Consider the following 51,404-nt stretch of genomic DNA (forward strand, 5'->3'; position numbering starts at 1 on the left):
CAATTTTCTTGAGTGGGCCCAGTAACGTCTCCATTGTGAGACTTGTTGTCACTGTGTTTGGCATATCGAATACCTCACGGGTGGCTTGCCAGGCTCTGCCGTGCGGGCGAGATACTCTCGGTAGCTTGCCGGGCTCTCCGAGAGGGGCGGAGGAATCGAACTCGGGTCGGCCATGTTGGCTGCGTGCAAGGCAAACGCCCTACCGCTGTGCTATCGCTCTAGTCCACTTCAGAGCACAGCTCCCTGCAAAGTGCCTGTAAGGGACATCCAGGTTGTGTGAACAAGACCTACAGAGTGGAGACTGGAGCATCTGTCCTCAGCACCTGAGCTGTTGAGCTCTCTCTCCACTCGGAGCAGAGGCCAGAGAAAGTCTACTGAGAACGCCACGAATGTCCAGTCATGGAGGAAAGAGCAGGAACCGTCATCTCATCACAGAGGTTCAGCGGCTCCGTGATGGGAAGTGTCTCCACGCCCAGCAGGAGGCTTTCCAAGGAGTGTTGCACAGGGACACCAAACACTAAGTTCATAAGCACAGGATCCTGCGTCCCACTCCTGAGGGCACATGTGAGGCTTTCGGGACAAGAACATCTCCTAACAACAAAGCACTAGTAAGAGGCACTATGGAAGAAGCCCACCCCCGCAGGCAGCCTGGGTTGCGGGCGCCTGGACTGGCAGGGGCTGCTGTGAGGAAGGGAAGTCGGGCTCGGGAAAGGCCCTGCTCTCCTGTCTCAGGCTAGGGAAGCCATCACGGGACCCTCCCCTGCCGAGACTCTGAGAGAGCCAAGTGCCGGCGCTGGGAGAGAGACCCCACACCAGCACACCTAGCGCCAGAGCTCACAAATGCATTTAGTTGAAGTAAAGTGCAATTCGTATGAAATTCTGCTTCCTGTAAACAGCTGGGAGGTGAGGAAGCGCCCGAGTGGCTCTCTGCACCCCCTTTACGCCCTCCAGCACTCCGCCTCAGGGGAAGCTGCCCAGTTTGGGGCCCAAGGACTCTGGCCAAGTAGGGTCTCCAGCGGAGAGCCGGACAGCTGAGGGGGGGGAGTCAGAGCAATGAGAAAAGCAGACATGAGAGAAAGCTCAAAGGAGACGCACTTCTGTGAGGGGAACTGAAGTGTCTGATCCATCAAAAGCTGAGATGACAGATCTCTGGGCTTTGCAGGGAGTGAGATAAAGGCTAGAAACGCCGCAAACATGTCAGAGAAACAACGCAGAGAAAAGAACTGCTGTGGAGAAGGGCAGCAGGAGCTGGTGGGAAGGACCCGCACAAGGAAGGGCGAGTGCATGAGCACAAGTGCACCATGCGGGCACACATGTGAACTCACATGCACACGCATCGCACTTACACATGCACACGAGAAGGAGGAAAACTGGGAATGTAGAACTGGGTAGAGAAATGGAAAATCATGACAACTGGAGTCAAGGGTCCAGGAAGAAGCACACATTAGGAAATGTGAGTCCAGGAAGTGCTGCCTCATACCTGCTCCTCAGGAGGGAAGCGAGTGCCTCACCAAGCGTCCCCAGGGTGAGCTCAGCCTGCATCTTTGTTAGTTTTTTGGGGGGGGGCTTGGGGTCACACCGGAGATGCTCAGACATTACTCCTGGCTCTGCACTCAGGGATTAGTCCTGTTGGTACTCAGGGGACCATATGGGATGTGGGAGATCAAACCCAGGTCAGCCGTGCGCAAGGCAAACGGCCTCCCCGCTGCTCCATCGCTCTGGCACCAGCTGCTTCTCTGCAAGCTGACACTGCCTGGCTGTGATCTCCACAACAGTCAGAATATAGAGTGAAGCCTTCAGAGCTGAAAATGGACCGAGAACAACAAAGGGACCAAGATGGCTGAGCCGAGAAGCTATGGGGTGTGGTGAGAGGTGGGTGTGGAGATGTCTGAAAGGAGGTCCCCGGAGGGGCTGTCCCTTGGCACTTGGTGTTCAGGCATGAGGACGGGCGGGGAAGCGTGAGGTCCTCGCTCTGTGGGGCTCCGGCAAGGCTCCCCTTAGAGCCTCCTGATCCCTTCCCAAGCGCCCAGCTCCCCTTTCCAAGTCTCTGCAGTGTTCCAGGCATCCTGCCTCAGAAGGGCCTTGCCCTGGAGCTGACTCCCCGGGCTAGGGGTGCCTGAACCCCCGTAACTGTCAGAGCAAACAACAAAGTAGGCCCCTTCTTCCCATTTTGCAAATGGAAAATGAAGCAGAGCCTTGGTCAGGGCACAGGCTTCGGGTGGGCTTGCCACAGTCACCGCATTTCACTCCAAGAGGTACTGGCATCCCCCAAACAGGGCAAGCAACGAGTTGCTCAGAGTTGCGTGAGTTGCTGCATAGAGCCAGCCCCAACGAAGTGGATATTGGCAACACTCAGCAGGCAGTGGGTGGTGGCACCCTCTTCTCTGACCCGCTCTGCTCTGTCCAACAGCTTGGAGCTGGCCAGGTCCCTTGGGGCTCAGGGTGAGGTAGGGAAGGAGCAAGGCCATGCATGGGAGGGGTGGGAAGGAAGAACAGTGGCTCTAATGGAGGCTGCAGCAGGCAAGGGCAGTGCTGGGCTGGCAGGCCCTGGACGTTCCATGGGGCGAGGCTGGTGGACCAAGCAGGGAGGAGGTCTGTCTGGGAAGGGAAGACAGGAGGATGAGCAGCACCCCCCCCCCCCGCCCCCGCGACCCCTGCCGCTCCCAGAGATCTGTTTCCAGCACACTGGGCCCTTGAGCTGGGCTTGCTGGTCTCTGGGTGAGGAGGGGGCTTGGGGCCACTGTGGGGACGGTTCAATGCTGGGGCCATGCCGGGCTGGGCGGCTTCCAACCTTCAGCCAGCTCCTGGCCTGCCAGGAGTTTGGGCTCTAGATACGGTTTGCAGGGACTCACTGGCAGGAGAGCTGTCCCCCACGCAGCACTGCCTGGAGGGGCAGCTCAGAAGGTGCAGTGGGTCCCCGAGCTTCTGCAGAGAAGACCATCCCAAGGTCTGCAGGAGCTAGCTACTGATTGGGGGCATTCCTCCCAGACCGGGGTCCTAATGCGAGCCCCCTGCCCCTCCCTCCTGTCTCCAGGGACACCTGGGTGGCTCTGGGGCCCTGTGGTGCCTGGGGAAGTGACAAGCTCATGCCAGCACCTGGGGGCACAGCACTGCTCATGCCAGGCTGGGGGATACCTCCGGGCTGGGGGACCGCAGCAGGCCTTGGGGAGCATGGTTGGGTGTGGGAACACAGCTGGGCTCATGGGACGTGGCCGGGCGGGGTGACCCGGCGGGGAGGGAGGCCGGCCGGCCGGGGGGTGTTGGGGGCGGGTCCTGACTGCCCGCGGCGCGGCGGGAGCACGGGGGGGGGGGGGGGGGGGCGGGGGGAAGGGGGGCGGCGCGCGGGGCGGTCCCAGCCCATCCCAGCCCCGTCCCTGCCCCGTCCCAGCCCCGTCCGGAGGCGCCGCGCTCCGCCCCGCAGAGCCGCGGCCGCGCGGGGTCCCCGGGAAAGTTGGCGCCACACGCGGGGGTCGCGCGGCGGGCCAGAAGCAGAGGTCAGCGAGGGGGCCCGAGCCCAGGTGAGCGACGGCGACGGGCGGGTCCCGGCGGGCCCGGAGCCCCTGCACGAGCGTGCACCTGAGCTGGGGGGCGGGCTGGAAGTGGGGTGCAGGGGCAGACCCACGGGGGCGGGAACCCCGTGCGGAGACCCTGATCTCCCTCTGTCTCCTGTAATCTTCTGGGCCTTCAGAATTCTGCCAAGTATCCCCCATCCCCCGTTCCTGGGCCCGAAGGTGTGGGGGGTGGAGTGGGGGGGTGGGTACCTGACCCAGCCTGGGGGCGCAGCGGAGGTGGGTGGGCAGAGTCATCTTGCAGGCGGTGGTCCTGAGAGGGTCACTTCTGGTCTGGGTTGGGGAATCCCAGAAGCCCCCCCCAAGTTGGAAGCAGAGGAAGGGACTCCCCACTCCAGCAGGGTCTATGAAACTGTGGCCCTTCTGCCTCACAGGTCTGCGGGGGTCAGGCTGTGAGGGGGGCTGTGATGGGGTCAGGCTGTGAGGGTGGGTCCCTGCTGGAGTCAGGCTGTGAGGGGGGGTCCCTGCTGGGGTCAGGCTGTGAGTGCGGAGGGCATGGTGGCTGTGGCCGCCCTTCACTCAGGACTGGCCAGTAGCGAGGTCTCTGTCCTCGCCCGGGACCCCACACAGATCCGGTGCTGCCTGCTCCCCCTCACGGTTGTGGATCCCACTTTGAGGAGCCTTTTTTATACCCGCATTTCCATACTGAGAGAGAAACCAGGGGCTTGGCAGGGAAGACAGCGGGAAACAATCCCTCCTGGCTCCAGGGAGCGGGAGGCTCTGCCCACCCCCTCTCGGTCCCTGGCACGGAGGCCCAGGCTCACCAGATGCTCCGGGAGTCTGCGGCTGCTGAACGGTTCGGCTCCTGATCTGAGCTGCAGCCCAGGGCCAACCGGGAGCTGCCTCATCGCGGGAGCAGGTGCCACAATGAATAGGTTGTGGAGAACGCGCAGGTTGGTGGGAGATGATTAGATGCTGGGGTTTGCCCTGCTCAGAGGAGGCTGGAGTCTGGGGAGCAGTTGGCGGCCGCCGGGCCTCCCGCTTCCATCCCGCTCCCTGCTCCCAGGAAGAGGCAGGAGTGTGGCGGGAGGGCAGGAGGGCCGGGTGGGGAGGGATGAAGGGAGGGCGGTTCTTCGCAGCTATTGCAGGCTGTGTAGGTGTGGGGGTGGGAGTGATGGGAACAGATGGGGCAGCCCTGGCATGTGGGAGCAGGGAGGGTCAGGGGCTCTGGAGGGCGGCAGGGACCTGCGGCGTGGAGGGAGGGAGAGCGTGGCAACAGGACGTCTGAGGAAAGCCACGAACCTGACATGCCACCCTGGGGAGTGCCGGGTGGGGCCATGGGCTCCCTCGCTAGGCTGGGGATGCGTCCCGGGAGCCTCTGGTCATGACCAAGAAGGCAGATGACAGCTTCTTGCCCGTGGTGACCTGCCGCAGACTCAGCCTCCGTCAAAGTCGAGGCGGAAGAGGCTCTCTCGGGAGGGCGCAGGTTTCAGGGCCCTGGTCTGTGCGGGGAACCTCGTCCTCCTGGACATGAGTACGAACCCACTGCCCGTGTTCCCCCAGAGGGTCCAGCACACCCCAGGCGCTTTCGTTCTTAAACTTTCCAAGGAAAAGGCGTCTCGCCAGAGGGAGGTTGGGACTGTGCTCCCAGAACACAGACACCAGCCTCCCGAGGTGACAGACTTAGAGGTGACTCTGCTCACAGCCACGTCCTCCAGTGCTCCTGCCCGCACCCACCCTGATCAGCATCTTAGCCCTCAGTGTCTCCCCAAACTTTTCCTGCTCCCTCTTCACTCCCCCTGCCGAACCTACCCTCCACTCACTCTCCTCCCCGTCCCCTCCTCACCTTGCCCTCTCCTCCCCTATCCTCTCCTCCCCAGTCCCTTCCCTCCCCTGTCCCCCCCCTCCCCTATCCTCTCCTCCCCGTCCCCTTCTCCCCTGCCCTCTCCTCACCTCCCCTTCCCTTACCTGCATGCTGGGACAGGGGTGTAGAGCTACCATGCACCTGGTTCTTCATGCCCAAAAGAGACCCTCTGGGATTCTCTGCTCAGCTTTGAGGGAAGGATCCCGAGGCTGGTCTCAAGGGGCCCAGCGCACCACCAAAAAAAGACCTGCAGAGGCCAATGGCCCCACAGGCACACAGCCTCCAGGCAGGCCCGTGCCCAGTCTTAGCTTCAAACAGAAAAAGCATATTTTCCAGATGACTGGAGTTTCACCTTCTCATTACTCAGATTGCTCTTGATCAGTGATTTCTTTCTAAAGGGACTGTATTAAACGGGGTGAATCATCCCAAACTTCCTAGAATAGGGTGCACAACACTAATTTAACCGTCCACACTGCTGGCCCCAGCACATGCGCAACTGCTGGCTGACACTGAGTGCCCACTCCTCACCACGTGTGGCCCAGATTGTGGAGCAGTGACTCGTGTCCTCAAGTGGCAAATGGCTAATCAAAGTGCCATGCGGGAGGCGGCTGATGTGAGCGACAGACCAATATTACAGGTAGACCAGATGTCGGCCATGTGACCAGGCACAGACAGGTGGCACAGCCACGCCAGCATGGGCAGGCAGGTGTATAGACTACCAGGTCTGTAGGGGCAGCCTCGCGACATCACATCTCGGTGACCCAACTACCTGCAGGGTGCCAGTGACCCATGAGACTGTGCTCCCTGGCAAAGGGAGGTGCTGAGGTGGCACTGCTGTCCTGAGCCCCTCTGCCTGCTTCCCCGTGACCAGGAGCTTGAGGCTTGGTACCCAGACCCTGGGCCCCCCACTCCTCTCTGTCCTGGACACTGTGCCCAGCTCACCCTGATTCCTCACTGAGCACGTGCTGCTCTCTGAGTCCCACCCGGACCACTGGACACTGCAGCTGGGCCACGCCTGGCAGGAGGGGCACACTTCCTGGTCACTGGGGATTCTTCTAGCTGCAGGGTGACTGACGCTCACCACCAGTAAGTGGGAGAGGCTCACTCCCAAAACCCCCCAGCACTGTGCTGAAGAGCGCACCTCCGCTCACTTCTCTGGAAAGAATCCTTCGTTTCTGATGAGAGGGGAGGTGGGAAGGTAGTTAAGTAGAGGACAGTGAAGGGGAGGGCAAGTGAGGAGAGGGGAGGTGAGAAGAGCAGTGTAACAAGAGAGCAGTGAGGAGAGAACAGGTGAGGAAAGGTTGAAATTCATTTGAAGAGTCTTCTTACCTGTGTGAGGAACAGACCAACTGAGAGACTTACTGGTCTTTATTTGAAGATGGACCAGAAGCTAACAGAACACCACGAGGGTGCCAGTGAAACCCTACAACTCCCACACCTCTGCACCTGAGGGAACCAGGTCTACCTCTGAGGTAGACCTACCCTGCAGAGGGAACGAGATCCACCTGACAGACCACACCCAACGGGTCAGGCCCACCCGATAGGACTGTACTCACGTTGGGACCCTGCACTGGTGTGAGGGGACCCGTCCTCCATGAGGGAGTCACACAGGGGCTGAGGGAAGCCCTGGCAAAACCAGTGTTGGGGAAGTCCAAGTCCCAAGGATGCTGTCCCTCCTGCAGAGGCAGCCTGGGGGTTGGCCGGATTGCAGAGATGGACCTGTTGAGGGGCATGTCATGGCTCAGATGGTGGAGACTAGAGGTGTGCCTGGCAGGCTTAGGCTTGACACTCAGAGGGAGATTCAGTGTCCACTGATTAGAAAGTGCTGGGGGAGGGGGTTCCCAGGCACGCACTGGGGGATGGGAAACGCCTGGCAGGTATGTGAGAAAGGACACAGCCATGCCCGGAGAGAAGACTGGGACTAGAAGGTAGTGTGGGCAGAGCTGACTGCCCTGGGCCCTCCAGAGGCCTCCCACTCGCACCCTTGGCATCCCCTGGCTTCAGTGCCTTGAGTGGGTGGGGGCAGGGGTGCAGACAAATGGGAAATTCCTGAGGCTGGACCTGGTGGGCTCCAGAGGACTCCAGCACCCAGTGACGAGTCCTGTCTCCTTAGATTCTGGGGCTGGTGGCCGGTTCCCCGGGATACCAGGTCCTCAGGCCAGTTGTCATTTCAGGGGAAGCGGCCACAGTTCCAGCAAGTGGGCAACACCAGGCAGGCCACGTGCCATGAGTCTGCACCCTGGGAGGAGCCACATCCTGACAGGTAAGGACCGGCCTTCGTGTGGGCCTGGAATAACATCGCGGGTCTGAGCAGTGCCCCCTTCTCGATGCCCCACAACCCCCATCTCAATAACCAGACCTGTCCCTCAGGCCACCTGGAGCCAGAACCTGGAGCCAGGGAAGGGTCAGGGCTCACACAAGGGGGTCCAAGCTGGGTGGTGTGGAGGGCTCTACCTACCACCCCTAGTGACCTTCTGTCCCTGCCTTTGGGTCCCTGAGGCTCTGGTCCCTCGGTCTCCACAGGCAAGCTCCAGAGAGAAGACTCTGGAAGCTAGAAGACAGTCTGTGTCTGTCCTGACCCACACCAGACTACCCAGCTTCAGGTTTTCCCCAGGGCCCCCAAGAAGTCGGGGACTAGGGCAGAGGGCGCTCACCAGCTCCTTCCCTGTTCCCACTCAACCTGCACCACTTCCTCCTTTGCCTTCCCTCTCTCCTGGTTGCCTCCAGAAACACCAATCTCCTCCTCTTTCTTCTCAGCTGCTGTTTTTAACCCTGAAGCCTGGCTACCCACAGTCCCCCTCAGCCCTGCACTGTCTAAAGCTCGGCTCCCCTCACCCCTCAGCCCTGCTCTGACTGAGGCTCAGCCTCTCTCTCAGCCCTGCACTGGCTAAGGCTCTGCCCCTCTCGGCTCTGGGCTTGCTGAGCCGTAGCCCCTCTCTTAGCCCTGTGCTGGCCGAGGTTCAGGCCCATGTGGCCGGCACCTGGGTGCAGGTGGACCCGTGAGCCAAACTGTCCGGGCGCAGCAGTGCCCACTTAGAGGAGCTCAGGCACCCCCATATCCCAGTTCCGAAGCCCCTCATCCCTGAGACCAGGCCTGTGGGGTGGAGGGAGCGGCTGCCTGCACCCCTCGGTGTCCCCGCAGCCTGGCTTTGAGGCTGAGCCAACTCGGCAGGAGGCACACAGCTCCAAGCCTGCCTTTAATTAAGGACTTCTTCCCCTCTGAGCCGGTCTCACTGCTGGCAGGCAGTTGTGGTTGCGGGATTGTGTGTGCAACTCTAATTGCTGTTTTCTCCTGCACCCACATTGTGAGAGACATTTGGGAAGTGAGGAGTCAGGGGCTGCCTGTTTGTAGAACAAACCCACTGTTCTTGGCCACCAGAGACTAGAAGATACAGACTTTCTCCAATCCACAGCAGTGCCAAGTGGCAGGTTTGCGAACAGTGTAGACAGGGCGGTGAATGTGCTGAGCCCACCCCATATAGCATCGAGAAGACTCGCAGTCATGCATTTGCACAGTGCACAGATTTATCTCCCCAGCTCCCCCAAACTGTCTTTCATAGGTTTGGGGGGAGGAGTGGCCACCAGGCAGTACTCAGAAGCCTGGGGACACACTCTACTATACTCGGCCCAGGACAAGGACCTGTGGTGCCAGGGTTCCCTGGCTACCCCAGCAGTGCTCAGGGAGTCACGGGGTCTAGCAAGTGAGCGTGTCTCGTGCATGCCTGTGCCCCAGCCCTTATGTACTCTCTCCCTGGCCCCTCTTTCATAGGCCTTTGGGTCAAACTCCAGCTGCAGTTCATTCACATCATTTTGTTACTGAGTCTTGTGATCTTACTCATTCTGGAACAACTCCCACTCTTGGAAGAACCCCAGTTCTTGGTTGGGCTTTGTGGGGGGCTTTCTCCATCCCCTGGTTCCCTGCATGCCGGGAAGAGGTCTGGGCACCTGACGTGGGCCGAAAGGCCACAACACAGGAGGCCGAGCTGAGATGACTGCAAGTGGGGGGCCATAGTCTGGCCCACTCGCTAGGCCTGGTCAGGGCTGTCTTTGCCCCTCCCCATGGTGCCTGTGGCACTTTGGTTTTATGCCTTCCAAGTTAGTTGTGAGGCTCCGTGGAGCTACTGGAGGCCCTTGGGCACTGGATGTTTGACCCATCTTAGCTACATGAGCACACCAGGGCATCTTGGATACTGCCTCCTCTGGGAAGATATCCAGCTGAGCAGGTGCTCACGTCCACGCCCCGTTTTCTTCTTCTAACACAGCGTGAATGTCGCGCCCACACTCAGGGTCAGCAACCTCTTGTGGCTCCCACTTCAGATCCTGCCAGAGCACAACGCAAACAGCAGGCTTGGCTTGAGCGCACGGCACCTGCAGCTGGGGCGCCAGCCACTGGCAGGGAGCCCCGTTCCTTAGATTCATGGGAGTGCTCTGAAAGCCTGCATCCGCTGGTCAGACTGGAGCCATCCTAAGTGGCTGTTATGCTTAGAATAATTTTATAAAAAATATTCAGAAAGCAGAGTCTGGACACTCAGAACCTCTGATGACCTAACTTTTTCCTTCAGTATCTCAAATCCTTGGGAGATGCTGGTCTGGCAAGGAGATGCTGAAGAGAATCACTCAAATACACTGGTTTCCATTTCTCACAAGACAATGTCATGTTTCCTTGGTTATGTTCCATTGTAACTTACTTTAGAGCAAGTGCGATTTCTTGTCCACAAGACTGAAGACTTTCTATCTGCCTTCCTGAATCTTTCACTTCTGGGAAAGGGGGTGGAAGACCTCCATGCTGCCTCTCTTCGAACCCCCAAGCAGGGTGCCTGGCAGCAAGTATAAAGGCGAGAAGAGGCTGTGGAGGGAAAACACCAGGTTGTCTCCATCCCAACCCAGATATCCCCCAGAGTGAGCTGCATGTGTCATTCTCCAGTTGGCACCTGAGCCAGCCCCATGGCTGCTGGGTGAGGTTTGTGGAGGGTCAAGAGAGGTGGTTCAGGTCTGAGGGGAGGTGTTGGCATTCAGTAGGCTGTGGGTTTTTGACGGGTTCCTGCCGGGTTCCAGATCTTGGTTAGGCCCAAGAGTTTGCCATCTCAAATGGAAAGTTCCATTTAAAAATATTTGGGATGATCAGTATTAACAAATATTATAGTTATTAATTTTCTGTGTCATAGATTTGGAGACTCTGTTGTTATAAGTCATCATTGAAAAATAAGCGTCAGTTTCTTTGTCAGCAGTGTGACTGAAATCGCCCATTAGCAAGCTGTAGTTCAGCCATAGACACACTGCAGCTCTGACACAGAAAACAAGCCTATTAAAAACAAGATGACTGAGCACTTGTCTGTAATGACAGAGGAAGCCCGAGGAGTGATCCTGGGCACTGATCTCCCCACTGACTGTAACACTTGGACTTGTCCTGTTTTGTGTTAAAGGCGGCATCGAGCTTTACTTGCTCAGTGCCTCAAGCCCTGCTATTTTCTCTATGCACTCAACTTCCTGGTGAAACGGTGAATCCTGAAAGCAGAACTTGACACACTCACCCTGACTCCTCACCTCTTGTCCCTCCTGGAGACTCTTTGGTTTTGGCTTTGAGCTCAATCTCATCACTGTCCCGACTGTAATAAGCCCTTTCCCTGAGTTTGTTGTGGCATCTGGTGCCCAGTGATCAGTGCATTTATTGCCCACATCTCCTGTCCACCACTCATTGTGCCATCCACTGCAGTGTGGTCATCTCCCCATCTCGGGCCCACTGTGGTCATTGCCACATCTTCCACCCACTATGGTCACTCCCACCTCCCCCATTCACAGTTCATTGTGGTCACTTCAGCTTCCTGTCTATTGTCCACTGTGGTCACTCTCATACCTCCCATCTACTTGGTCACTGCCACATCTCCTGTCCACTGTGGTGACTCCCACATCTCTCTACTGTGATCACTCTCACATCTCCTATCCAGTGTAGTCACTGTTACATCTTCAATGTTACCACTGTTCATAGCGGTCACTCTTCTTATCTACTATCCACTGTGGTCATTCCCACATCTCCCATCCACTATGCAGTATGATATCACAGGGAAAACAGAGCAGAGAGGCTGTTTGCCTCCCAAGGGTCCCAGCTTTGCCCCCCTGAGTACTTTGGGGTTCCCCAGGGTGGCTGAAAGTGAACAGAGGAGTGGCTGGGCACACAGTTTCAGAGGAGAGGAAGGGAAGAGGCTAGGTGGGGGATATGAAGGAAAAGGATGAAGAGATATTAACTTCCATGAGTTAGACAACACAGCCTTGGACTATCAGTGATGGCCTGCTGTGAATTTGAAAGTGGTTAAGTTGTGAAACATTGTGGCGATGTCAGATGGGACATGAGGATCATTGTATGGCAGTGCACCACAGTAAAGAGCTGGCTGGTCTGCAGATAGTCACTCACACATACCACTCCCACCAGTCACGCTGGTTCTAGAGCTGTTTTCAAGATCATCTCTGGGTTGTTGGCTTTAAATGATGTGTGTGTGTGTGTTTAGCAAAATAGTTTGCTTAGAGCAGTGTGGAGGGGAGAGAGAAAGAAAGAGGGGGGAGAGAAGGGAGAGAGGAGGGAGAAAAAGGAGAGGTGATCAAGAGAGAATTGGGTTTCTCCAGAGCAGAATGCAGCTTCAAGTTTGATGGTGTGTCTCAGTGGACAGCTTTTCTGTTACTTGGAGTTATGTGAGTTCTTGGGTGTGTAAATTAATGATTTTAATCGTTCTTTAAAAATCTGGACCAATGTTGTTCAACTATTCTTCCACTCCTCTCTCCGCTGTTCTTTTGGGACTTTCCCTTCGCGTATCTGACAGGTTTGATGGTGGCTTTGCTGCTTTTCTTCCTTCTTTTCAGAGTAGATCATCTCAGATGCTCCCTTTAGGGCTCCCTGCTTGTTTCATCATTCCCAGCTCAGCTTGTGAACCCCTCTAGCAGGTTTTCATTTCACATACAGAATCTTAATAAACACACTCCTTGCACTCCTCCCTATTGGTGGTCTCTGCTTGAAGAGATGTAAGTCTCGTAACTTCCTTCTATCTGTCAGACATGATTTCCTTTCATCTTTGAGAGTATTTAGAATGACTGATTTTCAGTCCTTGTCTAGTACATCTACTGTGTGGGTTTTCTTGGGGATAGTTCGGTTTTAGCTGCACCTTTTCTTGTGCACAGGCAGGCAGCACATTTTCTGTTAGTGGCCTCCTGGTTACCTGCAGAAAGCCAACATTTGAACATTCTGGGTCTCCAGGGCTCCTCTGCTTGCTGTTTGATTCCTGTTTTCTAAACTCATTGTCTGAAGTCTGCTGAATTTGTTTGCCTGGTTTGATTTTGATTTGTGTGTCACGGCTGGTGGTGCTCTGGGGCTAAGCCCAGCTTGGGGATGAGGGTGTCATTCCTGTGGTACTCAGGGATATGAGGTACCAGGGATTAAATCCAGGCTTCCTCCATGCAAAGCATACCCACAGTCATATTTTCTCTCCAGTTTCAAAGTCTGTTTTTTGGTCTCTGCTTAACATCTCTGTCTGTTAACTTAGTGGGCAGCATGTGGTTGGATAGTCTTGAATGTCCAAAAGCAAACAGAAACAAGCTAGTTCTCAAACAAACAAACAAACAACAAACCCAAAACACAACAAACAGAAACACCCAAACAAAGATATCCAGTCCTGCAGATGGACCGTTTTGGGGGAAAGGTGGGGGGGTAGCAGGGTAGGCAATTAAACCCCACCTCAGCCCCACACCTGGCTTTCACTCCTGCTTGCTCTGGGGTCTTCCTTAGGTATGTGGATGGATTCCCAATAATTTGTTGGCACTTTTTAAAGTAATTCCCCAGAACACCTCATTCCCAAGTCTTTCCTCTAAGCTTTTTTGTTCATCTGTTGTTTGTGTTATTTCCTGTCTCAGGGAGAAACAGTAAAATATATTCCTGCAAACATTTTTGACAAGCATCACCCTGTTGCCACTAGGAGAGACTCGAGTTAAGAGACAAAGCAAGTCGTGGGTGGCTGTGTGGGGACCACAGAGACCCCAAATCAGACACACACTCATGTTCCAGGGTTCCCTGAGCTGTGAGCAAGGAGGGCGGCTGTATTTGAAGGGTGTATTCTTGGCACATGTTTCTCTGGTGCTGCAAACTGTTTAATTTCCAGAATTCTGTAACAGCTGACAAGACTGGTTTTCCATTTTCCCTGTAAAAGGAGATGCTTTTGAAACAACTCCTCACAGTTCAAATCATCAGGTGCCTGGGTGATAGGACTGCCACTCCAACCTCGGCACTGTCTCCCCTGCAGACACTGTTGGGCTGGGCAGCACCGACAGGTCCCTGGTGGTGGGGTCTGCCTGACAAACTTCTCACTTCTTTGGAGCTGAAATTTTACTTTCTTTGCTATCACTGCTGCCACAGTGCAAAGACCTGCCAGGTGCTGGAGCATCAGTCTCCAGTGGCACGTAGTTTGGACAGCTGGGAGTCAGGAGGGGAGCAGCCAGGACGCCCCCTCCCCCTAGGATCCTGACTCAGCTATCCCATCTGCACACAATGCCAATCTGAGGGGGAGGCCCAGAGTGGGGTCCCCAACGCTGCCCCTCATAACTAGGATTTGTCTGTGCTTTTCTGAGGAGCCGGACAGATGGACTCCTGGCAGGCAGCTAGGGCACACTGTTAGAAATCTCTTGTGCGAGCGTCTAGTCAAGGGAGGGAGCCTGGGTGACTCACAGTGGCCGTTACCCTCCTCACCCTGAGAGCCCGCAGGAGCCCAGCGCCCTGTGAGGTACATAGGCAGCACCTGCCCCCCCCCTTCCCCGCCGCTGCAAACCGGCTTTTGTGCCTTTGAGCGCTGCTTTGGGAGCTTAGGCTTGGGGACCATGGACCAACTGACCACCCAAGACACCTGGGGAGCTCCGGGGTTTGGTGGAGAATCCAGCCCCGAGCAAGCCGGACCAACGGGCCTCACGGGCTTTCTCTCAGCCTCAGCTGTGCCACACAATGCACCGTCTAGGAAGCAAAAAGGCCTTTTTCATCCTGGCGGTCGCCGAGTAGGCAGGGCCGCTGCGGCTGGGCCTGTCTCTCCTGGGATGCGGGTTCGTCTCCTCGGGGAGACTGGCCCGTCTCCTCAGGGCCCGGGTTCGTCTCCTCAGGGGGCTGGCTTGTCTCCTCAGGACCCGGGTTCATCTCCTAGGAGCCCGAGTTCGTCTCCTTGTCTCCTTGGGGGGCCGGGTTCATCTCCTGGGGGGTGGGAGCGGGCAAGCTGGAACATCTCCTCAGGGTGGCCTGGTTCATCTCCTCAGGTGGCCGGGTTCATCTCCTCCGGGCAGCCAGGTTCATCTCCTCAGGGCCCGGGTTCGTCTCCTGGGGGTGGGGGCTGGGCCATCAACTTAGGGCGGCCTGGTTCATTTCAGGTGGCCGGCCCATCTCCTCTGGGCCCGGGTTCGTCTCCTTGAGGTGGCCGGGTTCGTCTCCTTGGGGGGGAGCCGGACCAACTCCTCAGGGCGGCCGGGTTCGTCTCCTCAGGGCGGCCTGGTTCATCTCCTCAGGTGGCGGGGTTCATCTCCTCAGGGCGGCCTGGTTCATCTCCTCAGGGCGGCCTGGTTCATCTCCTCAGGTGGCCGGGTTCGTCTCCTCAGGGCGGCCGGGTTCGTCTCCTCAGGGCGGCCGGGTTCGTCTCCTCAGGGCGGCCGGGTTCGTCTCCTCAGGGCGGCCTGGTTCGTCTCCTCAGGTGGCGGGGTTCATCTCCTCAGGGCGGCCTGGTTCATCTCCTCAGGGCGGCCTGGTTCATCTCCTCAGGTGGCCGGGTTCGTCTCCTCAGGGCGGCCTGGTTCGTCTCCTCAGGTGGCCAGGTTCGTCTCCTCAGGGCGGCCTGGTTCGTCTCCTCAGGGTGGCCTGGTTCATCTCCTCAGGGCGGCCTGGTTCATCTCCTCAGGGCGGCCTGGTTCATCTCCTCAGGTGGCGGGGTTTGTCTCCTCAGGGTGGCCTGGTTCGTCTCCTCAGGTGGCGGGGTTCGTCTCCTCAGGGCGGCCTGGTTCATCTCCTCAGGTGGCGGGGTTCATCTCCTCAGGTGGCCGGGTTCGTCTCCTCAGGGTGGCCTGATTCATCTCCTCAGGTGGCCAGGTTCATCTCCTCCGGGCAGCCAGGTTCATCTCCTCAGGGCCCGGGTTCGTCTCCTTGAGGTGGCCGGGTTCGTCTCCTTGGGGGGGAGCCGGACCAACTCCTCAGGGCGGCCGGGTTCGTCTCCTCAGGTGGCGGGGTTCGTCTCCTCAGGGCGGCCTGGTTCGTCTCCTCAGGGCGGCCTGGTTCATCTCCTCAGGTGGCGGGGCTCGTCTCCTCAGGGTGGCCTGGTTCATCTCCTCAGGGCGGCCTGGTTCATCTCCTCAGGTGGCCGGGTTCGTCTCCTCAGGTGGCCGGGTTCGTCTCCTCGGGGCCGCCCGCCCTGACCCCCGCTCTCTCTCTCTGTCTCTCCCCGCAGGCGCCGCCGCCCGCCCGCCCGCGCCCCCGCGCCTCGTCACCATCAACGTGGGCGGCTGCCGCGTGCGCCTGGCCTGGGCCGCCCTGGCGCGCTGTCCGCTGGGCCGCCTCGCGCGCCTGCGCGCCTGCCGGGGCCGCGCCGAGCTGCTGCGCGTGTGCGACGACTACGACGCGGCCCGCGACGAGTTCTTCTTCGACCGCAGCGCCTGCGCCTTCCGCGCCATCGTGGCGCTGCTGCGGGCCGGCACGCTGCGGCTGGGGCGCGGCCCGTGCGCGCTGGCCTTCCGCGACGAGCTGGCCTACTGGGGCGTGGACGAGGCGCGCCTCGAGCGCTGCTGCCGCCGCCGCCTGCGCCAGCAAGAGCAGGCGGCGGCGCGCGCGCGGGAGGGGGCGGGCGCGCGCACGCCGGACGGCCCGGGGGCGCGCGCGGCGGACGGCCCGGGGGCGCGCACGCCTGGCAGCCGGTGGCGCCTGCTCGACGTGGTGGACGACCCGCGCGCGGGCCCTGTCGGGAAGCTCTTCGCCTGCGTGTCCGTCGCGTTCGTGGCCGCCACAGCCGTTGGCCTCTGCCTGAGCACCATGCCGGACATGCGCGCCGAGGAGGAGCGGGTGAGCCCTGGCGCATCGGGCGCACCCAGGGGCGCGGGCTGGGGCTGGGGCTGGTCTCAGACACCGCCGACCTGCAGTGGCCACGGCCGGGGCGTCCCTCTTGGCCCTCACGGTCTGCACACAGGAGCCCCCGGCCCCGGGCTTGTAGACGGCCCGTCGGTGGCCCGGCTGCCCCCTGCCCTGAGCCCACTGTGGGCCCCTCGTGGGTGCCGCAGGGACGCGGGGCTCCAACCCTGGGCGGAGGCCCTGGGGCCTGCTGCCTCTCTGAGGCGCTGCTGCGCGTGTCCCCGCGGCCCGTGTGGCCGCGCTCAAACACGTCCTGGGCAGGTCGAGAGGCCCGAGCCTTCCTCTGGCCCGTTGCTTCCCGGTCCGGCTGCCACGGGGCCACGGGCTCGCTCGCGCCGCTCGGCAAAGCCGCAGGTGACGGTGGCAGAGCCCAGCAGCAGCAGCGGCCACGCCGCTCCAGCTCCTCGTGGCCAAGGGTGACGCTTGTGTTCCCGTGCCCTGGGGCACAAGCACGCGGAGGGCCTGGACCCGCCCGGCTGGGCTCCGACTGGGGGCACAGTGGAGGGAAGACGCGCGCTGCTCCCAGTGGGTGCCTCCCCGTGCCCCCTCCCCCCCAGGGTAGGGCGAACGTCGGCCAGAAGGTGCGTGAGATGCCCATGTCTGGTTTGTCGTGGCGGTGCCAGCAGAGACAGGGCTGGTGCAGGACTCTGAAAGAGGTCGCTCTGGGGGCTGCTGAAGGCCGGGCCAGCCCTGGGCCTCCGTGCTGCCAGCACATACCTGGGAACCAGCTGAAGTGCCAGGGAATAAATAGCCTCGGGACGTGCTCCCCCACTCACCACACACGTCTGACAGGAAAAACACAGGGGATGTTTTGAATTTATACTTCAGTCTGGAAAAAGAAAAGGATGAGCCCAGAGGCTTGGAATAGAAGCTGTGAGTCTGAAGATTTTTCTCTTCATGAGGCAACAGATTGAGAGGGCTCTTCCTGTATTCCCCCAAGACCCCAATGGCATGTGGGCCCCTCAGGAACCTGCCCTCGCCCCCAGGCTGGCACTGATGCACGGGTTGCAGCTGTGTGTGCCCCTTCACCACGGTCAGTCCAAAGGTGTCTGTCCACATGAGGAGCCAAGGTCGCATGGGGAAACCTCATTTCTCAGTCAGCTGTGGCACTGGACACCAGCACTCTTTCTGTCCCTGGCCACCGTCCCTACTTCTGTCTAAGGTTGGCGATCCGTGGTCCACACGAGCCTGTCAGATCAGGAGTCTGAATTCAGTTCTTTCCATCAACACCCTTGACCGAGGTGACCCCCTGCTCTTCCCTGGGCTGCCCGTGGAAGAAGGGTTTGTGACTGGGAGCTCAAGCAAATGGGGCATCTCTGGGGATGGTGGTTTCTGGCATTGCAGCTCCTCGGATCAGACTGCACCTGACTTACAGGTTGCATATTTAAGGGCGCTAAACAGCTTCAAGCCGAAACTCCTCAGGCTTTTCCTGGTTGGGCAAACAGGCCCGAGGACTCAGAGGATTTCATGCTTCATTTGAGCCTGAAATACTAGGCGCAGTGGGGTTATCCAGAGGAGGGACATGATTCCCAGTAGGGGCACCTGCTCCTTCCTGTTTCAGGGGAGCCCCCACAAAGCTCGTCCCTGCAGAGGGAGGCACAGGAACAGGAGCTCTGTGCTCAGAGATGAAAGGATGAGTTTGACATTCTCAGAATCCCAGAGTGTTTCTGAACCTCACAGCACAACCTACAAAAACTCCAGAAGTGCCTACTGAGAGCAGATCTAAGACCCTGGGGAGTGGGAAGTGTGTAGAGGGGACCCAGCCCAGACCAGTAACCTTTCTCTGTTCCCTGACAACCCCAGAGGTGGGGCTATCCGGAGGTAGGTCTTAATGGGGGGAACACTTGTTCTTGCTGGGGTCTGGAGGCCTCTGCACTCAGCTCTTCAACACTGCAGGGCCCCAAGCACACCACTGATCAAGCAGTCTGCCCAGTGTCATGGGAAGGTCCTCCAGGGGTGGCACAAAAGCCAGACTCGCAAACAAAAAGAAAAAATTGACACTAAAAACTGATGAGCCTGGGATAGAACTCAGCAGGAGAGCACTTGCCCTGCATGTGTGAGGCCTGGGGTTCACTCCCCAGCACCACACAATAAAGTAGTGAGAGAACCAAAGTCCTGCAGTTAGGGGCGGGGCAGTAGAGCCTCTGCTGACCGCAAGGGTTCAGTCCCTGGCAGCACAAAACAGAAAACCAAAATCTGTAAAGCAAGTGCAACCTTCCTGTCCAAGGGTTCATTTCCAAACATTCAGGAGATTCAACCCAGGAAAGAGAAGCCGCAGACTCCGCAGGCAGGAGCCTGTGTGCACTTGAAGTCAGAGCGCACAGCACAGGCAGGCAGAGATGGCATGTCACTCGGCCCTCTCAGACCAACGTGCATGCTGGCCATGTTCTTGGAACTCCGTTTCCACCAAGCGTGGGACAGGAGGCCGTGGCCAAGTCACTGACTCCGTGTCAGCGACGTGCTGTTTCTGCGGCTGCCTGGGGCCCAGCAGAACAGGTTGGGGCCCAAGGGTGTGTGCTGGGGACCACCAGAGCCAGCCCAGCATGTCACAGCAAGGGTGGCGGGCGCCAGCCACGTGCCCTCCCCCGCCTGCTCGCGGTCTTCCCCACCGCCCCCCGTGAACCTCCTCGGTTTGGTAACGCGGACCCAGTCTCCGGCCAGCAGCGGCCAGGAGAGGCGCAGCCCAGGGCTTGCGTTCCGGCTCGATCGGGCCCTCTCCTGGGTGGGGCCGGGACCGCGCGACGCGTCCTCCCGGCCCCCAACACGTGTCCCTTCTCCCCAGGGCGAGTGCTCCGCCAAGTGCCGCGGCCTGTTCGTGCTGGAGACGGTGTGCGTGGCGTGGTTCTCGCTGGAGCTCCTGCTGCGCTCGCTGCGGGCCGAGAGCACGTGCGCCTTCCTGCGGGCGCCGCTCAACGTCGTGGACGCGCTGGCGCTGCTGCCCTTCTACGCGTCGCTGCTGGCGGGCGCGCGGGCGCCGGGGCGCGCGGGGCTGGCGCTGCGGCTGCTGCGCGCGCTGTCCGTGCTGCGCCTGGCGCGCCACTCGCTGGGGCTGCGCTCGCTCGGGCTGACGGCGCGGCGCGCGGCGCGCGAGCTGGCGCAGCTGCTGCTCTTCCTGGGCGTGGGCGTGGCGCTCTTCGCGCCGCTCGTGCACCTGGCCGAGCGCGAGCTGGGCGCGCGCCGCGACTTCTCCAGCGTGCCGGCCAGCTACTGGTGGGCCGTCATCTCCATGACCACGGTGGGCTACGGCGACATGGTGCCGCGCAGCCTGCCGGGCCAGGTGGTGGCGCTCAGCAGCATCCTCAGCGGCATCCTGCTCCTGGCCCTCCCGGTCACGTCCATCTTCCACACCTTCTCGCGCTCCTACTCGGAGCTCAGGGAGCAGCAGCGCGAGGCCGCCGAGGGCCGCGCCGTGCGGCCGGCCTGAGCGCGCGGGACCCCCGCCCCCCGGGTTTCCGCCCGCCGTGGCCCCTGCCCCGCTCCCGCGGGACAGCCCGGGCGCACGGGGAGGGCGCAGGAGGGGCGGGCGGGCGGCCCTGGGAGGGGCACAGCCCGCCCCTTGGAGGGGGCACCTCGCTGCTCCGGGGCTCAAGGACCAAACCCGCAGTGCTGCTGCGAAGTGTCCACCACGGGGGCGGCCCAGGACTCTGGGCGCGGGCTGAGGGCGGGGGTTCCTGTGGGGACGGGCTTCTGAGGCTGCGGCTGCCAATAAAGTGCCACCTGCGCCATGGCCACGTGAGTTCCCTGGGCACTGGTGCTGCCCCGTCCTGGTTCCTTCATCTGTGCGTGTGTGTCCCAGAGCTGTCCTGTGGGCAGTGCCATGGGCAGGGGGAGGGTCCACAGAGCCCCATCCGCTCTCGTCTGGGATCCTGGAGCATTTTTTTGCTTTTTGTGCACACCCAGTGATGCTCAGGGGTTACTCCTGGCAGTGCTCCTGAGAGCATAGAGGCTGCTGGGGATCAAACTCAGGTCGGCCACATTGCAAGGCTCCATGCCCCATCTGCCGGAGTTATGCCGGCCCCTCCCCCAGCATACCTGGGCAAAGGGTTGCAGAGAGGACACAGCTCAGCTCATGTGCAGCCCCACACTGCCCATCAGCAGCGCCTCCCTCCCTGAGGTCCTTCTCCCTGCTACTGAGGTTGAGTATGAGTATGTGGACAGGCCCTCAAGCAGATAGCTGTCCCGAGTGCCCTTGGTGTTGCGGTCACTGCGGGGCCTGACCGGACGAAGCCTGCTGGGACACTGCCTGGGTGGGGCTAGGAAGTCTGTGGTGTCTGGCAGGCCTTTCCCGGGACGGCTGAGTCTGTGCGGGGGACAGGGAGTTGGGGTGCCGTGCTGCCATGACCCCAGCCCAGGCCCCTCATAAGAACACACTGGATCCTGAAGCAGTTTATTGATCAGACGCTGCCACATTAGCGGGTGTGATGCCGCCATACCGGCTACCACTGCCGCTCTGTGACAGTTTGGTTTGGAGCATGGGTGCCACGGATGGCACCTTCCATTCCACAGACACTTCAAAGCAGCTTCTAGGCCAGAGCACCAAGCACAGCCCTCATCCAGACATCAGGAGATTCGAGGAAATGCAGAGAGGAAAAGGCTCAGGGTCTTCCCTGACAGCAGCCCCAGGCGGTGCTGCCCCACCCCGTGCCCGCAGAAGGCAGAATGCCAGAGCATCTGCAACACAGCCATGGGCACAGCCGGGTGCTCGTGGCAGCGGAGAGGTAGCTCCCATGGTTGCAGGGTCACACGGTCCCTCACAGCCAGTGTGGGGACCCTGCTTGGGGGCCAGGCAGGACCCCTGCACCCACCACTGCGGGTAGCTCCGGGCCTATAACTCTGAGGGCCAGTGTGGGGCGGCCCCAGCAGCACCCGCCTGGCCAGTTCACGATCTCCTAGAAGATGGGCCACTCAGCATCCCTGCATGGGGATACCAGCTGGGGAGCCTGTGGGGGGTGCCTGCACCCCCAAACCTGGATCTGCCACACCCCTCCCTGGGGACAGCGGGAGCAGTGGGCGGGGCCTGCTGTGAGCCACAGGTGAAGCCTGCACCTCTGACACCAGCTGTGCTTTACTGCTCCCTCATCACCATGGCCACACATTGTCCCCTGGTGTCCCTTTTAGGGATCCTCTCAGACCTTTGAGCCCCCAGGCCTCTCCAGGAACTGTTCCTGAACTACCTCGCCCCACTGGCTCACTCCCAGCACCATCAGGCCCACCAGAACACTTCCTGGCACTAAGATGAGGTGATGGCTGGGGCCAGCCAGTATCCCTTGAGACCTGTGCCCTGCAGCGTCCACCCCTCCTCCAGGCCATGTAAGCAGGTTCTGCTCTGGCCAGGGTCAGAGGCTCTGATGGAGGCTTTACTGGCACCTCAAAATCAAGAGCATCCCAGCCCTGCGGTGCAAACCCTTCAGCCTGGTCTGGGGGACGAGCACAGATCTGGCCAGGTCCTCGCTGCCTCTTGGGCACCCAGGCTTGTGGAGACCACGACAGCCAGGACACCGGGGACAGGTGGTGCCCACTGGCCCCACACCAAAGGTTGGTGGCCCAGCTGGGCCGTGGTCATCCACGCTGGCACTGGCCGGCCCTAGAGGGCCTTGGCACTGGTGGGGTGCACGGCATGGAGGGCCGGCTTTGGGGGGTGGCGAGCGAAGGCGTAGACCTGCCCCAGGATGGCCAGGTCCACAAGCACCTGCAGCAGGCCACACACGGAGAACTGCAGGGGGGCACCCTTCAGCAGGAAGTAGGCCGTCTTGAAGGTGTCGCCGCTCGTCCACATGGCCACCATCTTGATGCTGTGGGACACAGGCCAGGTCAGGGTGAAAGGTCAGGGGAGAGAGGGGTAACACATGGGCCCTGAGCTGCCCTGCCTGCCCTGCTGTGGGGACCCTGCATTCACAAGGCTGAGGCCCTTCAGCCACGGGAGTCTCAGCCCTGGAGCCAGATCCAGCCGTCCCCTGAAGCCCTGTCCCCCAGCCCACAGAGGCCCACTGCACCCCTGGAGTACATTTGGGATTTCTGTCCAACTCAGGGAGGCAGTATGAGTGGGTGCGACTCTGGGTCTGGGAAAACCCCCTTTTCCCAGGGACTCGGACAGTATCCATGGCCATGAGCCTGGTCATGAGGGGCCAGGAATGCTGGCCAGAGTGGCATCAAGGTCGGTCACCGGCTGCCTGTGTCCAATGCCTGGGCCCCCCCTCCAGGGTGAGGCGGCCAAGTGCCTCCTTGGGGACTACAGTGCCACTAGCATGAAGCAGAAACGTGGCTGCAGCTGAGCTGGGCACCCCAGGCACAGTAGATTCAGACTTCAGTGGCCCTCATGGGGATGGGGACAGAGGACTAGCAGCCGTGCCCAGGCCGTGTGACAGCCAGCAGCCACTGTGCTGTGTCTACCCCATGTGTGCAGGTCTCTGGAACCCACATGCATCCACGTGCCCCAAGCTCTCCCTCTGCACCCCCACCGTGAACCCCAATCCTCCCAAGGACATCCATGGCTCCTCCCTGCACAGGCCATGCCGCCCCCGCCACTGCACGCCCGCAGCTCACAGCTCCACTGAGCTCATTCTCCAGGGTCCAGCCAGCCAGGTCCCTGGAAAGGAGCCGTCAGGATGGGGGAGAGGGTCAGTGCCCAGCCCAGATTGTCCTCTGGCTGCCTCTGCACACCTCCACCCATCTTTGAACCCTCCCCTCCAGCACCCCCAGTTACCCCTTCTTGTGCCTGTCCCCTCGCTCCATGATGTGGCTTGAGGTCAGGCATCCCAAAGCAGCCCACTGGGCCACTCTGCTGTCTAACTCAGGTGGGTGAGCTGACTGCCTGAGGTCCTCTGCCATGTGCATCCAGAACCCCAAGATGGGTGGTTATATTAGGCTAACCTTGAGTGGGAGCACTCGGACAGGGCTGTTACCCACACAGCAGCAGGACTTAGGAGTACCAGAGCCAGCAGTAGCCATGGCGGAGAACGCTGGGCCAAAAGAGAGTGTCAGCAGCGGGAGAGATGACACCTTGGCCTTCAGCTTGGGATCCTTGTCCCAGGACAGAGGCCAGGAAGGTCAGAGCCCTGGACAGGGAAGGGACTGGAGCCATGCTGTGTGTGCAGGGCAGCGAGTGTGCTGAGGAAGCAGGAGGAGGGTTCCCACACAAGGGCCGATGCATGGCTGCATGGGAAGCAGGATGCCCAGATACTAGCAAGGACCGTCCCCGTGTCATGGCAGAATGGGAGGACAGCCCCCCAGCAGAGGAAGCGAGCAAGCAGAGAGGAACAGACCCATGCCACGGTGGTGTAGAGAATACCAGAGACCCCGGAGATGACAGGCCCAGGGCAGTCCCAGGGAGAGCTTGGTCCAGTGCCATCAGGGCCTGTCTCATACAGGCCTTCCATTACTGAGCAGACAGACAGCACACTCGCTATGCCCGTGACACAGTCCACCACCATGTGAACACATCTCTGACACGCCATCACCAAGAGTGCATCCAGGACATGCCTCCACCATGTGAACACATCTATGACACGCCACCAAAAGTGCATCCAGGACATGCCTCCACCACCACGTGACTACCTCATAACATGCCACCACCAAGAGTGCGCCTCTGACACACGCCACTGCTGCCACTGGGAGTGCAACTACAACACATGCCACCCTCGCCAAGAGTACATCTATGACACGCCTCTGCACACTCTGCTCTGTTGGCAGAGCCGCTCCTCTCCCTCTCCATGCTTGGCACCTTCCTCCCACTCAACGCTCTGGTTCACCAGCCCTGCAGGAGCAGCCCTCAGAGCCTGCCAGCAGCTCTCCTCTCAACAGAACTCAGTCTCCCTCGTCTGCTGCACACTGATACCTGCTCAGGCATCAAGACACAAAGGGCCAGGCACTCCAGCCTGATTTCTCTAACTGGCAACAAGGGCACACTGGTGCTGATGGGCATGGCAAGTGTGGGGTGGCCCGCCTACCTCATGCCCTCCGTGGACCGGTGGCGGTGGTTACGGTAGAGCTGCGGCACGCCCAGCATGGCCTCAGTCAGCACGGCCAGGAAGCCCAGCGTCTCCACAAACAGGACCGAGTCAATGGACAGGTACGTGACATAGCCTGCCACACCTGTGAAGGCCAAGACGCACTGCACGTAGTCCCCAAAACTGCTCCAGTGCCAGAAGTGGTGAGGGTCGAAGTCTGGGTGAGAGAGAACGAGAGAGAGATGAGTGAGGTGTTCAGGGCAGTGCGAGACATTGAGCTGGTGAGTCAGTGTGAGGAGACCTGAGTGAGTGGGGAGTCAGTGTGAGGAGACGTGAGCTGTGAAGAATTAGTGTGAGATGTGAGCTAGAGAATCAGTGTGAGGGCATGTGAGCTAGACTGAGATGGATGTGAGTTATATGGCTCCACTGCTTTTGACAAGAGTTAAGGCTTCTATGGAAGCCTTGAAGTTAACTCTAGATTTAAGGGGGGAAAAAACCCCTAAAAATCCTTCAAAGTTCCTCCTAAACCAGACCAATTGTCAGAGCCTCTGGATCTCTTTTCTGCATTAGCCTCCCTGTTCCTACCTCCACCACCTGAAATACTTAATCATTTCTTTCTTCCTCAGTTACAGCCCTCCCTCCTACCACTGTTTTAGTGATGAAACAAGCAAGCACAGGCATTTTATAAAGGGCCCTGCCCTTCTAAGAGCCCAATAAGGTAGATAATTATCAGTACACATTTAGCTGACAGAACGTTATCATTCGCTTAACAATTGTGCCCCGAGAAAAGAAAATCCCATATGCCCCCAAATTAGCCAATATGAGACTCGCAGCAGATGAACATGGGTGTGGAAGGCATGGGAACAAAGGCTCCAGCAGGCAAGGTGAGAGAAACGGGGCTGAGCATGCAGGAATCCTGAGAGGGTACTTGTGTGCCCGCATCCAGCTCAGTCTGTTCCCTACCAGTGTTTGAATCAGGATGTTCTACCAGGAAAAAGGTTCAGCAAGGGCCAAGTGCAGGGGAAAGGAATGTGATGTTGGGGTTGCCCACTGGGAGACAGAGTGTCAAAGCTGCACCCATGCTCTGTCCTCCAGCTCTTACATTCTCTGTGAGACTGCTGGTGACTGTGGTAGGAGGGCAAGAGGCAGGACAGTCTGCGGGGCTGAGCTCACTCCTTCCAGGGCAGGCAGGGCCCAAACACTTGTGCTTCAGGAAGTTGTTTCCCCAGAAGGGAACCGCCCCTGTGTGCTGTGGGCTGACGTGGGCACCACAGAGGCCACAGGAGGAAACAGCAACGGGAGGAAGCTATGACCGGCGGAAGCTGCTGCTGCCGCTCAGGACTGGCGGGGCCCGCGGTAGGCTGGAGGCCAGTCTGCGAGACCTTTTTATTTTAGGGTCTTAAGGAGTAAGGCCATTGGCAAATGAGCAATAATTAAAGATTTCTGACAAGAGGGGGCGTGGAGAGATAGTACAGTGGGTAAGGTCCTTGTCTTGCACATGGCTGACCCAGGCTTGATCCTTGGTACCCCATGTGGTCCTCCAAACCTGCCAGGAGCAGTTCCTGAGTGTAGAGCCAGGAGTAAGCCCTGAGCATCGCCTGGTGTGGCTCCAAAACAAATCACACCACAGTAATGAACTCAAACCAGGTCAGAGACTCAAGCGTAAGTGCTAAAAGTGTACAACTCTTAGAAGAAAATTTAGGGCAAAACTTGATCACATTGGTTCTTTGCAATGATTCTTAGGCAACAAAATAAACAGATGAGCTTGTCTCAACAAAATTTTAAGTTTGTATTTCTAGTGAAAAGTTTTTTGACATAAATCTTGGTCATGAATGATTTTCTTGGATATGACACCGAAAATGCAAACATAAGTATGTGGGACTGACCCAAACTGAAATGCTCTGGGGAGCAGAAGTAACCATCAATAAGATGAAAAGGAACTTCAAGAGGGAGACCATATCTGCAGACTCCCTTCAAGGGGCTTAATATCCAAAATATATGAGCATACTTTATCAAAACAGAAAAATGACTAAATTTAAAAAAGATTCAGGCTTAAACTGATACTTTCCAAAGAAAACACAGATGGCCAACAGGCACATGAAGTAGCTCAGTAATCACCTCTAATCAGGAAAACAAAATCAAAATTACGTGACATCCATCATACCCACCAGGAGAGAGTAGCATACGTCAGCAATGACATAAGAATCTGGAACAGTCAATGCTGCTAGCGGGAGCATGAAATGGGTAGCCACAGTGGAAACACCACAGTGCCTTCTAGAACTGAGCCTAGAACTGTCCTGTAATCCAACAACTGCACTTCTGAGATCTGACAGGCAGGCCTAGGAGAGACACACCTGCACACCATACTCACAGTGGCTGAAACAGAACCACCAGCTGTCCAGAACGGAGGAGCAAACCACTGTGTGCCACAGAATGGAGTACAGCATGGAGACTGCAGTGGCCAACGAGATGTAGCCACAGTGGCCCTGAGTGGGATGAGGTGATAAAGGGGAAGGGAAGGTTTCTGGGGTGTTCCGACATTCAAGTAAGGCCCAGGGTGATGGGTACTGAGCACTGAGGGAAGCTTTTGCTCAGGACCTCCAAGTCCTCTCAGCTGGCCTTACAGAAGCCAAGATTGCAGGTTCGTTACTGAGACAATGCAGGTTCGTTACTGAGACAAAGATTTGTTCTGAGGGGACTGCGTTCTCCTGCCCGTCAATCTGTGAAGTCAGTGGGATGGTGAGTGCCATGCCTTGGAGAAGTATCATGGGCATGTTCTGAGCAAACAACTCATTCACACAAAGGGCCAGGAAAAGCTCATGTTAACGGTGAAAAGTAACCCTGGTATGGGCCAGAGAGAGCACACAGGGCAGCACACATGCAGATCCTGGCCTGCACATGACCCAGATTTAGTCCCCAGCACTGCCAGGAGCAGTCCCTGAACCCTGGGGCACATCCCAAAACAGGAACACCCTGAGCAATTTTGTAAATCACAATGTCTTTAAAAACAAACAAAAATCTAAGAAAAGAAAATACAGTCACACGGGCACTTTTGAACCCAGTTTCTTTCTTTTTCCTTTCTATGAACCCAATTTCTTTTTTTCCTTCCTTGATTTTTTTTTTAAATTGAATCACCAATTGCTTTTGAAGCAAGAACTGAGCCCAGACGTAAGTGCCTGCGCCCACTTCCAGGCCCATAGCGTGCCCCCTGGTGGCCAGCTGAGGCGGCACAGCCCCACAGTCTGCCCAACCCAGTGCAGCCTTGGATTTGCGGTGATGACCTGCCCTAGCTTTGAACTTCTCTCCAGTGACTCATTTTATTTATTTATTGATTGATTGATTGATTGTGAAGCAAGGTAGCTTCACTACCTTGCATTTGAACTAAAGCATTTGAACAAAATGCTTTAGAAAGATGTGAGGGGAGATAAAGAGAAGACAGGCTTCTCCAGAGTGGAAATAAGCAAAGAAACAGACTAGCAGGAGAGACTGTTCAAGGGAGGACACGGCTCAGAAGCACAGCCTAGGTGACTCAGTCAAAGACGGAAGCAACACTGTCCCCGCCATTACGGCCCTCAGCAGAGCGGCTCCAACTGCTTTGGTCTGTGGTCGGAGGCAGCATCGGCCTCCAGCTCAGCACAGCTCAGGGGAGTGAGGACGAGGCGATGCAGGGCAGGGCGCCTCTCCTCCAAGCGGCCACCTGCATTTTGGTTTCCATGATGCCAAACCAACGTCTTCCTTCTTGGCCCACACTGAGGCACCAGGCAAGCACCAGGGGTGCGGGGGTGAAAGAGACGCCTTGAAGACAGAGATAGGAGATGGAGGGTGAGAAGACCCCATGTTCTGAGAAGGTGTTTTCTCAAATGACAGTGCTTACAGCGGGACTGTCACCGCCGAAAGGAAGTCAGTGCTTGTCCAGCACAAAATGACACAAGACCATGCCTGCTCGGGGGCATGTCAGCGAGGTGCAGGGACCCAGGATGAGCACCAGACACATGACAGGATAATGTGGCCGAGGGCAGGAAGATGAGGCCAGTGTAAGGGCTGCGCTGACCAGGCTGGGGAAAATGATGTGCCAGCCTGCGACCTGCGCCACACTGGCCCCGGGACATACCACAGCTCCTCCCAGCAATGCCCAGTGTGGCTCTGACTCTGCAGAAAAACGGGCCAGGCTAACCCTAACCCAAAGCTACCTGGCGTGCGAATGTCAGTGTCCAACAGCGCACACTTCAGAGGAAAGCCTGGTGCCAGGGACAGACCTCGAATTATGTCATGATCAAGGGGTCAAATATTTAAAGAGACATCAGAATTTTAAACATGTACCTGATAAAGAGTTTTGACTTAGGGAAAATGGACAGAGCTGCAAGGAAAGACAGGTAAAACCACAAGTATCATCAGTGGGTTTACCAGTGTTTATTCAGTGTTTTTGTTCTAGAACTTATGGAACAAGAGACTCTGCAGCTAAGTTATTATTATTTTTGTTTTTTGCTTTTGGGTCACACCCAGCCGATGCTCAGGGGTTATTTCTGGCTCTGAACTCAGGAATCACTCCTGGCAGTGCTTGGGGGACCATTTGGGATGCTAGGAATCGAACCGGGTCGGCTGCATGCAAGGCAAATGCCCTACTCGCTGTGCTATCGCTCCAGCCCCCTGCAGCGGAGTTCTTTCAGGCAGACCTGGCCACCACTGAGCCCAGCTCTCTGGAGCCTTTGTGAGGTGGGGGCCTACCGTGCTCCATCCTGTCAGAGGCCCAGCACTCCACCCACCCACATCGAGCCCCTCCAGACTCAGAGAGACACTGGCAGTTGAGCATCCCAGCTCCAAAGCTCCTGAAGCGTGAGGCTTCAGATGGGGGCCACACAATACCTCCAAACTTCACAGTGCTGAAGAGTAGAAGCACAGGAAATTGGAAAACTGAGTAGAAGCACAGTAAGCTCAATGTGTGAAACCACACAGAAGGCCCAATTGCACCTAACAACTCAGTAAATCCTCGAACCACGACTTTAGCCACACCATTACAAGATGTATGTTGTGACAAGCAATATAATAAGGGAGTGGCGGGGGGGGGGGGATAGGGACAGTGGTGGCAGAAGGGCACACTGGTGGTGGGACTGGTGGTGGAATATTGAATACATGAAACAGCTACATCGTGAAAACCTTTGTAAATCACAGTGTTTAAATAAAGTCTCACTCAAGGCTTAAAAAACAACTAATGGAACAAACAATAAGGAAACAAGATAATGGATGTGGACCCAACACGCTGGTCGGGTACAGAACCGTCTCCATCAGCTCAAATACTGCGGCAGCACGTGTGCAGCCCTTTGCCATGGCACAACCCTTATACTAACTATGCCGCACACTTTAAGATGACTCCTGCTTCAAAGGGGAGTTAGCTGAAGTGAGAGAAAATAAAATGCATCATGTAAGACTGCTGTGAAGGAAGTGCTCAGTTCAAACTGACACAGGGATGCCAGTACAAGAACACCAGAAACAGACGAAAGAACCAGAGAAAACACAACACAGGGAAAAATCAGGAGAATCGGAATAGAAACCCAAATCAATGAACCCAAAGACTGCTGCATTGAGAAGATCGATGAACACCCTCTTCTAACCAGAACACTCAGTACAAAGAGCTGATGAATGGCTTCCCTGCAGAGTCCCTTCAATACCTAAGGAAGAAACAGTCACAATTCTACACAGACTCTTAACGGTGAAGTCGAAGTTGGGGATGACTCCCCATTTATTCCAGGAGACAGACCTGCTGCTCTGCTCTCCAGACCACCCACAGCCTTTCAAGGGTCACGACACCAGGACCAAGCACAGAAACTGGGCATTGTCTTTATATTTGCAGGCTCTGGCACTCACCACATCACATTCACAAACGAAAGAAAAAGGAGCTGTCTGTTGATATGGAAAAAAAAATTGACAAAATTTAACACCCAATATGCATTCCTGATAAAAATGCTCAACTGCAGGATAAAAAGGAAGTTTCAGGGCCAGAGACTTGCTCAAGAGCTGGAGCACATGCCCTGCACCCTCAAGGGTCTGAGTCCGACCCCCAGCAGCGCCCGGCGAGGCCCTGGTGGCCCTAAGCACCATGCTGCTGAAACAGAACTTACACCCATTATTACCAAGAGCTGCCGTCACAGGGATAGACATGAAAGTGGTTCCCTACAGCCAGGAACAGGTCAGTGGAGGCGGCTCTCAGCACTCCGCCCCAGGCATCTGATCACCAGACAGAAACGAGAGGCAGCGGGTGGAAAGGGAAGAAGCAAGACGGTTCACCTGCAGACGCTGTGGATAAAGAATCAAAGGAATCATTTGGACTTAATCAAGGTGGCAGGCTATGTATCACGGCTACATCTACAGAGAGAGCAGAACACACAATACTTATACACTAGCAGTGAACAACCAGAAACAGATTTAGAAATGACCCCCACATGATCCCGCCAGACAGGAAGTACTGGGGACGGTCTGGTGTTAAAACTCCCAATGCCTTTGCAGGAAATCATGGAGGCACGAAGAGCTTGGGGGGTTCTGAGTGGGCACCTGCACACACGGGGGGTTCCCAGGCCCTAAGGATGCACGTGGCTCTGCTCCCACTCCCGCAGCACTGAGTATGGAGCAAGGCCAGTGGGGGTCAGGGGAGGGACTCTCCCGCACAACTCATGGGATGCGAGGTGCTGCCACTCACTGAGATTGTCCAGAAGTCATGTCCACCATGCAGTCAGCAGACAGGCCATGGAAAGGCCCTCAGCCAGTCCACAGGGGCGGCCCAGGCTTCCCAAGGACGGCAGACTCAGTTGTGGCTGCCTAGAAATGCCACCTGTCTCTCAACTCTGAGGCAAGAGAGTGCTGGTTAGAGCCCAACATGCTTCCAAGTAGATCCACCGAGATGTGCAGACACTCAAGGAGGGGACGTACAGAACACGCCACACACATCTTCCTGGTGATTCTGTCGTCAGTTCTCAGACCCAGTGTCTGTGGCAGCTCATACAGGAGCCAGCACAGAGGACAAACATGCCTCTCGTGTGGTGAGACAGCAGTGTGAACACCACACACCCCAGACTGACCCGTGCCGGAGAGGGGCACTCTTCCCCCCCACCACAGCAGCGACTATGCTCTTGCCATGCCCGCCACATATCTCGGATACACCTGTGATGTCCACTCTTCACTGCAGGGGCGACAGCCAGGAAGGCAGGCACCCCCAGCCCTGCACCTTCCTCGGGGAGTTGGGGAGCTAGAGACCCAGCCCACAACCGAGCAGGAGACGGGACCTTCTGGGGGTACAGACTTGGCAGAAATGCCTCATCTCCTGACAATCCTGTCTTCTCCCCTTTCCTTCCCCACACCTTGGTCTCCCCCACAGAGCCCCCTGCAGTCTGGGCCAGTCCTGCTGGGCGCCATGCATATGCAGCTCAAGGACTGCCTCATAGTGGGGACGGAGCTTTGCATGGCAGCTGCCTGCGGCTCAGATCCCTCCCTGGGGATCCGGGACCAGATCAGATCCCGCTGCCCCACTGGCAGCCCACTCACCAAGCAGATGTCGGACCACAGCACCTCCGCCACATTCTACCTATCATCTCCAGTTTCGACAGAATGTTTGGAGTGTCCCGGATGCCATCTTAGTGCACCAACAACCCTGGCCCAGAGACTTCCAACTGAATCCCAAAACGGATTTCTGCCATACAGAGATGTCTCTGGAACCCAACCATTTACAATCTAGAAATTCACATTTATAATCGCGGCTGTGCGAACAATCATGATATTCAAAATGAACAATGGAAAATAAATGATCTAGCGTCAAGCCTGTCTAGCAGGTAGGTTTGAGTGGTGGTGGGAAATTTCCAGCAAAACAGAATGCCCAAAATGAGAGAGAGAGTATTGGGGAAATTGCCTGCCATAGAGGTAGGGTGAGGACTGGGATGTGGGTGGTGCAAAAGTGCGCTGGTGTAGGGATGGGTCTTCCATCATTGTATGGCTGAACCTCAAACGTGAAAGCTTTGTAACTATCTCATGATGATACAATTAAAAAGAAAGTAATGTGGAGTACATGCCCAATTCAATCAGCTTAATGGCTGAACAAATAGCAGTACTCCTACATTATTTAAGAAAAAAAATAAAAATTTTTTTGGGAAGTCAAGGTAGCCAGATATAGAACTGAAAGGGGATGGCCTCTGAGGGCACAGCCGCTGGACTGGGCATGAAACCTGCTGTTCTGCTCAGAGTCCAGAGCACGCAGGACACGAGAACCAGGGGACAGCAGCTGACAGAATCCACAGAGGTCACAGACCACAGGAGAGAGGGCGGGCAGAGGGCGTGGACTGTGGAGTAGCGAGGCGAGGAATGGGCTCTTGACTGGACCAGCAAACTCCCGAGAACCACAGTTTTCAACTCCACATAGGGGCTGCTCTGAGTGCTGGGAGGACAACGTGGTCCTCTGCAGAATTACAGAGAAACACAAGTCCCAAAGCCCAGTTTGGAGGAAAACAGTGAAGACTGAGCTAGGACCCATGACACAACAGCTGAAAATACTCTTCACTTCCAAGCACTGGGGGGACCTCATGGACAGTGAGACGAGGGTCAGGAATCCAAGAGGAAAGTGACTGTGTCTCATTTGCCACAAGAAAACACAATCTGGTACGGTCACTATGTTTTATACTAAAAATACAACAATGTGTCTTCATTAAAAAAATGTGAAAGACACAGAGGGAAAGTCTACCAATGCAAAGTTCATCAATTAAAGTGAAAAAAAAATTCACTATTGTCATTCAACAACTGGGCTGGAGCGATAGCACAGCAGGTAGGGCGTTCGCCTTACAAGCGGCCAACATGGCCGACCCGAGTTCGATTCCTCCGCCCCTCTCGGAGAGCCCGGCAAGCTACCGAGAGTATTCGATATGCCAGACACAGTAACAACAAAGTCTCCAATGGAGACGTTACTGGGCCCACTCGAGCAAATCGATGATCAACGGGAGCGCCTTTACCTTTACCTTTACCTCATTCAACAAAAGATTTAGCCAAGAGAAGAATCAGTTTTGCAATAGTTCAAGAAAGAGGATGCACTCCAAAGAACAAGAAGAAAGCTGATCCCACTAGGAGTGACTCCCTGAGCAGAGAGTCAGGACTGAATCCTGAGCACTCAATAAATAAATAGGCATATAAATAAAAAGATAGAATTAACAATTTTCATCTTTCCCGCAAAGAACATTTCTGGGCCTCGAAGATTCTAGCAAGCATGAAAAGCAAAATAACTACAGCAGAAAGATCTAACACAGTGGGAGGGGGTCCAACAGGCCGAGCTGAGCGTGGGCTTTGCACACAGGACACGTGGGTTAAATCCCTGGCCCTACATGGCCCCTGGGAACAGTCCCCGAGCACCATCAGGTGTGGTCCACAACCAAATACAGAAATCGGCCACGAGCTCAGACAGCATAGAGAGCTCAGAGGTCAGCCCTGGCTTCCAGGTGGTGGGAGAGACTGCAGCAGGAAAAGGCCGGCCTAGCACTTACATGGACGACTCAAGTTCGACCCCAGGCACCCCACAGAGTGATCCCTGAGCACTGAGCCAAGAATAAACCCTGAGCACTGCTTGATGTGACCCACAAAATGAAACAACAAAAAACTGGCTAAAAGACTACAAGGTATTTACTCTAACCACAAAAAGAGAAACTAGGAAAATGTGGCAGAGAAGCAAATCATCTCTACAAAGGCGAACGCAGGCGTGTCACCAAGGTTAAGTGCATCGGCCGTGTGCTGTGCACTTCACGTGTGTACAGAGTAGCAGCTTTATTTTCATAAAAATGCTTACTGACAGTAGCAGAAAGGACAGGGCTGAGGGCACAGCCCCACAGGCCCCCAAGGACCGCCAGGGTGGGTGGGACCCCTCTGGTACCACAGGCCAAGCAGCCCATGCCCTTGGGCCAACAATAAACCACAGCCCTGTCAGGTGAGAGCTTCTGAGAAATTTGGGAGGCCCCAGTTTTCTCTACTGGCTGGGCCAGGCCAGTCTCTGAGATCGGTCAGACCCCAGGAGCTCCTGCTTTGCATACAAAAGACCCATCCAGGGGTCGGAGAGACAGTACAGGGGTAAGGTGCTTGCCTTGCACATTGCTGACCTAGGTCCAATCCCATATGGTCCCCGAGCACTGTCAGGGTTGATTTCTGGGTGCAGAGCCGGGAGTGACCCCTGAGCATCGTCAAGTGTGGCCCCAAAGCAAAAAATAAAACCCCAAACCCAGACAAACAAGAACTGGGCCAGGGAAACAGCTCATGGGCAGAAGAGCGCCTGGGTGCTCCAGCACCATATGGTTCCCGGCACCCCAGGGTGGCCCTGTGGCCACACACTAGGGCCTCAGCAGAGTGTCCATGTGTCGCCTCCAGGAGACCAAAAGCAACAGAGAACTGCACCAATTCCTAAGAACAGAGAAGAGGCTCCACCTCCCCTTCCCAGCTGACTCTCAGGACAGCACTCCTGATATGAAGTCCAAGGCATTGCACTGAGCCCTCCCCGTCCACTGGAAGCAGAGTCCAGCAGCTCACAGGGTTAGAGTCAGGGCCGGACGGATCGCTCCCAGAATAAACACAAGGGGGTTCCGAATGTCAGCTGCTCTGGAAGCCACACCCTATAGTCAAAGAACAAAGGGCGAACTCACATCCCCAAGAGACGGGAGAGCATCAGATGAACTTCTTTTCTCTTCCTTTGGTTTTGGGGCCACTCTGGTGCTCTGCAGGGGTTGCTCTTGGGGGACCACATAGTGCTGGGGATCAAACCCAGGCTTCCTGCATGCCATCAGTCCATGAAGCTGTAGCTCTGACCCTTCGACATCCTTTCATGATGAAATACCCCAACAGTCACGATAGGAACTAGGTACTTGCTCAGAGTCTTAAGGAGACCGGTGTGAACCCTCGCCACCTCCTGCTTTCTCATCAGTCAGCAAGTTTCTGTTCCTAAGATCAGGAACGAGACAAGCAATCCACCTGTGCCACTTCTGGCCAGGGTAACGGGAAGAAAGAAATAGCACCAGACTGGGAAGGAGGTCAGGCCACATCTGCTCACAGGCAGCATGATCTTAGACGGAAACCCTGAAGTGTTCACTACGGAACTATTAGAACCAAAAACTGATTCCAGCAAAGGATACGAGTTTAGCATGCAAAATCAGATTTACTTTCATAAAACGGCAATGAACAAAATAAAGAAAACAATTCCATTTGCTAAAGCATCAGAAAGAATGAAACACTCTGGGATAAATGTCACAAAGTAACTCTGAAATTTGAATACTCTGTTCGTTTCCTCCTTTCCCTCTCCTCTTGCCCCCGCCACCCCTTTCCCTCCCTCCATTTCTCTCTGTTGCATGCACACACATGCACATGCGCACGCATGCCTGGGCGGTTTTGGGGACGACGTGGTTAGTGGCTGGGGTGCGGCAGTGCAGGGTAAGGAACGGCTGAGCAGGAGGGACGGAGAGGGTGAGGCATGGGGAGGCGCATGCATCCAGGTACATACCCAGGTAGGAGCGCCGGGGGGGGACTTTGATATCTTCATCCTTATTGTCTGCAGCTACATTTAGAGAGAGAAAGCAGACAGAAGGAAGAGGAGAAAGGACAAGGCAGATGGTTGGACACGACAACTCTGTCTCCAACTCTTTTTGCGTTTGTTCTCTGAAAAATAACTCTGGAGCAGGAAAATCCCAAGAGGTTGGTGTCTAAGAATTTAGAAATCCACTTTCTGAACAAGTTTCCTACAAACAAGTTTCCAGTGCCCGTGCTTGGGGTTGGGGATAGGGGGAACATTTGTGGCCAAAACAAGTGGCCCAGGACGTGGCTCACACAGGGAGTGCCTGTGGGCACGAGGCGTGGCCTCCCCATCACTGCTGCCATGGGCGACCCAGGACACACGCCCACTGTGAAGGGGACGGGAATGGACACCCGGTCTCACAGGGGGACCCGGGGCCCGCTGACACGCAGCTCAGGACATAGACTGAGGCTTCAGGGGCCTCTGGAGAGAGGGTGGTACATGCCGAGAGACACGACACGGGAGAGGAAGCAGAGCAGGACCCGAGGCTGGCACTGCTCCCTGAAAACTGGGCACAGTGTGAGAAAGCAACTGCAATAAGAGCAGAGAGCACCCGGGCCTCTGGACAGGCCCGGGGACCCTGGGGAACAGCTGAGGCAGCCGCTCACCTCCGCAGTCTGCCTGGCTCATTCCACCCCATCCAGCTCCCAGTGCAGCTCCTAGAAGATCAAGGTCCCGAGCAGCAGTGGCAGGGAGCTCAGCCCGACCCTGGGGCTGTCGGGGCCCAGCACACCGCTGCTCCTGTTTCCCTCTTGGGTCGAGGACAAGCCAACCAGAGCAGCCTGCAAGTGTGCACTCAGGTCAGGGCGCAGAAAGCAGTGGGCTGGGGGGGGCTGGGGGGGGCAGGGACCCTTCCTGGCTCAGTATCAGGCCCCGGGGCTTCTTGGCCAGAGAGCACAGTGGCCACTCTGGGTTCAGAAAAGCATCTTTGTGTCGGAGACAGGGAGTGTGGTGCTAGAGCTGATGGTCACGCATGTCCATGGATGTCCCGAGAGTCTCCAAGGCTCCAGTCCAGCCACAAGCCTCAGAACCTCCTGCCCTCGAAAGCCACTGAGTTGTGGAGGGCCTGGACAAGCAGCCACACACATTGGAACCAAAGACGCAGTGAGCTACAGCAGAGGCTGGTGACTGGGGACCCACAGCCAAGCCAGTCGAGCAAGGGCACGGGTGACAGAATCAGACACAGAAGCTCCCAGGAACCTGGACCCCTGCTGTGGAAGCACGCGGGAAAAGGTGCATTGGAGTGACCAGGGAGCTTCAGGGCTGCCAAGGGGTGAGGTTGAGGCAGTCGTGCCACCCCGGACACCTGTCACATGTGACGTTCACATTCCGACCCACCCCCTAAGCCTGGCTTCACTACAGTGGCCCCGTGTCACTGAGCAGGGCTGTTCCCTTGGGAAGCCAAGAAATAAACCCATATACTGATTGCTATTTGATTTACGACCAAGGGTCTCTCTTCCATGAATGGTGCTGGGAAAACTGGATAGCCACCTGAAGAGAATGAGCTGGACCTCTCTCTCACCCCATACCAAAAAGAATTCAAAATTAATCCAAGACCAAGATGTAAGACCCGAGAGCATCAACTACAAAGAAAAATCATAAGGGAAACATCCCATATTAGTGTTAGAGGTGTCTTTGGGGGGTCACGCACATGACCCTGTACTGTCCCAAGCTCATGCATGTGACCCTGTACTCTTCAAGGTCATAGAGGACCCAGTATTGCCCCAGGGTCATGCGTGTAACCCAGTACCGCACCAAGGTCGAATGAGTGACCCTGTAGTCCCCCAAGTTGACTGCTGAGTCTGCATATGACCTGGCATTCTCTCTGGTATGTTCCATGGGAGCTGTCCCACTACTGCAAACAAGGTCACGGGCCTGGTGTCCTCTGTAGAAACATGAAGCACTGACCCCAGGCTGCCCGCACTGCAGCTTAGAGACAAAGGTCAGGGGACAGAGGGGAGGGGAAGCAGGAGGCACAGGTCAGCAGCCGACAGTCATCGCCAAGGTCCAGGCTGCCCCACAGGGCCACTGGCCAACCTCCAGCCTGGCCAGAGTACAGGTGGCTTTGCCCCCCTGAATGCAGGAGCCACAGGGGAGGCCGTGGAAAGGAAACAGCTCCCAGGAATACAGATGGCCGAGCCAGGAACTGGGGACTGTGTGTCCAGCAGTGCTGAGCCCTCAGACTGCAAGGAACACCGGTCACCTCCGGCAACCACAGGGCATCAGCCCAGAGGATGCCCAAAGTTCTATTTCCTGAGTGCTGAAACGTCAGCTGGGCGGGTGGGTGAGCGTGAGCCACTCTGGAGTGCCCACCCCCTTGAGGTAACTCCCTGGGACACTCATGGGGGCCCTGCAGGAGAGAAGGGCAGGCTCTGAGGGTCACAGTCAGACACCCGAGCAGGGCGCCCCCGCCTGAGGCCTCCGGTCGGGCATGGCTCAGCACGCGGCACCCACCTGAGAAGAAGCGGCGCCGGGCGCTCAGCTCGGTGGCCACACGGACCTCGGTGCAGAGCTTCAGCATGAACAGCATCGTGAGGATCATCACCACGCTCTGGCACAGCAGGGGGGCCTCGAAGCGCCGGCCAAACCTGTGGGGCACACACGGTCAGCCGTGACTTGCAGCCCCCAGCTCCCGCAGAACCACCCAGCTCCAACTCGGCACCTGCACCCCGGGTGCGGGAATGACAGGCCACACCCTGATTGCGACAGGCCACGCCCCGAGTGTGACACCCCCAGAGTGACAGCCCACACCCTGAGTGTGACAGGCCACACCCCCAGTGTGACAGCCCACACCCTGAATGTGTCAGGTCCACTCCCCGTGTATGACATGGGTCCACATGCCTAGTGTCACGATCTCCTCTAATACAGTGTCCCCACGTTCAGTCTCTGACACAATGGCCATGTCATCTGCACGCCCAACCCCAGGCCTGATACAGTGTCATGTCTCTTCAGCCTGACACCCAACACCACCCCACACCTGACACCAGTGCTGCTGGGAAGAAGCCGGGCAGTGCCGTGACAGCCGGAGGCTCTGGCCCACGGCTCCCAGCACCGCACAATCACAGACCTGCAGAGACCAGCACCATGGCTGCCCGCAGGCCCCTCACAACCCCACACCCCAGAGGTCAGACTGCCCGCCCAGCGGAGGGTCTGCTGAATGCTGGTTTCGCAAAAGGATTTTAAGGGGGAAAGTTTCAGAGCTGAGGAAATTGTTCACATGTAGGAGACCCCGATTCCAGACCCAGCACCCAAACTCGTCCCAGCCTGGCCAGCTGTAGCCTGATAACCCCAAGTTACACTGGGGTACTAAGAACTCTAGCGAGGGTGCTGGAGAGAGTGCAGGGCTAACGTGCTTGCCGGTGCCCTGCTGACCTGGTTTGAACCCCTGGGAACAAATATGTCCCCGGCGCACTGCCAGTGTAATTCCTAGGCCAGAGCTGGGACGGGCCCCCCGGAATTAGGAGGGCCCAGAGAAAGCCCGACGGGCTAACTTGCAGCTCTCCACGTGGCGGGCCTGGGCTCATCCCAGCACCACCAGGAGCGGCCTGGTATGGACCAAAAACAAACAAAATTGTTTTAGATTTGAAAGTAACTCCTGGGGCACGCGGATTCAGGCTGTGGAGGTGTCCACCCAGGCAGACAGTCTCCGCCTCACTCCTACAGGCCCCGGGCCTGTACTGCGGCACCCACTGGCTGGTCTCTGCCCCATCCCCCACAGGGCATGGGCAGGTCGAACCCCACAGAGCTGCTGCTGAGCCTCTGCCAGCATTAGGCACAGAAAAACCTCAGGAGGGGCTGGAGCAACAGCACAGCGGGGAGGGCGTTTGCCTTGCACGCGGCCGACCTGGGTTCGATTCCCAGCATCCTATATGGTCCCCCGAGCACCGCCAGGAGTGATTCCTGAGTGCAAAGCCAGGAGCAACCCCTGAGCATCGCCGGGTGTGACCAAAAAAAAAAAAAAAAAACCCTCAGGAATCGATCCCAGGCCAGGGAAGAGGCAGCAAGGCTGGAGCCCAGGTTCCATCCCACACTCCGGCCCCCAAGACCACCAGAGGTGGCCCACAAGCAAGCGAACATGATTATTAAACATACAGCCACTGTATGATGCCTGGTGGGGAAGCAGGTCGCAAGGGCCCCAGAGGGAACAAAGGAGTCCGGGACCCCTTCCCATCACCAGCTGGGGGAGAGGCACCTGCAGTGCCAGCCCAGATGCCGAGCTGGCGAGGAGAGCATGTTCAGGCCACGGCACTCGTCTGCCTCCTTCCATTCCCGGCCTCTGCTACAAAGGCAGCCCCAGGGGAGCGGCGCTGAGCCTCAGTCCTGACTCAGCCCAGGGAAGCTCAGGACGCCGACTCTGGGCCAGATGCACGAAGGCACTGAACCGCGCCAGCAGCAGGCCACGTGCAGGACACACCGGAGGCCGCACCAGGTCGCCCTAGGAAAGCCCTAGTGGACGTGAGCCGGGGCAGAGTCAGTCATGCACAGGAGACCCAGGCAGGGCAGCGGCAAGAGCCACTATCTCGGCGCTCCAGTCAGACGCTTCCGTAGACTCGGCGCTGTTGCTTGCACACGCCTGGTGGGGTGGAGCCCGTCCCCCCACAATGCCACGTAAGTGCTGCCCTGGCCTGCCCTGTGTGCCTGGCCCAGCTCCCGCTCAGGCGTCTCAGCAAAGGGAAGGAAGTGTCACACCACAGCAGGCCTCGTGGCCCTCAGCCAAGGGGAAAGCAGGAATTTCAAACTTCGGTTTTTCAATGTGCGGTAAGAACGTCACTGCCCCCAACCCCCAGAGGCACCTGTACAAGCTGGGTGGGAGGCAGCCAGGAGTGGGGGGCCATGTCGGGGAAAGCAAGGGTGTTGAAACATTGTATGTCTGAAAAGCAATCATGAAAGTTTGTCATTTCACGGTGACTGACATTTTTAAAAAGTAAGAGAGGGGCCTGAGAGATAGCACAGCAGATAGGGCGTTGGCTGGCACGTGGCTGACTCAGATTCGATCCCCAGCATCCCATAGTGTCCCCGAGCACTGCCAGGAGTGATTCCTGAGTGCAGAGCCAGGAGTAACCCCTGAGCATCGCCGGGTGTGACCCAAAAAAGAAAAAAAGAAAAAAATGTGTGGTGCCCTCTGGGTGGTGCCAGCCAGGGGTGAGAGGGAAGGATGGCGGTGGGCCGTGCAGAGCAGGGAGCAGAGGCATTCGGGACTCAGGAGACTCAACCCCCGCCCCCCGGTGACAGGTGAACCAGCCCGTCGGACCTTACCAGACAGCACTCAAAACCTACTTTGCCCAATCACTTCTCAGCTGCTTCCAGAAGAGTTACGGGCAGGAGAGTGAGCTTGCGTGACGGAAGCCCAGGCTCAAGACCACATGCTCAGTGCCCTGAGCACTCTCAGGAGTGGTCCCCAAGCACACAGGTATGGCCAATCCCCCCAGTGTTCAATAAATAAATATCAACTAGCAAAACTGCCCAGTCACAAGGCGGCAGTGCCAGGCGCCCAGCGGAGGGCAGGCTGTTTTCCGGGAAAATCCACCCCACTCCCGGTCGCTCTGGTCTAGCGCCTACTAAAGTTAACTTCAAATGTCCTTAAGCCGGACAAATCATAGAGGAAGTTGAGCTGGGTGGAGCGGGAGGAAAACTCAAGTATTTCTCGGAAAGCGACTTCCTACTAAAGAAACAAGCCAGCAAAACTCCCTGGTGGGCCCCGGTGGGTCCCGGGTCGCCCCCGCCCCCACTCACCAGAAGAGGATGCGCAGGATGTTCGCCACCAGCAGCATGAGGCACACATAGGTGGAGAAGCCCTCCGCGTTCTGCGTCCTGCGGATGTCCCGGTACTGCGGGATGTAGGGCACCACCCCGCCGAAGACCATGGCCCCCGCGGCCCCCCAGGACAGCAGCCGGCGCAGCGGGCCCAGGAGCCAGTCCAGGCCCTGCGCGTCCATCCCGCGGCCGGCCGGGCCGTGCGCGCGCTCACCCGCTCTGGGGCGCCGGGGCAGCGCTCCCGCATGAGGCCTGGGGAGGGGACCGGGGGGGACAGGTCAGGGCGGTGGGGGGGGCAGGCCGGACCGGGCAGGGGGCTGCGGGGGACCAGTCGGGGGGCTCGGTGAGGGGACAAGCCCGGGCGCAGCAGGGGGACAGGTCAGGGCGCGGCGGAGGGGACAGGCTGGAGCGGAGGGGACAGGTCAGGGCGCGGCGGGGGACAGGTTGGAGCAGAGGGGACAGGTCAGGGCGCCGTGCAGGGGACAGGCCAGAGCGGAGGGGACAGGCCGGGGAGGGCGGGGGACCGGTCTGGGCGCGGCGGGGACAGGTCGGAGCGGAGGGGACAGGCCGGGGCGGGCAGGGGGACCGGTCAGGGCGCGGCGCGGACAGGTCGGAGCGGAGGGGACAGGCCGGGGCGGGCAGGGGGACCGGTCAGGGCGCGGCGCGGACAGGTCGGAGCGGAGGGGACAGGCCGGGGCGGGCAGGGGGACAGGTCGGGGCGCGGCGGGGGGACCGGTCAGGGCGCGGCGCGGACAGGCCGGGGCGGAGGGGACAGCCGGGCGGGCGCAGGGGGCAGGAGGGCGCCCGAAGCCGGGTCACCGCGGACTCCGCGCGCGGCGGGGGGCGCACGGCGGGGGCCGAGGGGCAGGGCAGGGCGGGGGGCAGGAGGGACGCACGGCCCGGGTCCGGGCCCCGCCTGGGCAGGGGCCGGGACCCGGGACACGCGCAGCGCTTACCCGCCGCCGCCGCGCGGTCGGTCCGTCGGTCCGTCGGTCCGTCGGTCCGTCCGGGCGCGCCCGCCCCGCCCCGCCCCGCGGGACGTCACAAAGCTCCGCGCCCTCCCGGCCACGGCCCGCGCTCCCGGGTCCTAGTGCGCGCCCGGGCCCGCTGCGCGTGGACCAAGGGCGCGGACGGCGTCCCTGGGGGTCCGAGGAGGGGGCCTGGCGTCATGACGCCCCGAGGAAGCCCCTAGAGGTACTCTGGCGGCCGGGGGCGGGGGGTCGCGCTCGGACCCCCGCAGCAGGGCTCCAGCAGCGTTCTGCCACGCCCCCTGCGCCGGCCCGACCTCTCGGCCCGGCCGGGGGTCCCTGCGCTGACCCGGCAGGTCCACAGCCAGCAGGAGGCTCCTGGGTGCTCCCAGGCATCACCCTCCGGATGGGCCTGCGGGCACCTGCCCAGGTGGGTGGAGCCCCCCGCCCGGCCCCGCGGGTGCGTCGGGGAGAGCGGGGGCAGTACCGGCAGGAGCGTGTCCGAGGTGGCCCTGGGTCCGGGGTATGGGACGCCGCGTACCTGGCACAGGTGCCTCCGCTCCAGAGGCACAGGTGCCAGCACACACAGGTCATCTGCTAATGGCTACTGGCCGCATCTGGCAGGGCCTCTGGGGGGTGTCCACCTGCTCATAAGGAAAAGGGTACCCGACCAGGGGCCACGTGGCCTGACCAGGCGCCTGAGGGGTGGAGCTGGGCTGGGGGTGGGATGCACAGCGGAGCTAGGTGTGCCCAGGTGAGCCCGGGCAGGTGCCAGTCTGTCCGAGGGGCCTCCCCCAGGGCTCAGGACCCAGAGCACACAGCTGGAACCTCTGAGGGTCACCATATCTCTCTCCACAGCCCCCTGTCGCCCCCTCACTGTGCCCCCTGTCCCTTTACTGACCCTGCAGCCTCCACTGTCACCCCCCACACACACACACACTGTCTCCTCCAACTCCCTCTGGCCTGGCCCCAGCGACCCTCCTCCGAAGTCCCAGACAGGCGGGACGTGGGCTTCCCGAGACCAACGGGGCCCCTGCGTCCTGAGGCTCCTCCCAGCCTGTGCCCCGAGCTGCCACCAGCAAGACCAGGGCTGGCGCACAGCGATCTGTTTTGATGCAGGGCTGGTGCTGGTTCTGGTGCTGGTTCCGGCAGGGCTGTGGCGTGGAAAGGGTGGAGTCGCCATTCCTGGGAGTTTGCCTCCTACAGGCTCCAAGGCTCTGGGCTGCAGCTGTGGGCAGGCAGGCATGGCCTCCTGCTCTGGGCGCCTCCTTCCTGCTTGGCAGCCGGCAGGGGACCATGTGTGTGGGAATCCCAGGCCTGGCTCCCAGGCAGCAGCCCAGCACCCGAAACCCAGGGCATCCCCGGGGGCCTGAGCAGGTGTGTGGGGAAGCCTCCACGGTCTAGGGCCAGAAGATAGCGGCTCTGCGGAGAGCCCTGGGCCAGGCAGGCAGACGGATGTGAGCCCGGGGCACGGCTGGAGTGTGGTGGCATGTGGGAGGGAAGAAGGACATGGGAGGTGGCGTGTGTGACGGGCACCCGGCCTCCCAGCAAGGAATGCCGCAAGTCTCCAGCCTGGGGGAGGCTGCCCGGACGACATAGTGGCCCCAGAACCAGTGACCGGGTCTTTGAAACAAGGCGGCCACAGCAGGTCAGGCTGAGTTAAGGACTGGCTGGGGGATGTCCCAGGTTATCCGCGGCCCTTTAGGGATCACAAGCCCCCCCCACCTTTTTCCATGCCAAGGGTCAAACCCTTGGCTTGTTACACAGGCTTGAGCTTTGCCCCAGAGCCACAGCCTGCCTGTGCACAGGGCTGCACACAGCAGCACCCCTAACACTGGCGCCCCCAAGCTCCTGGGGAAGCTCAAGCCAAGGTCTCCCCAGTAGCCCCTGGCAATGCCCTGATTCCTCCCCGGGGCCACCCATTCCTGTGGTTTGGTGCTTGGGCCTTGGCATTGCCAGGAATCTCCAGGGCCACACCAGGCACTGCTGCTGGGGTCGTGTGGTGCAGGGGATCAGATGCCTGGCGCGAATATCATCACTGGAGCCAAACCAGCACCTGGGTTCGGATACAGTGAAGGTGACTCGGATTCTGCCTCCAGAGCCGAGGGCGTCTGCCCAGCGCTTGATCTGGGGCCATGTGCTCACTGCTCTCAGCCCCACAAACCGAGCAGAGCTGACCCTCCTACCGCAGCCTCACTCTCCTTGCAGGACTCAGGGGCCCCGGCCCACCTGGCAGCAGATGGTGTGGTTGTCCTAACAGCTTTTCCAGCCTGTTAGGAAGCGAGGTCCTGAGAAGCAGACGGGGTCAGGCCGGAGAGGGCTGCGGGGAGCTGGGAGGAGGTGGAGGCCGGGAACCCTGAGTTGCTCTGGAGAATGTTCAGAGTCAGGGAAAACCAGAGAGCCCCAAACTGAACTGGAAGGAAGTAGGAGGAGGACGCAGCAGCCCAGGTGCCCACAGACACCCCAGGCCTTGGCCGCGTGGGACACCAGGGGCTACACCAAGTGGCACCGTGAGCACCAGGTTTCCGCATCACTGGAAAACCCAGACGGGGCCACAGAGCAGAGGCAGCGCAGACACAGCTGGGAGAAACAGCCGGGGCCACTGGCACAGGCAGCCTTCGAGCCTTCAGCACCGTCAAGACGCACGGGCACCTTCTGCCCGGAGACGAGAGGTGGTCGGGACATGCTCTTAAGACAGGAAGGAAGAACAAAGCCTGACTGGCCAGCTCCAAGTGGCTGTCCCAGCAGCCAGCCAGTAGCAGCTCTGAGGCCGAGAGAGAGTAGAGCAGGGACAGGGCAGGGCTGTGAGGAGCGGGTGGAGGAAAGTGTTGGGGGCTCTACGTACCTCCTGAAGCCCTTCGGAGCCACTTCCACTACTGCCCCTGCCGGGGTTCTGGGAACCTGTGGCCACCGCCCAGGCCTTCCCTGGCCCCTGCCAGGCCCTCCTCCGAGGCCAGCGCCTAACTCTCCTGGAGGGCAGTGGCTGGGCACTCGCCCGCCCCCTCCCCTTTGGCCTGCAGTGTGTGAGCTGTAGAACAGCTTCAGGAAGCAAATGTGGTTCTTCTGTTTGTCGAGGATTATTGTGTCCCTCCCGCACAAAGAAATCAGCCGACAGTGCCTCACTGGCCAAGTGGATCCTGCCAGACCCCCTGCCTGTGCTTGTGGGGGGCGGGAGGGCAGTGAGGGTGGGAAGCAGACACAGGACGAGACTCTGGAGGCCCCACGGAGTGCAGCGGGGTGGAGCGCGAGCTCTGTGCAGAGGGTTAGATCCTTCCGGAGACCTGGAGTACCGCATGGCCTCCTGAGGACTGCTACGTAACCAAAAAGCAAAGAACAATGAGACGACAGCTCAACAGGCTGAGTGCATGCAGGAAGTCCAGGCTTGATACCTGGAACCAGTCCCCTTGAGCACCCCTGAAGGCAACCCCTCAAGCACAGAGCCAGGAGTAAACTCTGAGCACCACCAGGTAATGCCCCCTCCCAACAAAACGGAAACAAACCCAGCCCGGCTGATAAGCAGCCCCTGTGGAGCACCTTCCCAGCTGCAGGGACCAGGAAGGTTCAGGAGCACAGGACTGGAGGGGTGGAGGGCGCCTGGCCCAAGCTGGCGCCCAAGGGGAAGGCACTTCAGATGTATGACTGGCTGCCAGTTGAATGAACGCAGGCAGGCCTCATCACACGTCTGCTAACACTGATAACTGTCATGTTATCTGGTCCCCCCTTTGCATCGTCCACAAACCATGACACAGTGTCTCCCTGTCAGAGCTCTTGATGATCTCACCCATGAAAACACATGCCAGTTGATACCTCCACAGTGTGAGTGCGGGTCCCCCCGTCCCACCTCCCATCCCCAGAGCATGTTGCCCCGTCCCACCTCCCATCCCCACAGTGTCAGTGTCACCAGGTCCCACCTGAATGTCCATGGAGCATGTCACCCCAGCCCAACTCACATCCCCACAGAGCCTGAGTGAGGTCACCCCATCTTTCCATTCTGGCTGGGGTCTGTGAGCACAGGTGAGATCTGCATAGGGGAAAGTTTCTCCTGGGCACTGCGTGTGTCTACGACCCCCAACACTCAGAACCTTGTGCCCAGGTGGTGCTCAGCTAGGCTCTGTGACCCTGGGCCAGCCCAGACTTGTCCATGACCCCCAAATCTTCCCATGTGTAAGGTACAAAAAGTGCAGAACAGAAAACAGTGCCACAGAGGGTCCGCGGTGACCTCCAGCAGCCAGCCCTGGGGCTGCTGTCCAGACAGGACAAGGGGCAACCCTGGCCATGCTTGAGAGCTGGCTGTGGTGGGCCTGGTCGCAGGGCACGCCTCTCCACTTGTCCGCTGCGGCAGGCCAGAGGCCCCAGGGGACCAACCAGGGCATGGAGCAGAGCCACGTTGCCTGTGAGCAGACAGACGTGGGTGGCAGCATCTGGGGCACAGCTGTCTTCACCCAGCTTCCAGACACGACGTCTCCACAAGAACAATCGCGAGAACTCACTCCTGCTCACTGGCTTCTGCCCTCATCTCCCTTGCTGTGAGCAAGAACCCAGCAGACCGGAGGAACTGGCCCAGCAGCCCCGCCCGCTCCCTGCTGGACCATGAGCACCTGGGCAGCTGTGATGCAGGGAGGCCACGCCCTGCCCTGGCATCCACTGCTCACCGGCATGCCCAGGCAGTGGGCACACGCAGCCTCTCCACCTCTCCCTTCTGCAGCCCCAGTGCAGACCAGTCGCGCCGGCATCTTGCTCCAGAGCCAGTGGGGCTGGCGCTGCCCCTGCACCCTGGGGTCCCTGTCTGCCTGAGACCCCCAACATGGATGTGCAGAGTCCCGAAGCCCCCCGCAGTGACCTGCTGCAGGATCTGGTGAGTGGGGCCCCGCTCCTCCCCTCAGGACTCAACCCCCAAAGTACACCGGGGCCTGGTGTGGGTCGGGGTGGAGCGGGGGCACCACACTGAGGGTAGGACTGCACCACATCAGAGGGAAGCCCCAGGCAGCGCCGCCCTCCGAGGAACAGCCCCCACACTGCGCCCCACTCACCCTCTCCTGCCAAAGCAAGCCCGGCGTGGGAGGCGAGACCCCCAGCTGGAGAGCAGGTGGGGAGTGGTGGGGAGCAGGCAGGGCGCAGGTGGGAGAAGGTGGGGGAGGGGGAGACTTGGGGAGCAGGTGGGGGAGGGGAGACTTGGGGGACAGGTATGGTGTGCGTGTGCGGGACAGAGCTGGCAGGCTGTGGGTGCCCCCGACAGCACCAGACATGGCCCCTGCACTTCCAGGCCCTGTGGGGTGTGCCCTAGTGCTGGGCGGGGACGGTCCCAGTGGAGCTGGTTCACTCTCACCCTTCAAGACGTGGAAGGGCCACACTGCCCACCCCAGTGCCAGCCGACCCACTGCCCCAAAGCCCCCAGCCTTTCCTGCGGTCACGCGTCACCATGTCGGGCTGCCGGCTCACTGACCTTAGCCACTGGCAGGTCACAGTGGTGACGCCGTCTGGTAACTGCTTCCTCTCCCCCGGGTCACCTCAGGCTCCTCTGTGTCCTGTGTCACAAGTGCAGTAGCTTCATGGTGGCAGTTCCAGCCACTGAGCAGAGCCCACAACCCTCACAGTACTCTCGCCTTCTTGTCTCTGTCTGCTCAGCAGTTCCTCTTGGCCTGCGCTCAGGGGTCCTTTCCAGCAGGCGAGGGGGTCCCTCCCCACTGTCCTGGGGCTCCGGCCCCACCAGTCCTCTCATGACGGCAGCCAGGCAGACTCTGTGGTTTGGCCACTGTGAACACTGGGTGCAGACACCCCTGCGACTGGGGTCAATTTCTCAGTGGCACCTGCCCTGGGCCACTTGCCGGCACTAAACACAAGCAAAGACTCCCGTCCTCTGGGTGAGTGCCCAGGTGTGGGGCCCGTGGATTTTGGCATTTCTGTTTTTGAGGGGGCCACTGCAATGCTCGACGTGTTGCCCGAGGTTCAGTGCAATGCCTGAGGCTGCAGTGCTGCGTTACCCAGAACTCCCAGCAGTGTTTGGGGTACCCAGGCCCCTCCTGCAGTACTCCGGGCCGGGAGCCTGCGAAGCTGTGCCCTAACCACTGCCCACTATGTCCAGTTCTAGGTTCTCCTTCACAGGCCTCAGCCCGCAGCACGGCTCCCGATGAGCAGGGCCACGTGTGCTGGTGCTGGCTCTGTGGGAATCTCACGCAGGGGCTCGTGTCAGCGCACTCCACAACGGTCCCTGGGCCTCCCCTTCCCAGCTCGCCCGAGGGTTAGGTTCTCCTCTGCACTCTTCTAAGTGAAGACGGCCCGTGTAAGCAGACCTCGGTGGGACACCCCTGACCAGCGGCTCTTTCTGTGCCTGGTGTCCCGAGTGCAGGCTGAGTCAGTGAAGCCAGCGCATGGCTCGGGGGTCCGTCCGTAGCCTGCGGGACCAGGGCTCCTCTGCGTTTCTGCGCCTCCTTTGCATGGACACCCGGAGGGCGTGTTGTGCATATGAGTGTGGGCATATGTGTGAATGTGTGTATGTGCATGAGTGTACATGTGACTGCTTGTATGTGCATGAGCGTGTGTGGGTGAATGTGTGACAGTGTATTTGTGAGTGTGACAGTATGTGTATGAGTGTGAATGTGTGTGTGAGTCATGTATGAGTGTGTGGTCGTGTATTTTGTGGTGTGTGGGAATACATGTGTGCTTGTGCATGGGTCTACGTGAATATGCATGTGGGTAGATGTGTGTGAGTATGCAAATGTGTGTATTGTGTATCTACGTGAGCATATGTGTGTGTTGAGTGAATGTGCGTGCATATATATGCGCATGAATGTGTGTTTTGCAGGGCTGAGGCTGCTTGTTCTCCCAGCCATGACTACTTTTGTTTTCACGTCACCCTCCGCCAGGCGGGAGTTGCCACGTGATTATCCCAGCAGCGCTGGCTGAAGGGCACGTGGAGCCAGCCGGAGCCTAGGGCCTGTGCTTGCAGCCGTGCACTCCTGTCCGCTGGGCTGTTTCCCAGGCCTGCCCCTCTGCTCTCCTCAGCCTGGGCGGGCGGGTGCGGTGCCTTCCAGCCATCTCTGCGCCAATCCTAGAGGCTCCATGGTGAGGAAACGCCATAATCTGTTGACTTGTGGTTCTTTTTTTTTTTTCAGGCAGAACATCGATTTCAGGAACTTGAACAACATTTTCAAGCTCTGACTGAAACCTTAAACCTCAGAAATATCCTTTTCTATCTCCACATGGTGACACCTGATGGTCCAAGGCAAAGGACGTCTGCTGAGGGGGTCACTGGGACTCACCCGTGACGTCCTGACAGGCTGGCCAGGGCACAAGGCCCTTCCCTTCCAGCTGGTCAGCAACAGGCACTGCATCCAGCAAAGACCCGTTGGGAGCGAGAGCAGCTAGTGGCTGTCCACTAGCCTGAGTTAATCTGCAGCTGCCCTGGCCCGGAATGGCCAGGGTGTCACAGGGGCACCAGCTCTGTGTGCAGGAATTCCAACAGAATTAAGATGCAAAGCTTAATTTTGCTTCCTAGCTGAGCAAAACCAGACAAGGCCCTGCCCTGGAGATTTTGCTGGAGTTCTCACCTTGGGAACTGTGTGAGGTCCTGACCCCCAAAGTAAGGCATACACATGGAGTGAGTGCAGCAGCTTGCAAGAAATGTTTTACCTTCGGGCTGGAGTGATAGCACAAGGGCATTTGCCTTGCACGCAGTCAACCCGGGTTCGATTCCCAGAATTCCATATGGTCCCCTGAGCACTGCCAGGAGTAATTCTTGAGTGCAGAACCAGGAGTAACCCCTGTGCATCACCGGGTGTGAACCAAAAAGCAAAAAAAAAAAAAAAAGTTTTACCTTCAACTTCTAATTCTGTGGGTGGGTTCTGACAGGGACAGAATTATTTTTAGAACAAGAAAATGAAGTGATGGGGAGGTTGGGTTTTTGGGTTCATTTCCACACACCATCAACACTGGTTAAAACTGGGCTCAGCCACCAGTCAGCCTCTGTTCCCAGATCTGCCTCCAGGCAGGGGAGCTCAGTTCAGAGTTCAAAGCTGGACGAAAACCTGCGTGGACACGAGAGCAGAGCCCTGCTGGGCGAGGACAGCAGGAGCTGGCCCGAGAGGCACCTCCTTAACTCCTGGCACTGGACGGGATGGGGGCACGGCTGCAGGCCTTGCAGAGGGACGTGGATGAGCTGATGCTGCAGGCTGGGGTGCCCGACTCTGCACAGGAGCCGCAGGTAAGGTGGGACCAGACCAGGGACTCCGCACACTCCCCTGGCTGTGCCTTGGCGTTGTCCTCTCGGAAACCAAGTGCCCTCGGCGCTGGCCGTGGGCACCACTGTTCCACACCACACTGTGGGAGCCGTGTTCAGCTCAAGGCCTCACACAGCAGGGAACACCGGGCCAACATATATTAGACTTAAGTTCGACCCCAGCACTCCAAAAATAGACATCTACAAACACTCTTTTCTAATCTGACCCGCTAACTGCGCTGGCAGTTGCTTCAGAGGGACAATCCCAGAGCAACTCTTATTGGGGCAGAGTGCAAAGGGCAGGAGCATGCCTGGCAGCAGCCAGGGCTCCCCTGGGAGAGACTCTTGGCACTGACAAGTGTTTCCAAAGTCAGAAAGACAAGAACCCAACCAAAACCCTCTATCAAAAACTGTATTTTCTAAAAGTATTTTTTCAGTCCACCTCAAATTA

The 51,404-nt window shown here is 58.5% G+C and overlaps 2 protein-coding genes and 1 long non-coding RNA gene across 8 annotated transcripts; 2 read left to right on the forward strand and 1 right to left on the reverse strand.

Annotated features, from left to right (window-relative positions):
• The first annotated feature begins 3,509 nt into the window (after nt 1–3,509).
• KCNG2 (potassium voltage-gated channel modifier subfamily G member 2) lies at nt 3,510–19,961 on the forward strand. Of its 2 annotated transcripts, none has more exons than XM_056131512.1 (4): nt 3,510–3,518; nt 7,548–7,636; nt 15,825–16,432; nt 19,281–19,961. In XM_056131512.1, the coding sequence occupies exons 2-4, from the start codon at nt 7,600–7,602 to the stop codon at nt 19,920–19,922; spliced, it is 1,287 nt and encodes a 428-aa protein (XP_055987487.1). In that variant the 5' UTR covers nt 3,510–3,518; nt 7,548–7,599; the 3' UTR covers nt 19,923–19,961. The 2 variants fall into 2 exon arrangements, with proteins under 2 accessions (XP_055987487.1, XP_055987486.1); XM_056131511.1 differs by lacking the exon at nt 3,510–3,518 and adding an exon at nt 4,422–4,462.
• Nucleotides 19,962–20,869: 908 nt separating this feature from the next.
• Nucleotides 20,870–42,828, reverse strand: SLC66A2 (solute carrier family 66 member 2). Of its 3 annotated transcripts, XM_056131533.1 has the most exons (6): nt 42,727–42,828; nt 41,750–42,022; nt 38,471–38,604; nt 35,948–36,001; nt 24,445–24,661; nt 20,870–22,290 (listed from the first exon to the last, which is right to left on the reverse strand). In XM_056131533.1, exons 2-6 carry the CDS (start codon nt 41,950–41,952, stop codon nt 22,083–22,085), a joined length of 816 nt encoding a protein of 271 aa, XP_055987508.1. In that variant the 5' UTR covers nt 41,953–42,022; nt 42,727–42,828; the 3' UTR covers nt 20,870–22,082. The 3 variants fall into 3 exon arrangements, with proteins under 3 accessions (XP_055987508.1, XP_055987509.1, XP_055987510.1); XM_056131534.1 differs by lacking the exon at nt 35,948–36,001; XM_056131535.1 differs by lacking the exons at nt 24,445–24,661; nt 35,948–36,001 and having other exon boundaries at nt 22,093–22,290.
• Nucleotides 41,299–49,962, forward strand: LOC130039648 (uncharacterized). 3 transcript variants are annotated; one of them, XR_008794936.1, is made up of 3 exons: nt 41,299–41,426; nt 47,444–47,593; nt 49,851–49,962. It is a non-coding gene; the product is annotated as an uncharacterized LOC130039648 (long non-coding RNA). The 3 variants fall into 3 exon arrangements; XR_008794935.1 differs by lacking the exon at nt 41,299–41,426 and adding an exon at nt 42,845–42,964; XR_008794934.1 differs by lacking the exon at nt 41,299–41,426 and adding an exon at nt 42,951–43,168.
• The last annotated feature ends 1,442 nt before the right edge of the window (nt 49,963–51,404 follow it).

Source organism: Sorex fumeus, unplaced genomic scaffold, assembly GCF_029834395.1.
Source record: "Sorex fumeus unplaced genomic scaffold, SorFum_2.1 ptg000092l, whole genome shotgun sequence".
NCBI classification, from domain to species: domain Eukaryota; kingdom Metazoa; phylum Chordata; class Mammalia; order Eulipotyphla; family Soricidae; genus Sorex; species Sorex fumeus.

Excerpts from the sequence above, each read along its gene's own strand:
- KCNG2 (XM_056131511.1), top strand. The coding sequence starts at position 4,437 with ATGAATAGGTTGTGGAGAACGCGCAG. Across the intron at positions 7,637-15,824 it reads GAGGAGCCACATCCTGACAG|GCGCCGCCGCCCGCCCGCCC; the intron begins GTAAGGACCGGC and ends CTCTCCCCGCAG. Across the intron at positions 16,433-19,280 it reads TGCGCGCCGAGGAGGAGCGG|GGCGAGTGCTCCGCCAAGTG; the intron begins GTGAGCCCTGGC and ends CCTTCTCCCCAG.
- SLC66A2 (XM_056131533.1), bottom strand. The coding sequence starts at position 41,952 with ATGGACGCGCAGGGCCTGGACTGGCTCCTGGGCCCGCTGCGCCGGCTG. Across the intron at positions 24,662-35,947 it reads CCCCCGGCGCTCCTACCTGG|ACTTCGACCCTCACCACTTC; the intron begins GTATGTACCTGG and ends TCTCTCACCCAG. Across the intron at positions 22,291-24,444 it reads CGGTCCACGGAGGGCATGAG|CATCAAGATGGTGGCCATGT; the intron begins GTAGGCGGGCCA and ends TGTGTCCCACAG.